This window comes from Setaria viridis, chromosome 2 (assembly GCF_005286985.2).
Source record: "Setaria viridis chromosome 2, Setaria_viridis_v4.0, whole genome shotgun sequence".
NCBI classification, from domain to species: domain Eukaryota; kingdom Viridiplantae; phylum Streptophyta; class Magnoliopsida; order Poales; family Poaceae; genus Setaria; species Setaria viridis.
In genome coordinates, this window is record NC_048264.2 from 5087772 (window position 1) to 5149652 (window position 61881).

The 61881-nt window shown below is 44.6% G+C and overlaps 6 protein-coding genes across 9 annotated transcripts; 3 read left to right on the forward strand and 3 right to left on the reverse strand.

Moving 5' to 3' along the window:
* The first annotated feature begins 15949 nt into the window (after window positions 1-15949).
* On the forward strand, window positions 15950-17231 carry LOC117846571 (uncharacterized). The gene is made up of 2 exons (XM_034727792.2): window positions 15950-16261; window positions 16356-17231. Exons 1-2 carry the CDS (start codon window positions 16046-16048, stop codon window positions 16953-16955), a joined length of 816 nt encoding a protein of 271 aa, XP_034583683.1. The 5' UTR covers window positions 15950-16045; the 3' UTR covers window positions 16956-17231.
* Window positions 17232-21416: 4185 nt separating this feature from the next.
* Window positions 21417-27509, forward strand: LOC117843532 (uncharacterized). 3 transcript variants are annotated; one of them, XM_034724148.2, is made up of 9 exons: window positions 21417-21557; window positions 22417-22498; window positions 23466-23550; window positions 23630-23698; window positions 24389-24501; window positions 25048-25159; window positions 25267-25410; window positions 26889-27063; window positions 27153-27509. In XM_034724148.2, exons 2-9 carry the CDS (start codon window positions 22447-22449, stop codon window positions 27300-27302), a joined length of 900 nt encoding a protein of 299 aa, XP_034580039.1. In that variant the 5' UTR covers window positions 21417-21557; window positions 22417-22446; the 3' UTR covers window positions 27303-27509. The 3 variants fall into 3 exon arrangements, with proteins under 3 accessions (XP_034580039.1, XP_034580040.1, XP_034580038.1); XM_034724149.2 differs by lacking the exon at window positions 21417-21557 and adding an exon at window positions 21569-21638; XM_034724147.2 differs by lacking the exon at window positions 21417-21557 and adding an exon at window positions 21819-21852 and having other exon boundaries at window positions 23470-23550.
* Window positions 27510-27647: 138 nt separating this feature from the next.
* Window positions 27648-36875, forward strand: LOC117843992 (ATP-dependent DNA helicase 2 subunit KU70). The gene is made up of 20 exons (XM_072291762.1): window positions 27648-28088; window positions 28206-28283; window positions 28713-28829; window positions 29629-29743; window positions 30275-30435; window positions 30669-30695; window positions 31148-31169; window positions 31272-31372; window positions 31438-31496; window positions 32234-32364; window positions 32454-32497; window positions 32622-32698; window positions 33129-33276; window positions 33956-34017; window positions 34508-34568; window positions 34759-34786; window positions 35000-35085; window positions 35161-35278; window positions 35628-35727; window positions 35946-36875. The coding sequence occupies exons 1-20, from the start codon at window positions 28026-28028 to the stop codon at window positions 36118-36120; spliced, it is 1773 nt and encodes a 590-aa protein (XP_072147863.1). The 5' UTR covers window positions 27648-28025; the 3' UTR covers window positions 36121-36875.
* Window positions 36876-43355: 6480 nt separating this feature from the next.
* On the reverse strand, window positions 43356-46609 carry LOC117846017 (probable serine/threonine-protein kinase WNK3). The gene is made up of 5 exons (XM_034727117.2): window positions 46011-46609; window positions 45831-45868; window positions 45097-45712; window positions 44539-44974; window positions 43356-44388 (listed from the first exon to the last, which is right to left on the reverse strand). Exons 1-5 carry the CDS (start codon window positions 46116-46118, stop codon window positions 43886-43888), a joined length of 1701 nt encoding a protein of 566 aa, XP_034583008.1. The 5' UTR covers window positions 46119-46609; the 3' UTR covers window positions 43356-43885.
* A 1466-nt stretch (window positions 46610-48075) lies between these two features.
* LOC117843041 (uncharacterized) lies at window positions 48076-51875 on the reverse strand. Of its 2 annotated transcripts, XM_034723602.2 has the most exons (6): window positions 51380-51873; window positions 50540-50699; window positions 49810-49986; window positions 49650-49733; window positions 48945-49026; window positions 48076-48770 (listed from the first exon to the last, which is right to left on the reverse strand). In XM_034723602.2, the coding sequence occupies exons 1-6, from the start codon at window positions 51754-51756 to the stop codon at window positions 48334-48336; spliced, it is 1317 nt and encodes a 438-aa protein (XP_034579493.1). In that variant the 5' UTR covers window positions 51757-51873; the 3' UTR covers window positions 48076-48333. The 2 variants fall into 2 exon arrangements, with proteins under 2 accessions (XP_034579493.1, XP_034579494.1); XM_034723603.2 differs by lacking the exon at window positions 49650-49733 and having other exon boundaries at window positions 51380-51875.
* Window positions 51876-53224: 1349 nt separating this feature from the next.
* Window positions 53225-57826, reverse strand: LOC117843042 (ylmG homolog protein 1-2, chloroplastic). Its single transcript, XM_034723604.2, has 2 exons — window positions 57149-57826; window positions 53225-53652 (listed from the first exon to the last, which is right to left on the reverse strand). The coding sequence occupies exon 1, from the start codon at window positions 57698-57700 to the stop codon at window positions 57167-57169; it is 534 nt and encodes a 177-aa protein (XP_034579495.1). The 5' UTR covers window positions 57701-57826; the 3' UTR covers window positions 53225-53652; window positions 57149-57166.
* Window positions 57827-61881: the final 4055 nt, after the last annotated feature.

Below are 61881 nucleotides of genomic sequence, written 5' to 3' on the forward strand. Positions count from 1 at the left end.
TAGAGCCTAAACGTAACATGCCAACTACTCGGGAAAAATACGGCCGAAATAAGAGCATAACACACAATATTTACATTATATTCTAAATAAAAATTCAGCAGTCCTAAATTCTACAAATATGCAACATAATGTATGCATCGTTTTTTACAGGTCAACCTTCGGCGACGACTCTCCAAGACGCTCAGCATACCTATAATGGCTCCACTAGCTCCCAGGCTCGGGGGCAAAGCGCTAATTACTACTCGGAATATCTCCAGTAGCTCAGCTAGCTTCCAAGCTTAGGGGATAAGCACCAATAACTACTCGACGTGACTTCTACGGCTCACTTGGCTCATAAGCTCAGGGGTTGGACGCCGCAATACAACTTGGATGATGACTTGGTGAAGACTAAAGACCCTCGGATTGATTATTTAATCATTCCAAGGCTCAGGGACTGATAAGCTACACCCAACAGTTAATTTTTTTCAACACGAAGAAAGAAGATTCAAGATTTTTATTGACCCTCAGCCTGATTCTTCGATTCAACCTAAGGCTCAGGGGCCACTCCATATAGAGTGCGACTTCCGTCACCCTCCATATCACATTCCAAAGATGAAGATTACAAAATCAAGACGATCAAGGGCTTGAGCACACCATAGCCTCATGACAGCTTTGAGAAACTTTGAAAATTCAGCTAGACAAAGTACTCGAGAAGCACTAAACTACTCGGCGAGGATCTAAAAAGTACTCGAAGACTACTACATTCGACTATGAAGCGCTCGAGGGCTTGTCGGGGATTGATCCCTAATACCCGCAAGGAAGGAAGAAAACAGACTCCTACTAGAATTCCTCTGTAATTCTACTAGTACTTATACCATGTAATCCTACTAGGACTCCTACCTTATAACCGACTAGTGATCCCCCTCCCTGGAATATATAAAGGAGGGCAGGGGTCCCTAGATCGGCACGCGACAACCTCGTAAAACCACAAAAGAGGACCAAATCCTCAACACCAAATAACACCCAAGCACAGGGCGCAATATACAACACCCTAAGTAGTACGTAGGGTATTACGCTACTCTGGCAGTCCGAACCTGTATAAATTCGTGTCTTGTGTCCTCGCTTTTACCTTCGAGTTCCAAGTTTGGCGATCCCCCACCAACCAATCTACTACATCGGGATACCCTTTGGTAGGTTGTCGGGTATAAAACACCGACCCAAACCCAACCCCAATCACCATCAACTTTTGCCCAAAGGCTCAATACTCATCCCAAGACCCAAGGGACTTCAGTCATGGGTCATCCCCTACAAAAGGTGGGACGGCCGACCCTCCTAGGTTCAACCGATCACGGTCTGTTGCCTCTCTCTAGCCCACCTTCGATCACATGCAAAGAAAGCATCGAACATAAGTCGGTTTGATCCTGGGACCTTAGTTTACTTCCCTTGGATCCATGGGTCCACCAAGCAAACAAACTTCACAAAATAACTGACCCATGGAGCAATCACAAGTGTCCATAAGACAAGGCGATGCAATAGACGTCTTTGGGGCCAGGGGGTAGGGTCGGCCAAAGTCATTGGGTCGACCGACCCCACCTTTGGTGGCCACGAGACCAAACTGCCTTTGGACAAGCACACAACCAACTCTACGAAGAAATCTAGATGGTGGCACGTGTCAAGCCGGTGCAAATGGAGGTTTGGCCAACCCCAGGCCCACAGTCAAACTGTAACGACCCAGCCCAGGAAAACGGCTCATGCCCACTCTGCACTTTGAGTGGACCACACGTACACTACAACTTGCTTACGCTTTCGTCCTCGCTTCGCGTGAAAGGGTTAACCCAAGATTATAATGCTTTCTAGAGCTAGCTATTTAACTTGGTTCATCCCTCTCTCCACTTCCCATTTGGGATTATTCTAGAGCTACCATGCCTCATGCATGGTATTCAAATTGTTGGCCCAACTTGGACCATGGGTTGTTACACAAACCGCCTCTGCAGCTCCCTTGCAAGTACCCCCTCCTCCCAAATCGACCTATTAAAGCTATAAATAGAGGATCTCGCCTCATTTGCAAACTAACGAGAAGAGAAGATCCAAGAAGCGAAGCGCTGCCAATACTACACTTAGAAATAGGGAGAGAGGCGAGGTGAGAGGCCTGGGCTGTAACGCTCGTAAAAATCTACGAATTAAATCACTCGTTAAAAATGCATTCCAAAATTTTTCCGTCTGCTGAGCTCCGTCAAATCTTTTCCCTTCCGTCGGACCCGTCGTTCCGGCCCCGACTCGTCAACCCTCTTTTTCCGTCCCCGTAATTTTCGCCGCGTGCCCGTCCAATCCATCACGCGTGCCGTCGAATCCCGCAATCCCCGTCGTCTTTCCTCCCTTCTCTCTCCTTTTTCCTTCTCTTCCTTCCCCTTTTTCTTTTCTCCTTCTTCCTTCTCTTTCTTCCTCCTCCTTCTCTCTCTCCTTTCTTTTCCCTGGCTCCTCCTTTTTCTCTGGCGCCTGGCACTTCCCCTGCCTGGCACGCGCGCCAAGGCGCACTGCACGCGCACGCGCGCTGGACCGCGCCACGTCGGGCCGCGCGCACGCGCCGCCCCGCTGCGCCGCGCCTGCCGCGCCGCCTTGCCCGCGCCGCGCCCGCTCGCGCTTTGGCGTCTAGCGCTTGGCCGAGTGCGTCGCGTCGTGTCGCCGGTCGCCGCTCCTGTGCCCTCGTCGACCACGCCGCCACGCCGTCCACGAGCTTCACCACCCCGGCACGCCACCGGCCAAAGGTCCGGCCGCCATCATTGCCTCGGCCTCCGCCCGCCCGTGCGCTGCCTATAAAAGAGGGGAGCCGAGCCCTGCACCTCCACACCATCACCACGAGCACCTTGCCTACCTCCACCACCGCCACCAGAACGCCGGCGGCGCCCCTTCCTTCCCACCCGCGACCGGCCAAGGTGAGGGCCAAAATGGGCCCCCCACACCCTCCTCTTCCTCCCCTGTCGCTCGGCCTCGCCGCCGGCGAGCCCGGCCGGCCGGCCCACCGTCGGCCATCCCTTCCTCCACCTCCTGTTGTTTCTAGGAAGAAGAAAGGGATAAATCCCTCTCCTCGCGATCTAACCCACCAGTTTCCCTTATTCATGAACAAGTCCTCCCACCATTCCAGAAATAATTACAGATAGGCCCCTGCTCTCGCGGTTCAGTCCTAAACCTTATTTTAAAGCCCCTAATACTCCTTTAACCCGTCATTTCATGCGCCAAACTTCCTCCAATCGATCCCAAATTCGACCACGGCCTCCTCTCATATATTTCCACCGAGGCATATCCAAAGTTCATGAAAATACCCTTCCTACCTATTTTCCGTTCATATTTCCTGTTCGGAGCTCAACGGGTAAAATCTTTTTCCTTTTTATTTATTGTGTGCCCCTTTGTGTGTGCCGTAGATCGCGGAGTACCCGAGGAGGAGCACGAGGAGGAGTTCGACCGCGAGCCCGAGCCCGAGGACCAGTACCGCGAGCAGGAGCTCCCGGAAGGCTTTGAGAACGGCAAGTCCAATCTCACCCTTTGATGCATATTTAATACCCAGTTTTTCAGACACAACCTACTGGCCTATTTTATAAAATGCATATTGTTTTATCGCAAGACATGGTTGGATAGCCACCCCCTTGATTGTTTTGATTATTCCTTGATGTCCCATATTTATCTCTAAATATGAGTTGCTCTGTTTAGATGATAAATACTGCTAGAATGCTTAGTAACTCATTATCCAAATTCAATCTTGACTACATCTGTTTATTCGGAAAATAAATGTGTGAGTGTGTTCAACTGAGGAGTTGGGTTTTCGGGTGTAAAGAAAGGTGGTGGATGAGATGGATGGGCGTTTCTTGTGTGGAATGCCGGATTGTTAAGCTCGTACCTTAGTGGTTGAGCAGAGTGGTAGATATCCATCTTGTCATGGCTAAGGACCGAGTTGATGTGTCATCCTACCTAATTCCATCATCGTGCAACCACTCGACCGTTGTATGGGCAACGGCTTAGCATAAACCCCACTAGCTAAACTGCTAGGCTTCAGGTGTGCTGGTGAGCAACGGGAGCCCTTGGAAAAGGGCTAAGCTCTTGGTGACTTAGGTCCCGGTTTCGATCCCGTGGATGGGTTGCTAACCCCTTGGGTGCTTCCGTGTTGACTAGTCAGTGTTGGCTAAGGTGGGTAATGGCTTTGTTAGGATCCGTACCGTCACTAAGGTGATCGTGATACGGTACCCTACTTGTGGGAAAAGTGTACAACCTCTGCAGAGTTAAAACCTATCTGGGTAGCCGTGTCCACGGCATTGGACGAGTTACGGCTCGGTCACACAACTAGCTTTTGGGAGACGACTGGTATTTACGGTGTGTGTGTGTGTAGGATTTTGGAAGTGTCCGGCAGTTGTGCCGTGCGCTACGGCGGACGGGGAGTCCGGTAGTGATAAAACTTGGATCCTTTGTGTAGGATCAACCCCACTTGATATATCGTTTATTAAGAAAATGTTTTATGAAAATTCTTTAAAATGAAACCTTGCATATGTCAAAAAAATCTAGCTTTATTGCAAATAAACCTTAACCATATTCTTGTTGAATCATATGCATATTCTTGTTGTATCCCCCTTCGTGGATGGGGTTGGACTTGTTGAGTACTTTTGTACTCACCCTTGTGTTGTTGCTTCAGAGGAGGATCCGGACTTCGTCGCCGAGGACTTCGAGTAGGATGTTGCGTCTGCACCCAACGCTGCCTGCGGTGTTGGCCCTTTTGCAGGATGCTTCCGCTGACGCTTAGTTCCGATTGCAGCCCGGAGTCCGACTGGACTGCAACCTGGATTTGTATCGTTATCGCTTTAGTATTGCTTTGGGTGTGGCTTGCCCGCCCGCTCCTTCGGGAGTTGTACGGTTTCTGAACTATCTGTTGAATAAATGTGTTATCAGCCTCCTGGGACTGATAATTGGATCACATTTAGTCTCTACTTATGTGGGGACGCTTCATGGGGGGGAGCCAGAGCTGTTAGCCTTTCCTCCACCTTGTACCTATGGCTCAACTTCAAGTAACATCTAGATCTTGTTTGGTAACTATGGTTCCTCTAATTAATTAAAGCATCAGTTCTTGCCCACATTTGTTCATTGGTTCGTCGTTCATTGTTTAGTAGTTTATCCTACTTTGAGTGAATGCCTTATTTCTAAGCTTGAGTAAGGTAGTAATCGATAGTGTGGACATGGTGTCTAGGCTAGAGATTACCTTGGTTTGCACCCAGTTCTACGAAATAGTTGTGGTAGCCGCTAGTTGGTGACAGCCCTATCCAGATGATGTAGTCCACCACATCAGTTTTCAACTCTAGGACTTAGGGGTAGGCACGATCATCCCCCTTCTCATCCCTTCCTGGGGTGGTGTATCTCGGGCGCTCGAAGTGAACTCTTGTGAATAAGTCTGATCCGCTTGATTCATTGGAATAGCTAGCATTACTACACAAGTACTATCTCTACCCTCCTACTTCTTTATCTCCAATTTATTTGTCATCACCCTTACCATCCATCCAGATGAATTAGTTTAGATTAGAGCACTTCACGTTCTCCTTGGAAATCAATACTCTGAAATACTCCAGGGTGAAAGCTATATCAATATCTATACGCTCATGGATTTATTCTGTGAGGCTAAGGATACATCACAAGATCCATGCTTTCTTTATAAATACCGGCCTCTTCTCCCCCTCTACACTCCCTCCTTCAACCTCCTTCTCTCATCCTCTTCTCTCTCCACTTCAACCCCTATATCGATGGCATGGTGGCGGCATTGTAGGGTGCTATAACGATCTAGATTTAAATCAGTCGAGCTTAATCTTAAGACAAGTTCCCTAATCCGGTTGACTCAGCTTTTCTTGAGCTATGCCGACTTAGTCTGGTTTTCAGCCCAACCTAGCGCCTTAGGAGGATTTATCCTTGGAAAGACGAGCTGAACACCCAGAATCCTTTGGTAGAAGTTGGAAAACGAAGCCCCTGCTACAACTTTGTTCAGTGGGACACTGGCTGGTGTTCTACAACTCTTGTTGAGGAAGTCAAAGTGGTGTAGTTCGGAAATCGGGAGATCAAGAGGCTGTAAGATGGACCCAAAAAAGGATTTCGCGGATCTATCGGGCAAAGAGCGCTAGAGCGGCGTGCGCCCTGTTTCAGAGCCCCGCCACCGCGTGGCGTGACCTCATCGACGACTGCCGCCTTGCCCAGTCGCCGGCCGCGACACGATGGATCAGCGCGCCTCTTTCCCAATCGCGCACCGAAGAGCCCTGCAGACCTTTCCGCCCCGTCTCGTCTCGCCCAAGACTTTGCCAGCCGCGCCAGGCGCCCTGCCGCCGCCACGACCGAAGATTGGCCGCTGCCGCGCCAGTTCGCCTCGCCTCCCACGCGTATCTCCTCACCAGGATCCCCGGCCGCGCACCCCAATGCCTTCCGGCTTTTCCGTCATACCTCAATCGCGCTACCCACGTGCGCGCCCTGCGATGATACCACCTTCGCCAACCACTGCGCTGGTAGTGACAACTTCTTTCTCCCGCCTCGCCAGTAGCGTGCCATGGCAAAGCTGCTAGTTCCATACTTCATAGCGTCACCACTCGCCCTGTCACCTCGCCTGCAACACCCTCGCCTGCAGTGCCATTCCCTCCCTCCTGCCGCACACTGGTCGAGTCACCGCACCCAATCCGTCGCTTGACGTGACCAGAGAAGCACTCGACCTCACCAGTCCTTCCGTCCGGCAAAACCGCGCCTGCCTAGCGCTGTCTTCCTTGCCCAATGCCGTAATATCCTATTCCTGGAGCTTCCCTTTGCCGGCCAATGGAGACGCCGACAATTCGCCACCACGACAGAGCACTCCATTCTCTCTCGATCTTATCCTCGCACCGCTCGAACTCCTTCACTTCAGCGCACCTATAAAAAGGGTACCGAAGCCTCTTACCGGAGTTCCCTTTTGCCACCACCGTCCTTGCCGCCCTTGCTTGCTGGTTCTTCTCCAGCGCACTCGTCGCTGCACACTCCTCTGCTTCACGCACAAGTACCGCTGCCTGAGCTCTCTGTGGAGCTCCCCTTCCGCCCAACACCCCGCCAGCCATTTCGCCTTCTTTCGCGTTGTGCTAGGGCGTGCTTGTTGCCCTCAAGAAGCACCACCGCCACCGAAACTTAGCACCGTTCGTCATTTCGCCTGAGCTTGCTCCTTCCCGACCCCAAGTTTTTGTCGGTAGGACCAAAGGTGAGCTGCCGACCCTTGTCCGTTTCGCCCGACCCCTATCTGTTTCGGCCAACCCTTGTCCGCCTCGCCCGAGGGCTTGGCTGTATCTTTTTCTTTTGACCAAGGGTATCTGTGTAAAATTTCGGGGACTTCTCTGTGTTAAGTCTGAGGATCCCGGTAAAGTTATTCTTTAGGTCTAAGGGTCAGATCATAAGTTTTTCCCGATCCGCCTCTTTTATCTTGTTCTAAATCAACAGAGCTTGGAAAATTCATCTTAAATCGAGAAAAAATCAGAAAAATATGAAATCACTTGGGTTGGAATCCTCTTTCTGAGTAGAATCCAATAAAATGGGTTTTACACCTTTCCTGTAATTTTGCTACAGTTTCTGGGCTAACTCTTGCAAGCGTTGTTGAAATAACCGTCTAAGTATTTAAACCCCTGCATTTGCATTCCGTGTAGAGCTAAACCTCGCTGACGGCACCTACGAGCTGCACCCGGTGCCAGAAGACGGAGTTGTAGTTGAGCTGTCGCCTGCAGGAGCTAAAGCCGAGAGCGTCGAAGATCAATTTGCTTCCACCCCGCTCGAAGGCAAGCCCCGGAGCATGACCCAGTCTTTCTAAACTTGCGCATGCCTTCTTTTGTATGTATCTGAATTTACGTACATAAGTTGTTTAAAACCATAGATGCATAACTTAGTTCCCTTGATCTGGACACTAGTATGATAGGCCGAGTAGTTGCAGTGCTTAACAGGACTCGGTAAAGTCGAGTGATTCCCTGTCACTCGCGAGTTATAGGAGTTGCTTGTTCTCCTTTTTGTTACAACTATAAGGACGGTGGACGAGGCAGGGCCTGGTGAACTATTTTTGGTGGTCGGTAGATTGCCTCATCTGTCTACATGAAATTGATTAAGGTCGAAAAGTGTTGGTGTTCGTGATCAATTTTTTGAAAGTACTAATCTCATACCTAGTATGGGATGGGGAAGCCTAGTACCTGATTGAACTAGGGCGTGGCTTATACCCCTGCTGTCCCTGGAACGAGGTTCCCATGGTGTATCATGTGGGTGCAAGTGCGGTCACAATACGGCAAGAGGTCGGGACTGTGGAGCATTGCATGCCAAGGGAAGTTTGGACCTGACACGAGCCTAGGAATTGATGGGGACGGCCGACACAGGAAGCGACCCTCTGTGGTGTGCGGATGTCGTGAGATTAGGTTCGCCATGCATGGTTAAGAAATTTGAATCGATTCGTGTGCCTCTCACAGATTGGGACTGCTTGATCACTATGCTACACTGAGTAAAGATGGAATATGATAATGATGGGAACCTTGATGCTTGTTCTTTAAATTGTTTGGAAACTATGTTTGTTTAGCATAAGTTGCTAATGTAGACTGGTTAATGAACTTAGAACCTAAGATAAAATATTGAAAGTAAGGACCCACTATAGTCGCTTTTGGCAAAACAAACCCCTTAGCCAAAGAGCCTGGCATGTCTAGAAGTTGGTGGAGTAGTTCCCACCGGTTAGTTAAGTCTTGTTGAGCGTAGTCGCTCAGCCTTGTTGTGGCAATTTCTTTCAGGTGATGTTGAAACTCCTGAGTTTGCTGCTTGTGGCGCTTGGCCTCCCCAGCTCCCGCCTGGGTGGACGGTCGAGTGGAATCCCTCTTCGGTCGGTGAGGATAGGGACCAGTGATGTCAGGATTGGTCTCATCCATGACATCCGACCCCGGCGCTAGCTTCCGACTGGTTTATCTTTTCTGCTGCTTATGAACTCTGTAAAATTTTGTGGAATTTCGAACCTGAGTTGAAAAAATTAATGTATTTGTTTAAGATGGATGATGTGTTGCATTCTCTGGAACCACTCACCTTCATGTGAGCTCTGCAAATCCGATCCTATATAGTGGTTCTATCGGATGAAATCCGACGGACGGCCGAGTTAACTTGGTTAAAGCATAAGACCGCGTGTCAGGCGACTTATTTGTGCTTTAGCTAAGCTAATCCGAGCGGTTCCACCATAGGTGCGTGTGGTGGCAGCTGCAGGGTGCAGATGAGCGGAAGGGACACCCCTCCTTTTCCAACACTGGCAAGATCTGGTGGCGCATGGTCACCTCCCCTCTTTCTACCCTACCTATAGCAGATCGAGTGATGCCAGGGTGCAGCAATGGCTATTTGGGCGATGCTGATGCTAGCGTGGAACCCCTCATCCTCCCCATCATACGACAAATTCGGTGATGGAGCAGGCACAACGTCGGCTACTTGGGTGACAGCAGGACCGCATGTGAGTAGCAATGAGGCCGCCCCTACACTTCCCCATGCTAGCGATGTCAATGTAACACCTCGGGTGTTAATCTTAGGATTAGAAAACTTCATTAGTGCATAATGAGCATCATGTCATTGCATCAGTTTAAACTTCATTAAATTGACATTTATTGTTCAAATGCAACTTTGTGAAGAAACTTCAATTGTTGCAATATAGCTGTGGCTCCTTTTATTTTATTTAAATACTTGATTAAAAATAACAAATTTACAGAATTTTCCCTAATTTTTTGGTGATGTGTGCTAGTGATAAAAATTCAGTGAAGTTTCAACTTTAACTATTTTACTTTTCAAATTCTGGGCAATCCTTTTTAGCTTTGTAGTTGGTTCAAGTTCCTTTGTGTTCTTTGTAATTTTATCTTTCCAATGAGTATTTTTGGGGGATTTTTGACTAGCTGCACCTTTCTTTTTTGAAGGGGAAAGTTATTTTAAGAAAAATAGTGTGAGCCCACGCATCAACCTTCTCCTCCCTCCTCCCATACGTCTGCTCTGCCATAGATGGCAGCGTGAGCTCCCCGCCATGCCACGCATGCGTCCACCCTCTTGACCTGTGCCGTCAACCGCACATGGTCAAAACCCGGCGCACGGCCATACCGCCACCGTCCCATCGCCACCAGCTCCTCCGCACCTTGCTACTCACGCCATCCTCGCCACTGCTCACGCCATCCCCACCACTACCGCATTGCGCTCGCCACTGCTGCGCCTGTGCCCACCACTGCTCATGCCTGCGCCACCACTGCTTGCTAGAGTAACCAATGACCGCACCCTCAGCTTTATCTCCTCCCCACCGGCCGGCCTTACCCTCCCTCTCCCTTTTACTTCCACGTCACGGCCAAGAGCTAGAACAAAATGAGCCAAGCGAGCAGTCACAACCGCCGATCGATTCCTCCCACTCACCCCCGCCATTCTCAAATCACCCTCGCCCACCTCTCCTACACTCCTCCAGCTACCTCATCCACCACCTCTTGCCCGCCGCCATGGCCCAAAACGCTGGGGATTAAAGTTCCACCGCCGCTAGTACTGCCACCGCCCAAGCTCCACCCCACCGTCGAACTCCACCCTCCCGGCCTCCTCTTGCCCCACTAACCCCACAAATGGAGCTAAGGTGAGCTTCTGGTGCCCTAGTGCTCGCCGCTTCGCCTTCTTAGGTTAGTTTCCGCGCGTGTTTGTGAGCTCGCCGCCGGTCGTGCGCCCCCGCTGGTCAAGGTAGGGGCTAGGGTTAAAGAGATGATGAGAGAAGTATGGAAGGGGATGCACCTGAACTAGGGGAAGCCCTCGGAGTAGGCATTAGGGTGGAAGGCGCCACCCTTGCACCAGCGTGGCCGTGCCGCCACCGCCCACCATGGGCACTCAGGTGTGCCCAAGGTTGAAGAAGGAAAGAAGGGCACGAGTGCGAAAGAAATAGAAGCTCAGGGGGTTATGGGGAAGATGGCAGGGTTTAAGTGCTATGTGGAAAAACTTCGAGAGGCCTAAGTGCTAGACCTAGGGACTTTAGCGCAAAAGCAAGGGCAGATCCGCTAGGATAGTTTTGTTCCAAGGACCTATCTGTGAAAGTAACTTCCTCTTTTTCTATTTTAGTTTTAGTTGAAATGGCTGAAACTTTGGAAATCTGTATAAAATCGTAGAAAAATGATAAAAATGCGAAATAAATTTTGTTGTCTTCCTCATTCTTAGATATACCTAGTAAAAATACTTGTTCTTGTGAAATATGTGTTTTATTACTGATTAAAATGCATGTTCTTTAATCTCCTTATTTTGGAATAAATAGCTCTAGTACTCATAAAATTCTGATAAATTCATAGTAATATGTTCTTATGTTGAAAAGTGTTCTAGGAATTTTGTAGAACCAAATTGCTTATATAACTTGAGATATAAATTATTCTTCATATATGCAGTTTTGCAATGTTTGATTTTTAATAAACTCTATGGTAGTTCAATCATTCCGAACCTTTTACAGTAATGTGTTTGCATGCTTAGTAAGCTCTTGTAAATGATTTATGTTCAAATAACATAGAATGCTTCCTGAATAATTATTCTTGCTATAAAATATTTTCAATTATTGAAAATACTTGCTATTGAAATTGGGAGCATATAAATTATTTTTATGCTCTTTATCAATAGCATGTTCATCCCTAAAAAATTTGATAACAGAATATATATGGTTGCTTGTATGTGTTATTTATTTGGCCTCTAGTATGCTATTGCTATAGTTCACTCATAAGCCTGTTACCTAGATCTTGTTGCCATCATGACATGCTAAATCACTTATTTAGGCTCTGGTATTTATGCCATGCTGTAACCAAAGTTACTGAAATATTATTGGCTTAGTTTGATAATGTTATGTCTCACATGAAAACTCTAGTGTTCTCTTGTGTAGATAATGATATACTTGTATACTCTTCTTGATCTTTAAATATTGTATGATTGAGTTGTTGCACTCTCTAAACTTGACTTCATGCATGTGTCATCACCTTTCAATCAACATGTCATCACCTTTCAATCAACTCATACATATGCACTTTCATGTAGATAACCCGCTAGTCGATGGTCTTTATGATTTGATCACCGCATCCGAGAGTGAGCAGCATAAAGCCTCTCTAGTTGAAGCATCCCAAGACTTGAACCAAAGTTCAGAAGAGCCCAAGGCTAGTCTCGAAGGCAAGCCCCGGAGCATAATCCCTAATATCAAAACTATGCAATTATCTTAAATATGTGTTTAGTTTATGCATTAAGTTCCTAGGAGTTGAATGAAACCTTAGTTGCATGATCCCTAGGACTCCTAAGTAAATACTAGCATGTGTAGGTCGATAGAAGTGCCATACTTAATGAAGAACGGTAGAAGTCGAGTGATTGCCTATCGCTCACGAGACATAGGACCCTTCGATGTTTATGGCAAGTTATTTGAGAATGAATCACTAATGAAAGAAAAGTTGGAGACCGGGCGGAAATAGAAATGAAGTTGAAGTTAGTATTGTGGTTGCGCTCCACCTGTGTCAATTAAGGTCTGTTCATTGTGGCCCTACTGATCGAGTTTGAACTATACTATACACATGCTGAAAGTAAGAGGTAGCCGAACCTGGTAAAACCTAGTACCTTAGGGCGCAATTGTAGATTGAGTTGGTCATGTTTCCTATTCGTGTGCTAGTTAGTAAATCACGGCAGGCCCAGGGAGGTACTGGTGGGGAGTAGCACTCGAGGGTCGCAGGAGTTCGCAACCGCCATCGTTCTCTAAGGGAACCATTTGCCATATGCGGCTTGACAGAGCATGCATATGCCGTGTGTATAGGTCCACCTTACAAGGTTCTAAATCGAATCAATTCGCCGCCGCTCTCGGTTAAGAGAACCTTGATCACTGCGTCACATCGTAGTAAGAAGTGGAATGAAAGGAAATGTGAAATGATGTTGATGTTGTTATCTATAATCAATTATTTTTCCACACTAAAAAGTTTTGAAAATGTTGCTCACTTAGAATGGTTAGCTCAACTTTAAATTGGATGCTAAAACTTGAAAGTAAGGATCAACTCTTAGTTATTTTTTAGCAAAACAAACTCCTCAGCCAAAAGCCTTGCATACTAGGAGTCAGCTAAATATAAACCATAGTTGGGTAAGTCTTGCTGAGTATTAGTATACTCTGCCTTGCTTTGTTATTTACTTTGAGGTATTAGTGAAGAAATAATAGAGTTGGTTGCCCGTCAACCTTAGGATGGCCGTCCTTTACCTGAAGGGTGGTCGGTTGATTGGTCTCCGGCCTCACCTTGAGGTGGTCTCATGTTGGATGACATGTGGCAGGCTACTCATGTCGTCATGTATCTTTATTCACGCTTTATCATTTAGACTTCTGCTGTGTTTTATTTAAGAACTCTGGCTCATAATTTTTTATGAATTTCGAACTCGACTTGTAAATTAATTAAGAACTCTATGGTTGTAAACTGAAATACCATGTTGTATCATATGTGTTCACCTTCGTGTGAGACTTGTTGCATGTTGTTTCGATCGAGGTATTCGGTGGTTGAATCGGGCTTGACCAGACAGACTATCGAATTACATCGTTTCAAGTGCGTGTGACTGGATTAACTACTAAGAGGATGGTTAGCGCACTTGAACCGGTTTAATTTGGGTGGTTCCGCCACAGTCGAGTGGCGCAAGACCACCTCCTTCTGTTTCCACCCTCCTACACTGCCTGACAACGATGGGGAGTAGCGGCGGCGGCGAGGTCGAATGATAAAAGCATCAGTGATAGTTGGCGTGTGGGCCTGTTGCAATGGTGCGCCCCACGAAATGCATGGGACCACACCTTGCCCCAATGCGCTTGTGGCCCACATCTTCGTTCCACCAACATGGTATAATTTCTTCCTCTTTTCACATTAGCTCTCTTGCCAAATTATACTTTTGCTTATATAATTCTATAGAAATTATCCTAGTCAATGCATTAAGATTGCTACTCCGTGCGTTCCAAAATGTAGGTCGTTTTGACTTTTCTAAATACATCCATTTTGCTATACACCTAAATATAGAGTTATGTCATATATAATAAAATCTATGTATGTAGAAAAACCAAAACAACCTATATTTTGCAACGGAGGGAGTATAATAGTTGCCAATGGATAGCATCTTTGCCTTTTCTTCTTAGGGGGAGGATAATATGTAAACACAGCACTCAACGCACACACCATCTTCTGGAAATTCCCATCTAAAATCTTTTCGAAATGCAAATAATGCTTCTAAGAGCATCTCCGATACTAAATCAAGAATAAGTTTTGTTGCATCAAGAAAAAGTAGAAAGCCTACATAAGTCCAAAGAGAAAAAGGTTTATTTAGATGCAATGAAAAACGTTACGAGCGTGTTTGATTACGTTGAGCCAGTGAGCCACGATGCATCAGAATTCTTCGATATATTTGTACAAGCCCATTGCATATAGGTGTTTAAAGAGGAATCCTAAGCCTCTTTTTCTGGCACGTTGTAATATACGCTGAAATAACATAAATTCACTAGAAATATCTCCCTGTATGACACCAGCACGCTTAAAAAAGAGCAAAACTGTTGCCGAACGCCTTACGTGGCAGACCTAAATTCACGCTTCAACTTTCCCCAATATTACGTCACTGCTCACTCACTACCTTTTGGCACTGGCAATTTAACTTCGTTTGGTGTGGAGTTGACCCTTGTTTTGGTGATCAGCAGGAGAATGTGTTCATATAGCAGCTTAAAAAAGCTTTAAACATTCTGTACCAATATGCTCACTTAATCACTCCATTTTGAGTAAAAAAAGATACAAACTGCCCACTTTTCAGAACTTTAAACATTCTACTTTATTTGCGCTAATGCCACATCAAACTAGTTGAAAACCTTTGTTCTTGGCAGAATGAAGCATGGCTCGACGATCATGGTTACACGAAATCATCTTACGATGAGGTAGAGATGCAAATTGCAATGCAATGCAAACTTTGCCATGAAAATCCATTATTATCACCGCCCAGCATAACTGAGGTAGCAAATCTTTTGATTCATTTCTCCCAAACAACTTCTAGACTGGTAGTAGACCAGATTCCATTCCGTAAATCCACATGTTGCCATCAATTTCAAATCATGCTGCCACTTTAATTTCTCCACCTTGTTAAAAAGCTTTGAGCATTTTGGAGATGTTCTAGGCTAACACAGGAATTGATCACTATTCCCCTTTTCAGTAGCATACTTGATTCCGGCCATCCTCTTGTTCTACTTCTTGTAAATGTGCCTAGATGCTACGTCACCGGCCTTGATTTGATTTTTTTGGCGTGTAACCGTGCCTGCACGCTGGTGCGGCACACGGCAAAGCCAGCCCGTGCGACGCATCGTGACAGGCGCGCAAAAAACCACCGCCTGGACCTGCCATCACTTGTCCAGCAATTTTTCGTTCGATTCTGAACCGAATCGAACGAGGCCACTCCCATTCGAAAGATAATTTTGTTGCCAACATTCGAAACAAATTTCGTGAGAAACGGTTGAGCGTGCCGGGAGAATTCGTGTCCCAAAGTTGGGAGAGAAGCACACCTGCACGGAGACACCTGAGAACAGACCTGTCCCCAATCACACACCATTTTCTCCCCGAATTCCCAACCAAATTCGGCAAAACCACCCGCATTTGAAAGAAAATTTCGTACTCTAAAAACACACTGAATTTAAGCAAATTCGATGAATCACATCGTGAGAGATCAGCTCGGGAATTCGGGGCAGAAGCACAGATGGGAACAGGCTCGTTCCCGCGGCAGCTGACCCGTGGGGGGCAGTATCCGAGCCAGCGCGCGGCGGGCGTCCCCACCCGTTGGATCCCGGCGCATCCGACGGCTCGCGGCGAGCTCCAGCCGCGGCCGGGCAGCGATCCGCGTGAGAGCCACCGCGGCCAATCACAGCGCGCGGAGCCACCTCCCAGGGCGCTCCCCCTCGCCCCCGCTATTTAAGCGCGGTCGTCCTCATCTCCGGCCTCATCAGTCACCGCCGCCGCCGCCGACACAGCAAGCAAACGCACTAGCGCGAGCGCAGTTCCCGAGGGTTAGTTTAGCGGCGATGTCGGCTGAGGAGGCTGCTGCTGCCGCGACCGAGGTCCCCGAGACCGAGGTGGAGTCCGAGGCCCCCGCCGCCGAGGAGGCGGAGGCCGCCAAGCCCGCCAAGGCGAAGAAGGCGGCGGCTAAGGAGAAGAAGGCCCCCAAGGAGAAGAAGGCGCCCAAGGAGAAGAAGCCCGCAGCTGCTAGGAAGCCGGCCGCCCACCCGCCGTACGCCGAGGTGAGGCAGCGATCCGATTGCCTGTTTTTGTTTTTTTGTGTTTTGGAATTCGATCTGATTCTGTGATTTGCTTGTCGTCTTCGTCGTCGTGCAGATGATCTCGGAGGCGATTGCGGCGCTGAAGGAGAGGACCGGGTCGAGCTCGGTGGCCATCGGCAAGTACCTGGAGGAGAAGCACGGCGGGAACCTGCCGTCCAACTTCCGCAAGCAGCTGGCCGTGCAGCTCAAGAAGCTCGCTGCCGCGGGGAAGCTGACCCGTGTGAAGAACTCCTTCAAGCTGCCGTCCGCCCGCCCGGCGGTCGAGCCCAAGGCCGCGCCCAAGCCCGCCAAGGCCGCCGCCAAGCCGGCTGCCAAGCCCGCCAAGGCCGCCAAGCCGGCGGCCAAGCCCAAGGCGTCCCCGAAGGCGAAGGCCAAGACCGCCGCCAAGCCCAAGGCTGCGGCGGCGGCGTCCCCCAAGCCCAAGGCCAAGGCCAAGGCCGCCGCCCCTGCCGCGGCGCCCAAGCCCCGCGGCCGCCCGCCCAAGGCTGCCAAGACCTCCGCCAAGGCCTCCCCTGCCAAGGCCGCCAAGAAGCCCGCCCCGGCGACGCCCAAGAAGGAGAAGGCCGCGGCGACCCCCAAGAAAGCCGGGCGCCCGAAGAAGGCCGCCGCTGCATCTCCGGCTAGGAAGGGCGCGGCGAGGAAGGCCAAGAAGTAGACCGGCGCCGGCGACCCCCTGCCATTCCGCCTATAGATGTGCCCCCCGCTCCTCCCCGGATTTTGGTCCATCCTAGCTTTGTCAGATGAAACCAGTAAAACCAGTGCCTAGTTCTAGATTTGGTCGGTAGCATCAGCAGTAGTCGGTCTGTAAAATCTTGGAGATGCCGATCCTTTCTTGGTCGGCATGCTCCTCTCTTGCCTGTATGATGATGAACTGAGTTATGATATGATAATAGTAATGTTATGTTCCTGGGCTCGTTGCCCTGAATCTGAATTTCGGTGTCAAATCTTGTTCGATTGCGTCCATCCGATCCATTCGATTTGCGAAATTGATTGGTTGCTGATAATCCGTTCTTGGTTTCAACTTCTTTCGATTATGATTTGATTGAGTGGTTGTTCGATATGAGGAGTTTGCAGCATTGTGCGAGAAAGGGGGGTGATGTCACTTGTGCGGTCCGTGCAGAGTGCGGTTGGATTTGTTCGAATGTGACGGTGGAATCTGGGCGAAATCTCTAGAATCAATTTGCGATTGCCGCCGCTGTTTCCCAAAGTTTCTCGGTTGGCGTGCGCCGCCTGAGGATGCAGGCCTGCACGCGGCCCGTGCAGTGGCATGTCCGGCGAGGGGCGCGTGGAGACGCTCCACAAATCTGAAGGCGGGCGGGGTGAGAAGAGATTAGGGATCGCTCGGCGGCGGCCGGCGGATGAGCGGCCGGAAGGGAAGCTGAGGGAGGGGAGGAACGCGTGCTGGAAGCAAGCGAGGCGGGAAGATTTCCGTTTCGGGAGCCGTGTTTGGGTTTGCCTCTCTCGGCGTTCAAATTTTCGGGGGGCCGGGCGGGTGGGGCCGGATGGGATGACGGGCTGGCGTCGGGCTCATCAGCATTTATTTGGCTGGGCTCGCTTCTTAGCTGGAATCATCATCTCAGTCCGAGCTGGCGTAACGGACGGAGCTGGCGGGGTTTCCAAACCGGAATCGAGCCGTGGGCTGGAATCTGTTCCCGTTCCGGCCCGGCTGACCGAGACGCACACAGAAAAAAATTGGAAATGGTTTGGAAAAAGAAATAGCACCTCGCAAAAAAGTAGTAATAGAAATAGCCTACTTTAATTTTTATATGGTGAAAATTTACTGCCACCCCCTCTAGCGAGCCCCACGCAGCAGCTACGGCATTTGCCACGTTTGTTACATGGTGGTTCAGGGAAAACAAACAAACGTGACATGGGATAATTTTACTTTCCTTTGGTAAAATACGCTTGGATTTTTCATGCGAGAATTCAGGCTGCAGATCTGGTGCTCTAAAAGAGGTTCCCATTCTGAGAAATGAAAAGAGACCCTTTTATAATGGGATTCTACATCTATAGGTGCATTGAGCCCCGGTTATCACAAAAGTTCGGCATCAAGTTTAGTTCATGACATTTCTGTAGGAAAAAGATTATTTCTGCCTCTAACGTTCTTCCACGTGCAGATAAGAAGTGCCCAAAAACATATAAATCCGTAAACAAGCACTAAAAGAAATCCCCAGTCTCCAAACCCTAGATCATAAAATTTTTAAAAACTGATAGACTTAGGGAGGTGGGATACGCACCAAGGGAGGCCGGTCATCGTCGATGTGCATCGCCGCTGCCATAGTTCAGCTCGGTGTGGTTCTTTCACCATACAAGGAGTGGATCCCTTGCCCGCACGTTGGCACGTGCAACACAACTGCTACTAAGATTGCCATCATCGCCCGGAGTGCCGCCTCGTCGCCACCAAGGGCCTCTTCTGTTGCGCGAGCGCCGCATCTTCGCCGCCGCTAACCTCCATAAATCTCGACGGAGCCGCCCGCTGCCTAGGCCGCAACATGTGCACTCCGGCGAGCGGGCCCATGGTGGCATCACTCTTCGCCATATCTCGCTCTCCAGTGGCGCCGCCGCCGCTTGCTGTCTCTCTCTCTCTATGCGGCGCATCTGAAAAGGTAGAAGGAGAAGAGAATGTGAGCTAGGGTTCTCAGTGAAGACGTCGCTGGTTTTATTCGAGCTACGGGTGTCGACATCCATCGGATTGAGAGGGATGGCTGAGATCACGCAAGGATTAGGCTGGATCTGTAGTTATTTTGGGCCGAAAATGGGGGTGTGCCAGATTTAAGTGGGCTGGGTTGAATGCAGCCCGAGGTTGTCTCAGCTTCAATAATTTATTTTTTAGCATTTTTGGGCTGTGCAGCTATGAGTATAAGCGGCCTGAATCACATTAAAATTTTATGTTAATATTCATCCACCACATTTTACATGATCATTCAATTTCTTTTAGAAAGCAGGAGGGGTTACCCCTACTGATTATATACATATATTAATAAGAAAAGGACAAAAAGAGACAAGTCTCAAGCAATAAAAAAGGAGAGAAAGAAAATCAGCAAAATTATAATAGAGTCCTATTATGGGCTTCGACTGTTCCTTCGCTTCTAGAATAACTAGACCAAATTTCCTTTTGAACCCAAACCAACAAGAAGAAATATCAGGTTGGATGCCATTGAAAATCAAGCCATTCCTTGCCAATATTAAGGTATTTTTATAAATAATGGTTATTACTGATAAATTATTTTTGGACATTTGATACTCAATCATTTTAAAAATAATTAATAGAAGTCATAAATCTAGTTCTCACATGTGTTTTGGACATGCTTGTTGGGGTAGGGGCATGCTAGGATTTTTCTTTTCATAGCAGGAGCATATTTTGCTTGTAAAGATGTATATAGAGAAATAGAAAGACCCGCTACCCGGCGATCAAAGTGAAAACTAACAATATATGCTCCTTCTTCCTTCCATTCATGTGGTAATTAATGCTGGTCCGAGTCGAAAGAATAGGATCAGCAAGTACACCACCCCCTCTATCCATTTTCGCTTCACGATCTGCTCCATCTCCGACCTACCGAAAAGAAGAACGCAAAGCGAATCGCGACTAGTCATACGGTTTTATTCACAGGTGGCTACAGATCACAAATCACAGCCACCTACATGGGAGTTAGGGCACTATCAACGGTAAGTTTTTTTAATAGTAAGGTTAGTATGTTGAGTCTCAAGGGCTTGGTATTGTTTGAGGTGGCCTTAGCATGTACTCCCTCGATCCTGTTTATAAGGTATGATTTGACATGGCACGGTCTCCTAAATTAATTTTGACCATCCATTTATCTTATATTATATTGTTTATGGTTATAAACTTATAATCATTGGAGAGTACATTTGATTGCAAATCCAACCATGTCAAATTTACATTGCAAAAATAAAAAATTATTAGCTAAATTGTTGGTCAAAGATTGTAGACTTTGAATCTTGTTATCCGTGTGTACCTTATAAATACGAACGGACGAGCATACATTTACTATATTTTTTACGAATTAGTAACACTAGCAAATATGTCCTAACTTTGAAAACTTGCAAAGGCTTTAGAAGGATCAGGAGGGAGCATGAATGTGAAGTATTCTTTTTATGTGGACTGCGTCTTGTAACGGAACCCAAATAAACAACACAATTGATTTTGAATTGCAAACTCGACAAAGCATAATGCAAATTTAGCTCATATTCCTTTTCAATAATATTCATTTCAAGAACACCATAGTCGTGTAGTCTGTGCAGACATACTTAGATAAAACAAAGTAATGAAAATTGGAGCATCCTCAAACTCCCCCTCACACTTTAGAAAGTTGAAAGTGGACATATATATTCTCTAGAAAGGACCTATTAGTCTGAATCCAGTGAGTTATGCTACGGGTTTTCATAGAGATGGACTTCTTACTAGGGAGTATTGGTGCCGCATCGCACATAACGCTTTTTCATGGTTTTCTGTGTGCTTATTTTTGCTCGGATGTCATGTTTGCATGGAGAAAACATGTTTGTATAGTATATACAAGTTGAAGGAAAATAGCTGAATGTTCTATGAAGAATATCTTCACACTAGGACTGAGAAGTACAAGGCTAGGAAAGAGAGACAAAAAAGTTACATCACAGTTTGGGGAAGAGGCAAGTCATATTTCAGTGGTCTGTTGCTAAAGAAAATTGTGTTTCTAGTGTTATCATTCTATCATTTATTTCTCTAAACCCTCTAATTTTCTTTTACTACAAGATGTTGGGGAAGTGGCAGGTACTGGTGGTGCACAAGCACATGCACGTGTTGCGCAGATGATGGTGTTTCTAGGGACAAAAGAAAATGGTCTAAAGATTAAAGGTCAAAATTACCGTTCAGTGAAGTTCATTATGCTCCAATGTCTGAATCTAAGCAAGCACCATCGGGTGCAGAAGTCCTGAACCCTCACTGAATGGTCTCTCTTTCTTGGCTTGATATTCTTGAGATTATTCAAGAAGTCATGTACATTTTTTAACAACCGAAAAGGCTCCTCAGGACGGCAACGCCTAGACGATGACAGCGAGGCGAGAGATGGATGGGCTCGTTGGCGGGCCGCAAATCTATTTGATTCCCCGGCCCAACACCGAGTACGTCCCTCTGAGGCTCTGACGTAGAAAGGTCTGGTGTCAGAGGAACCGGTTGTTCCACTACTCCCACTGTCCCACACTCCATTCCTCCCTTCCCCGTCGTCAGGCCGACGCCGGACCGCGAGGCTTCCCCAGACCGACGGTGACGCTCCCCCCCCGCCCCCCCCCCCTTCCCCCCCCCAAGCTCACCCGGGCGCCTGCCGTTCTCTTATAGGCCGGCGAGGTAAGACCCAGCCAGCCATCTCTTGCTCCACAGCTCTCTCTTCTCTCCTCCGACGATTCGTGCTCGTCCAACCCTGGTGGGTGGTGGTAGACGGCCGGCGACGAGGCGGGTCCTCCTCCTCATTCCTCTCTCGGATTGAGGCATGGTGGTGGCTGGGTTAGGGCTTCGGGTTCGGGGTCGTCGGGGGAGGGCTCCATGGCGGGCGGCTGGAGTGGTAAACATAGATTGTACATTGAATTGGCATGGCCAAACTGGAGTGGTAAACCCAAATTGACAAATTGGAGAGCTAATAACACGCATATGCTGATTTTGTCACAGATCACAGTGGGAAATACGGAGTATGTTCTATGTTGGTTTCAGTGTAAATAATTCTGAAAACACTAATGGACAGATCAACACAAGAAATTGTATCAATCAATGAGGCTTTTTAGGGTATCTCAGGTACCAAACTTTGGTATATAGGAATGGTACAATAATTCTAAAAAAATTAATTAACATTACCAGCCCTAGTTGCAGTTACAGTTTGTTGAGGCTCTTGTTCTATAGCCAGTAGTTGTTGAATCCTAGAAGCTTAGTAGTACAAGGAAAAAGCAAAACGAAACACAGTTAACCACAAATGAACAGTTATTTTTGTTTTAACTGAGAGTCATTTGCTCCGGGAGATTGATAGGTCTGTTTACAGTTCAATGAATAGTCAAATCCAATTTTTCCTTCACATTTTGAACACTTCAGTCAGCTGATTGTTGGAGGGGCCACGACCCCCTCTGGCTTGTGCTAGGCTCTGCTACTGGATTCTTTGAACCAATCAATGGAGCATGTGAGAAGGGCTGCGCATGCCGGTTCTTGGTACACAAACAATGGTACTTACCTTCCAGACCCTGAAATAACAATTTTGCACTTCTTTTAATCTTTTATCTTGTTGCATTTTAGATGCTGCTTGTTTCGCTTGTTCGATCTTATTCAAGACTTAATTTACATAATTGATGTAGTTTCGATACTGGTCGTTGTTATAGAAAACCATAACCGTTTAGTTATCTGACAGTTTATTTGCTTCTGCTTGGAGTGGAATAATGTGATACTCTCTCTGGTTGAAGTACTTGTTGTTTTGGCCTATTTTACGTTCTTTAAAGTTTAAAATACTTGTTCTACAACTTCTAGGAACGTTTGGTCTTTTTTTTTTGCCAGTCTTACCTTCCTTGATTGCATCATTGTGAACTTCTTTCTCCATGCATGCACGCTTTAGAGAACATTAATTGAGGGTAGGATAGTAATTTTATCTACCTCCTTAGCTCTTGCATCCAACTCTAAAACAACAAGTATTATGAATCGGATGGAGTGCATCTTTTTTTGTTTTGCATTCACCAACTTTAGCATTGCCCCAAAAGTTGTCTCAAGATGACATTCATATTTCTGCATTTGCCACCTTTGAAATTTCCTTCCTGCAATTTTATAAAATGCCCATTCTATAAACAGTTGTACTTGGCCATATAGGTATAATTAGTGCTGAGGCCACATAGTTAGCCTAATCATTCTGCATAATCACTACATGGTGGGTGACACATTGAGTATGCAGAATGATTGATGCATGCAGCACATTGTATTTTTCTGTTCATTAATCATATTTATTATAACAAAATGAAATTAATCACTGTAGCATTTGCATCCTGTATTCTTTTCAATGCAGCTAACAAATTCAAAGGTCAATTGTTAATAAACTTTTAGGGATATGAACAATGCTTACTATTTCTCCTTTTTGCTTAAATCTTTGGTGTTGCTATTTGGTTGCCCTATCCTAAAATCTAAGTACTGCTTCATGTTCACAATTAGCCAGGAAGCTGGAAGAGGAACTCGATGGTTGGCTGGGGGCAGCTGGTCTAACAAAGTCTCCTGATGTTAGGGCTGTAATCGCACCGTAAGTTGGTGTTTATTGTAGGATGTTAGGTTTATGCTGATTACTGTTCTATTGTAACATTCTTTACTTACCACTACAGCCATGCTGGTTATTCATACTCGGGGCGCTGTGCAGCTTATGCCTTTGGGAACATCGATCCGACTAACATGTGAGTTATCTAACACATTACCATAGTTTTCCTCTAATATCTCCAGTTCTAAAAACAAATCAATGTTCTTGTTGATTCAATCAGTGCTCAGTGTCATGGATGTTTTCATATCTATGTAAAAGCTAGTCTTGTCAACACAATAGTGGTCCTTCATTTAGGTGAAAACAAATGTCATAAAATGCAAACAATATAATGGATTCCATTTTTGTCCTTTTAGGTTGCTGCTGCACTGCCCACTAGTGCATTTGGTCCTCTCTCTGGGACACTAATCCCTTTAGAGAGTAAAATTACTATTTTCACTACCTGTACCAGAATGTACCACTTGCGTCACTTGGATGATGTGAACAGCAGTTAGTTTATTGCAACATTCTTCTGTATCATTGCCGCACATTTTTTCAAGTCAATGCAAAACATTAAGTTTTTTACATCGTTAAATTTCAAATATAATGTATTACTTTGTATACTATAATTGGTAAAGGCTAGAAGTGAAGTGATATTTGTACATTATTTCACTGTTGTTTCCATAAATGTACTTCATTCTACCCCTCACAAAAAAATGTGCTTCATTCTACACTCTGACATCATTCTAGCAACTTCCAAAACATGTGCATGATTGGTTATGATAATTATTTCTCTACAAATGCTCCCTAACCATATAGTGTCTTTTTTTCTTCTCTTCACGCATTTCAGTTCTCGGGTGTTTCTGCTTGGCCCTTCTCATCACTTCTACACTCCAAAATGTGCTCTAACCAGGGCTACTGTCTATTCCACTCCAATTGGGGATTTGCCAGTAGACCAGGAAGGTGGATGACTCAATCTGGATGCTTGAAAATTTTCAGCCAAGTTCTGTATTACGTGCTGTACATATTATACATAATCAATCAACTAGTTCTCATTAAGAATGATATGTTTTGCTAATGGTATCATGTGTATGGTGTTTGTCTGCATATTTCCTTTCTACTATTATTGATGCCTGGTTCTAATATAGGATTCAATATGGTCAGTATTACAGGGATTGTAAAACTACATTTCCACAAAATCCTGGGGTGCATCACTGTTAACTAGATATAGTCATCAACATGCATAATGAGACATCTCTAGATATTTCTCTGATATGGCCAGTAGGTGTTGCTTGAGCTTGTGACAACCTTGAATGGATTATTTAGCCCACCGTGTCGATTCATCCTAATTATGCATGATGAGTTTGCCTTTTCAATGAGGCCACTCCACCTCATTGCGAACATTTTAGTACATTATTATACTAATTTTCCAGATACTGAGGAGCTGCTGCACAAAAAAGTTTAAATTTAATGTATTCTATCTTAATCTACTGGTTTCCACCTTTGCAGTCATTGAGGAACTCAGCGCTACTGGAAAATTTGAATTTATGGATCTTAGAGTGGATGAAGCTGAACATAGCATGGAAATGCATTTGCCCTACCTTTCTAAAGTCTTTCAAGGGTAAATACTTTGTTAATATGTCTGTACCCATTTAATAGTTTCTTTGGAGCCAAATTCTCATGTCTACACATACTTACATTTTCTCTTTTTCTATGTTGATTTGACAGGCATACTGTAAAAGTTGTCCCTATCCTTGTTGGCGCACTTAGCTCCCAAAGTGAAGCCATGTTTGGACAGCTGCTCTCTAAATATGTCGATGATCCAAATAACTTTTTTTCTGTGTCGTCAGACTTCTGCCATTGGGGATCCCGGTAAGTGATTAGCGTTTATGTGACTGCTTACTGATGTTTCTTGCTTGTATTATCATGGGAAATAATTATGAATTCTGCACATCTTGAGTGCATTTCATGCATGTCTATGGCGTACGGCATGTCGGACCTACTGGTTGACCTCACTTGGCCCTCTGCACCACTTAATTGCCATCAGAAACAGCCACTTCATATCTGATGAGCCGGGAGAGAGAGCAGTTGCCATTGTCGTTCTTGAGCCACTGTTTTCAGTAGTCCAATACTCATGTTGTTGCAGCCTGTAGCTTACAATAATTTCTTGTAAAAATCTCAGGGCAACAAGGATAACTAGGGTAATTTCTCTATGGAAATAGAAAATTGAGAGGACTGATAAAGGGTCAAGGGAGTATAGATAGGATGGGGAAGGAAGCCTTTGCAATTTTCTTTCATGTTTTTGCCTCTTGCAAGCTTCCCCTATTTAAGCTCAAAAGGGTATGACTCTTGTACCATTCCAAGCCCATTACAACACAACCCCAATAATTCCCACTTTACTTCCTCACACTTGTGTCTTGTTGCACAGCACTGTCTGCTTCACCTGGCGTGACATCGCCCTCCCCTTGAGATGCAGCTTATCCCCAGTTGCTGCTACAAAATTTTTTGGGCAGTGCACAATAATGCCCTATTCCCAAATAGCCATGAGAGCTCTACCTCAGCCGGATCTGTAGTGGAAAAATTACCTCTCTTTACCAAACAATGGTTCAGCATAACCATTTAGCTTGTCCGTAAGTCAGGGGATGGTATGCTGAACTAAGCTGTAATTTAGTGTCCAGACTAGTTAGTGTTTTGTCTTGATCTTAGACCAAGGCTCATTTAGCTATATATATTAACATATTGTTAGGTGAGATTATGGAGTATAAAGAAATGCAAGGAACCAAAAATAAACTTAGCTAGAATTTACCTGTGTTCACTAAGTTGGTGGACATAGAAAAGAAAACAATTGGTGCTTCTTATATCAATATATAGGTAGACAAGTGCATAATGATCTTGTAGTCCCACTGTAGTGCTAGGATGATGTCAGAGTGTAGAAATAGTCCTGCAATAACTCCAACAGAGAGCGCCTCTTGTACTGAAATCGGTCTTCTATTGGTGAGAGCCTGAAGAACAGCTCTTTTACTTGCTCTTTTTTTAGGAACCAATGCAAACTGCCGTGGTACAAGATCATTGCCCATGAAGCCATCTATCCTTCCAGAACCCCATCTCCAATTTCAGGGGAAAAAAACTGCTAAAACTAAAAGAAAGCCTGACCACATTCATGTACCTAGGTAGGGAAAACCGACCATGGCTGATGGGGCTTAGTTTTTTGGGGCCATAGTCAACGCGTCTTAGGGCCCAATCATAAGATCTTGTTATTACCTCTTTTAGTATATGAAGATTTCTTTGTTGTTGATTTTTTTCATCTGGTAAACAGAAATACAATTTTCTTGATCCCATTCTCGCATCAGGTTCAATTATACATATTATGAGAAGAAACATGGTGCCATTCATAAATCTATTGAGGCCTTGGACCGTATGGGCATGGAGATCATAGAGACTGGTGATCCTGTTGCATTCAAACAATACCTTCAGGAGTATGAGAACACCATATGTGGACGCCACCCCATCAGTGTCTTCCTTCATGTATGTAAACTGACTTTCTTGGCTATGATAGTTAATGCTTATCCTTTATTTTACCATGTTCTCATCCAATGTGCATCATTTTTTTTCAGATGTTGAAACATTGCTCAACAAAGATTAAGATTGGCTTTGTTCGCTATGAGCAGTCGAGCCAGTGCAAGAACATGAGAGACAGCAGTGTGAGCTATGCATCGGCCGCAGCAAAGGTTGACGCATCAGGGGAAGAAGAGAACAAAGATTGAGCGAGCTATGGTTTGTCTGATGTAGCCGTGAAACCTTGGCCCAACATGTGTGATTGGTTTGCGCTGGTCCTGTCTACAAACTTGTTAGCATTGGCTCGATGCCAGTTTGAAATAACAGGGCCGGTTAAGTGCCGAATGTATCTCCAGAAACGCCGGGAAACTAGGCAATCAATGAAACTCTTGTCTGGGGATGTGTTTCTGTGTGTCTATACAGCCTACCTGTTGAGCCACGTAACTTTTGAATCAGGTAACCTTTACACACAAATGTGGTTCTCTGCTCACTGATGCAACAGCACCAATTGAGCTTTAATTTTTCCGGATCATGTACAGTGAAACTAGCTGATGGGGTGTTGGTTAGTGCTCCTATTTAGCGTTTGGATCAACCAGCAAATGGACATGGAATTAAGTTTCATAAGGAAAAAAACTAGCGGAAGTTTCATATAGGATTGTCTGAGCCCAGTGGCCTCCTCGTCGGAAGGCCTCGCTGCTGCCCCGAGAATTGGTGTGCCGTTGCCTTTTGCACGTTGTGGGCCCATCTCGTTTCGCCTTCCTTCTCCTTCCCCGAGAAGACGAAGCTGCTGCTGCGCCCGCCGTCTCGCCCCCTGCGTCCCTAGCGTTCTCTCTTTCGCAATCCCGCCCCTAAACCCTAGCGAGTTTCTAGAATCTTCCAGAACCCTCTGTCCGCCCTCCAAAGTCCCTATCCCTTGCTCAGCAGCAGGCGCCATGGACCTGGACCCCGAGGGCATCTTCCGCGACGACAGCGACGAGGACGATGACAACGTTCAGGTTCGCTCCTGTGTTTTTTTTTCTCGTCCCCATTTTTTTAAAAATTCTTTGGCTTAATACGCCTGCTGTGACGCCATTTGATTTGTGTATACTCCATTGCTTGCTCGGGGGAAGCAGGAGAGGGAGGCAAACAAGGAAATGGTTGTCTATCTCGTCTACGCCTCGCTCAAAATGTTCACCCCCGCGACTACCCAGGTGGGGCACCAGTTGCTTGCTTCCTAATTTGACAAGCTGGATTGCATTTACTTGCTGTGTGTTGCTGTTTCCAAGTTGAGGTCCAGATTTTTTTGGCAAGCATTGCATCAAATTTTGGAGTCTGTTTGTTCTGGTATCTGGAGTCTTGCCAGTAGTTTGTATTTGTTACAGTCAACCTCTGTTTTGGGGCTGTAAAGACTCAAGACCACGGGTGGGGAGTAGGTAGCTAATGTCATTATCTTTTAGAGTGCTTCCTCATGGATTAAGCTAGTTTTAGTCATTATTTGGGAAATGCTTTGGTAAAAGTATGAGTCTGGCTGTTTTTCTCGTATTTAGCAATCCATACATTTGTGTGGTTATGTTTTGACATAACATTCTTTTATGGTTTTACTCCTTAATGTAGCATTCTTTTGTTATGATTTCTTCCAGGCAGATGAAAAGCAGGAGACACATTTTCATACCATAGTTTACTGCATTACACAGTCTCTGAAGACACAAATCATTGGAGGATCCTATGATGAAGTTGCAATATGTTTCTTTAACACTGTATGTGCTTGCTCAACTCCGAAAGCTTTCTTTGTATTTTTTTTATCTAAACTGTAGCATTTTATCATAATTCAAACATTTGTGAGGAGAAAGGGAGGACTATCAGTTTCAGCTTAGTAGCCAATTCTTCTATGTGTGTTATGTCATAATTCTATTTGGCCTGTTGCCAGCTTTACTCAGTATGCTACCCCTGGCCACAAATAAAATAAGTGATATTTTGGACACCAACACAATACCCAAAAGGTCCAGAACACAAAGTTGACTAGCAGTTTCTGTTGTAACTTATTATGAACCTAGTAAATATGATATTATGATAGTGTACTTTGAACAAAGCTACACATGGTTATGGATATCCAATTTAAATGTTAATAGCCAGACTGCATGCATCACAGTGACCCCCCAGTGGTACTCGTTTTTTAAGGCATGGTTACTAAACCTGTTGAATAAGAAGTGAACTTGAAGACTACAGTGATACAATTAACTTGCAGTTGCATTCAGTATATAATGAAAGAATCAGAGTCAGGATTTGGGAATGATAGGTTCTGTAAGCTAGACACCGTGCTCCATTTCAATTGTTTTCTGAAAGGTGAATACTTATCTAGCTTTGCATGAGTTGATGAGTATTCACAATTATATTAGATTATTAGTCCTTTCTTGACAATTCTGCAACACTCCGTGCTTATTTTCCTTATACTATTTATTAACTTTGTATGATAGCATTATAAAGTAGAACCAATGCACTGATACTGCAAAGTATGCTGCCTTGTGGCTTGATCTAGTTTACTCACAACTCTTGCAGAAAGAGAAGAAGAATTTGCAGGATTTGGCAGGTGTTTATGTTTACAATGTCGGAGACAGAGATCCACTTGATAGGCCCACTGCTAAACTGATTAAAGATTTTTCTTGCATAGAAGGTGACACCACTATATGAATTGTTACTTGGTCAGGCATGGTCAAAGTTGGAGAGATGCATGCTAAGCTTCTTTCATATACTAAATGTTATGTGGAAATGTGGTTCATAATAAGTTTTGCTCTGTTTGGGTCTTCCTATTTTCCCTACATATCTAATATTGTCTCCACCCACTTTCTCAACCAGAGAAGGTAGTTTCCTTCTATGGTTTACCTTTATATTCTAACTTGTGTAGCAAACTATATGTGCCTAAAAAATCAGGCTAGAAGGTGCACTAAAAAAGAAATCTAAAATCTGACATCAGGTTGGTTTTGTGTTCTTAAAAATTAAATGTAATGTGGTGGCTTAGCAGTATTCCCTGACTATATTATCATAATAATCAGGTTTCTAGTTAATTTTGTTTTGACCTCACAAACAAATTCGATGGGTGTATCATAAGATGATAAGAAGTATACAAGATACTTGGTGTATTAAATAAAAGTCAGCAAAATTCTGTTTTATTTCTGGTTCTAAAGTTTGTTTCAACTTATGGCAGATTCTTTCATGAGCAACATTGGAAGTCGATATGGAATAACTGCTGGATCTCGGGAGAACACCCTTTATAATGCTCTTTGGGTTGCGCAAACACTGCTGTGCAAAGGGTATGTCCACTTCCCTCCTTTTGCTTTTATGCAGTGTCATAGTTTAATAAATCTTGTGGGCTATTAACATGTTCTGTAGGATTTATACCTCTACCTTTCCTGGAGCTGGAGTAATATGCACACTGTGCAAACTAATCTAGGTTGCATCAGTTTATGCTGAATGTTGATGTAAATATTTGTGTAACAAAGAATGTAGCACACCATGAGTGCTGTGACATCCTTTTAACGCACTTCTTGATACCCGTCTGGACTTCAGTGAATCCACATTCCTCTTTTGAAAATTTCCAGATCTGTGAAGTGTTGGCAATGGCCAAGGTAAGCTCCCTGAGCTCTCTCTCCACACGCACACACACTAGAGCTAGAGGTAGAAGAAGATGAGAAGGAGCACAGCACACACACGCAACTCTCTGTTGCTGCTGAACTGTTTGAGCTGCAGCTGCTCATCTACTCTTTATAGAGCACAAGTCAAAGTAGAGTACACAAAGCTATGAGTGTATCTACCAACTACACTACCAACTACTAGTACTATGTACAAGACAGGGCATACTGCCCACTACTCATGGCACTGCTGCCTTATACGGCTGGCAGTGGCCATACAGCCGGCCAAGGAGCTCTACCTGCCCCATTGACTTTGCAAAAGGAAGAGAGAAGCAATGAGCTGAGCAATTAACTAACATGAAGACTGTCAGTAAACGGATTCCTATATTCACCAATGAAGATGATCCTTTTGGTGATATGACAGGAGCTGTGAAGACTGATATGATTAGGACAACAATACAACGTGCAAAGGTATGTCTATATCACAGATATGTACAGTTTCATACTACACGGCACCCACATATCCAAAATGAAATTTTATCTTCATTTTTTATCCTCTATTTACCACATCAGTACTTGCTTTCCTATGGGATGCACAAGATCTTGGCCAATCTATTGAGCTACTTCCACTGAGCCGGCCTGATGAGGAATTCAACATGTCCCTTTTTTATGCAGTAAGTTTCCATTATTCTTTTCCTTTCCTCTCAGTGTTAATTGCTAAGTAGATCTGATTTCCCAGGATTTGATTGGTCTGGATGGAGGTGAGATAACGGAGTATCTGCCATCTGCTGGTGAAAAGTACCGTTCTTGAAGCATAAATGTTACTTGTTTGATTTTTTTTATTTAGGTCATACATACTTGATTTGCATTTTATTCTTATCATCTCCTTGCACAACCGTTCAGTCTTGAGTTGTGAACGGAGATAGCTTGTTCTACACAATCACATTTGACTAGCATTTGTTTCTGTGTGGACTTGTCCTTTTCTTTTTTTTTAACAGGTCGCAAGAGCTTTGCCAATTCGTTTGAATTAATTGACATAATTTTACATTACAACACCCATTCCTGTGTACACACGGAGAGAATAAAGAGAAAAAAACCATTATGCACCACGCCTTCATAGAAAAGTATACATTTATATTTCTAGACTTTCCCTTGATCTCCACAAAGAAGTTTGTCATGTTGGGAACTTTTGTTCTGAGTTCTCCATGTGTTGTTTTGAGAATTGAGAGTATATTGTACTAAGGTGAATAAGAATTGTGAGCTGCATTTGAGCACATAAATGTTTTCATAAATTTTGTGGGATTCTTGCATGAACTACCAATAATAGAACTCAAATTACTTGCATATGCCTGGTGCATCTATGAAAAATGATTATATGTACTGTAGTGGTTTTGGAGACTTCAGTTATGTTGAAGTATTTATTCTTTGTTATGCTACTGGCCTGTTGATCTCTAATATCATTTGGGAAGATTGTGCTTCCTCTGAATGAACATAATTTCTTACTTTCACATAATTTCTTACTGTTGTCTTTGAAGGTTGGAGGATATGACTGATCAACTGAGAAAAAGAATGATGAAAAAGCGCAGAGTAAAACCTCTTTCATTTGCAATTACAAATGATGTATGTGAAGTGAATACATATGCGCTGACCCATCCTACTACTACAGGTATGCTGTAACTTTGGTCTATTCTGTGCTTCTTTACATAATGTCATTACAAGTATATCTAAGTATATGCTTGTTACTTATTTTTGTAGGGACAATTACGTGGCTTGATTCAGTCAGTAACATTCCATTAAAGGTGAGCCTACAATTTAAAGATCAGTTTTTTTTTGTTGACTTAGCTTTGGTGAAATTTCATCCCCTGCAATCTCTTTATGCCTGCTTTTATAATTCTTAAGCATATAACAACAATCCTTATACAGACTGAAAGGTCTTTCATATGCAATGATACTGGGGCTCTACTTCAGGATCCACAGATGTGTTTCCAGATGTACAATGAGTAAGTACACAAAACACACTGTCACTGTCATGTATTTGTTTGATTTTTCATTTTTGGGTGGTGTTTCCCTGTTAAATCATATTATGTGCCTTCTGGCTTCAACATAAAAAGGAAGCTCGACTGCATGCTCGTACAAATCGATTTTCGTTTCAAACTCCTTCAGAAACTCTCATTATGAACCATTTGAGAAAAGCCTTGAGAGTTGGCATGTGAGCCAGCCTCAGGATGGAAGAAATGGATTCCTGTTGAGTATGGTGTGTTTGCAGACATAGATGATACTCAAATCATCTCCAAACCTCAATCCACGCCCTCGTATATTGAAAACTGTGCACAGTAACACCATTGATTTGTGCTATGCATACCAAGCAAGACAGTCTTGGGTCTCATTGTTATGTATTTGTGATCTTAAGTACTTACCCTATTCATGCAGCACGGTCGTCAAAGTTTCCATCCGAGAACTCTCTGAGGTTAAAAGGGTTTCAAGTCATCATCTTCGCCTTATAGGATTCAAGCCATTGGATTGCTTGAAGGATTATCATAACTTGCGACCGTCAACATTTGTTTATCCCAGTGATGAGGTAGTAACACTACCTTTTATGCTTCCGGAATTGCACCATGACCTAGTCAGAGTCTGAACTGGCAGTACTGCAGCTATATCCTTAATGCTGAGAATGTCTGTCATTCTCCATGCCGTCTTCTCTAGCCTGAGGCAGATAATATAATAGTTGAAAACTTCAAATGTTTTTGAATGACAATATTTGCATCTTGATTAGATAAGAAGTCTCAACTTGACACAGTGCTTTAGGTGCATGCTTCCTTCAACCATGGTTTGGCACTTTGTATCATGTAAGTTACTAATTTAAACCAAATTAAACCTATTGTCATATCTCGAATTCTCGATACTCTTTTTTAGAACCCTACTGGCTGTAGATTAATTTCGTAAATATATGGCATATGTATAAAGGTTACAGGACCAAAATTTCAAGAATTTAGAATATCTACAAGACCCCTGACTACAGGAGCTGATAATACTACAGAACTAAAGGCTATACATCAACCAAAGTTTTTCAATTTTAACCAGTTCTCTAAATGCAGTAAAAGCGAAATGATGTTTTCATAGGATTGTTATGCGATAGGTATTTATTTCTGTCTTTTCCCCGCTCTTGCTCAGAGCTTCTAAATATATTAATATTTTATTCTAGTATGCATTTGCCAGATACTCAGACAGCCAGACTTACCCCATATGCTCTGATGCAGCATATATTTGGAAGCACACACGTTTTTGTTGCTTTACATAGCTCAATGTTGCGCCTTGGAAAGTAAGTTGCCATCACCTAAATTTTCCTTCAACCTTTTGTGACCACTATATAAAGAAAATACAATGAAAGAAAATATTGACAGTTATTAATGTAGCTAAAGCTACCTTAAATTGTCGTGAATTGTTTTTTAGCTCTCATAACATTTTGGCCATTGCTTGCTATGGTCGGCACTGTGTCGTGCAATAGCATGCCAATTCAACTCTTGAGTCTCAGGAGATAAGTGGTTCAACATGTTAATTTTCCATGCCTTGCCTTGCTCAGCCCAACCTTTGCTACTAAGCAAGGAAATCCTTGCTAGTGGAGGCCCTCTTAAAGACGAGTAACCTTTTCGTGGGCAAGGTAAGGCAAGGTAGCCTTCACTTCTTGCCCAATAGCAAATGTGCTGAGGTGTCCTAACAGAAGAAAGTTGCTTGTTTTACCAATGTAAATTTCAGGTTTTGCATGTCTACACAACCATGTTTAACAACTTAAAATATATGTATGCCTTCAGGTTTGCGCTTGCATTTTATGGGAATCCAACTCGACCACAGCTCGTGGCCCTTGTTGTTCAAGTGAGGGACACTTTCTTTCCATGTTTACATTTACTGCAAAAACAGTAGCTGCTACACAGTATTAGTTCGTCCACCATGATAATGTTACATCAATATTATGGAGTACTGCACGTCATGCCAATTGCACTAACAAAATTCGCGCATCAGTTCTGTCAATTTGAATTGATTGCTTCTTTGCTTGAGCTTATAGCATGGCACCATGTATGTCTGGAAGATGGGTAGTAACCAGGCAAAATGACCTTGCTTTAATTTTTCATTCTACTAATTACCTGAATGTATCTTTGTAGGTCAGATTAATAAACCCAAAATGAGTGGGGTTCCGCAAAACATCACTATACAAATCTATTTTTATAAGATGACACGAATTGTTTGTATGTGATTTGCTAACATAGACCTGCTTTCCAAATGAACTTGGGGGTAAAAACATACAGGAAGAGGTTATGCTGGTCAAGTTGAGCCGCCTGGCATGCACATGATCTATCTTCCATACTCCACCGATATAAGATATCCTGAAGAGGTAAGGACTGGCATTTTGTTACACTTTACCGTCCGCCGTAAGATAAGTATCTTACATTCTTACCTTGATTCGCAGGTTCATATGACTTCTGATGAAGCACCACGTGCAACGGATGAACAAATCAAGAAAGCATCAAATCTATTGAAACGCATTGATCTGAAGAATTTTTCTGTATGCCAATTTGCTAACCCAGGTAAGTAGCTATGAAGTCATAATTGACGATACTAACGTTAAGCTGTCTTTTTTGGCCTTTTTGGGCCTCCATGGACTGTCCCAATATTTTTTTGAAATGTATTACATTTACAAGATCTCTCTCTAATGTAGACTTGTCTACCAATTTGAAGCACAGATTTTATTCTAGTTTACATAAATGCTCCATGGCCAAATGCTGCTTATTGTACATGCCCTATAGCCTTTTGGGCTAACATGTCAAGGAGCATCAAGATGTTATTATAGCATGTTCATTAACTTGCACCATCACTTGAAATTCAGTGACTTCCTAAATTATCTGACGTGGCTTCTGTTTCTTTGATGTCAATCAGCTTTGCAAAGACACTATGGGATTTTGGAGGCCTTAGCTTTAGGTGAAGATGAGATGCCAGATATAAAGGATTCCCTGCCTGATGAAGAAGGCTTGGCTAGGTACTTGTTTTCATTTGGCATTTGTGCATGCTAAACATGACACAGAAAGATAAAATAGAAACGGCGTATTTCATGCTTAAATAAGCTAACAATATGCCTGTATCCCCTACAAAAGCAATATGCAGTAGTCACATGTTACCCTGTCTGTGCATTGTGTGGGATGTAGTTGAACTTGAAGCTCAAAGCTTCAATATGTTTGTTTGCCATTCTTATCTCAGGCCAGGAGTTGTTAAAGCTATTGATGAAGGGGTGTTTGGATACGAGGTGTTAAACTTTAACAGTGTCACATCGGATGTTCGGATGCTAATTAGGAGAACTAAACATGAGCTAATTATAAAACTAATTGCAGAACCCTGTGCTAATTCGCGAGACGAATCTATTAAGCCTAATTAATCCATCATTAGCAAATGGTTACTGTAGCACCACATTGTCAAATCATGGACTAATTAGGCTTAATAGATTCGTCTCGCGAATTACACTCCATCTGTGCAATTAGTTTTGTAATTAACCTATATTTAATACTTCTAATTAGCATCCAAACATCCGATGTGATGGGTGTTAAATTTTAACACCCTATTGCCAAACAGTGGCAACAGCCCCTAAGGCTTCAGTCTATGGTGAAAATTATGACCAAGAGGAGGCTGAAGCAGCAGCAGCAAAAGCTTCCCGTGGTGGTGACGCTTCGAAGAAGCGGAAGGCGATCACTGATGCAGCCTCGCTGAAAAGTGCAGCTTATGATTGGGCCGAACTGGCAGATAATGGAAAGGTCGTCTTGCCAAGATTATATATACCCACATGCAAGTTTATTGGCAGGTTCTCCTATGAGTTATGGCAGTTTATATGCAAACAGAATTCAACATATAACCTGTCAGTGTGATATGCCAATGCATTTAGAGACCACCTCTTTTCTGCACGTGCCAATAAGAAATGGCATGCTCAACAAAATTCAACTATTGATGTACCTAAAATGAAGCATCTGTACGTCCCAAGCTGACATGACAGCAAGGAGCTATCCTGCAGCAGCACTCACATAGGGTGTGTTTGGTTGTATGCACCACATGATATATGTATGGATGATCCTGGATGGTGGGTTCAACCAATTTCCTTATACCATATGGTCCACTTCAATTAGTAAAATAATGTATTAAGTGGGATGACTTCATCTTGGATGGGTTGGTATAATTCACCCAACCAAACAAAAGGATTATTATTATTTTGAACTATTTCATACATGAACTAAATAATACAAGCAACTAAATACACCCATAGTCATAGATCACTCCTCGTTTGGGCACGATAGATTTTCTTTGCTCAACCTGCTGGGTTTCGAAGCGGCACGGTTCTAAAACTCCTACGTGTTCTAAAAAATTATGCCTATGTCATTTGCTGTTGAAGGACATGACAGTCGTGGAGTTGAAATCGTACCTAACCGCGCATGACCTCCCCGTCTCTGGTAAGAAAGAGGCACTTATCAGGATCTTGACTCATCTGGGCAAGTGAAGCCAATCATGTGAACTTGGTTTTCCCAAAAGCCAACTGTCCTGGATGCTGTCTCATGGGTAGCTTGAAACCTTGTGTACGACCTTCCTGTGCATGCTACGTGCCAATTTTGTATAGCGATGTGCCAGCCCCAGTTGCCAGTTGAACTTGTTTGTTAGTTTATCTTGAGGTCATGTGGTTTTGCCCTTTGGAACATGCATCATCGTATTCTGCTAGTACAATGGTTGGAGACCCACTAGATAAAAACACAACTGGTTGCATTGATTTCAAAAGAAAACTAGAGGGGGTGAAATCGCCAGGTATATATGTGCATAATTACAATTTGATAAAGTGATTTTGGAATTTACAAAAAATTACATCAGTCTTGATTAATATGTTTTTTTAATTACAAAGATCATGCGCACACTATACTCGCATCAGAAGACTAAATAAATCTTTACTAATATTTGACAGACATGGATAATATGAAAGTGAAAGCCTTAATTACTGGGCAAATGTTTTTGAAAACATGGCGGTTCTGTGTTTACCAAAGCGAAGATTTTGATTCTTTGGTTTGGTTAAGTATAATTGACTACGGACTTAGATATGTTCAATGCACGTGCAGAGAATTCAACGACGTATCACCTTGCTTTAGCCGCTTTCTTCAGTCATTGTTTTGAGCTGCTGCTGACCTTGCGTGTAGTGTACAAAAGTCAACACTGAAGATTATAGCGATTAGCATATATACTAAACAGCTTATTTACACGAGTTTAATGTACTTACAACAAACATATCATTGTCTTTTCGAGCTTTTGAATCGCCTTGAGCCCGTGACCCTACTTAAGCTCTATTTAGCGTGACTTTTTTTTTTCCGCGAGAAAGTGCCATTACAAGCCTGACAACAGGAACAAAGCACATCCCAACGAAGAAGACAAACATACAAAGACATTAATATGCACAAAGACAATGAGAGTCGAAGATTACAAGATTAGTGGAGACAAGAGGGAGGAGGGAGTGTGACGTGTACATGCGTATATGTGAATGTCTATGCTCGTACTATGTTTTGCCAAAAAATAATGAGAGGAGGGTGACCAAAACACCGGAATCCACTACACGTGGTCTCTAGAATTATCTAGATTATCCTAAATTCTCATTCATGTATTGTATGACATCATAGCATGAATCTCCTTTTATGATCATATATAGATTAAGAAGAGCTTTTTGGACTAGTCACGGAACAAATATATTAAGTGGATTTATTGTGAAAATTATTTTTTTCATAATATGGTAATTTTATGTTTTCGTGTAGAAGTAGTTGGCTAGTCGCCAACGCTCTGTACTATACTGGTGACCATGATGATGTGCAATATGCTTTTTCTTGTGAAATGTACAGTATAATATATTTATGAACAGATGAAGTATTGAGGTGGCCAAACCTTCTTGTTAAATAAATTCCAGTATGGTTTCGTGATGAAAAATCCAACACCAATACCTTGCAACTTTTGCGATAAATGAGATTCTCCAGAACATGCACTTCCTTCAGCTGTTTAGCTACCTGCCACCACAAATAATTGGGATCCGGCAGGAAAACCATGAATAAAGTTGTGGTGAATAAACCACAACTTTTCTTAAAGTTGCGGTGAATAATTAGCAAAGTTGTGGTGAATAAACCACAACTTTAGAAAAAAGTTGTGGTGAATAAATTAGCAAAGTTGTGGTGAATGAACCGGCAGGAAAACCATGAATAATCCATGAATAATTGTCCATAAAAGTTAACGATAAACAATGAATATATTAGGCACGAGCTTTTGCATCTTCAACCTCACAAATAATTATTTAAAAATATTTTTACCTTTGAGGAACCAGACTATGCGGTGGACGGTCTATTTTGTCATGCCATTGAGCCATGGTATGGGTAACCATTAGCGAGAAATTGGCATGTTTTGTCAAACGACGGCTCATAGCGTGGAGAAAGAAATGTTGGATTTTAAAATTTAATGTAAAGAAGATTTAGAAAATAATAAAAATAAAAAAGTCCACGCCCAGACACCTACCGTGAAAGCCTACCATTACACAAGTTTGCTCTCAGTTTCTTAATCATTCATACAATGTGGACATTTTCTGGCTGTCACCAAGTTTCAACTGATTGTGCATTCAATCGTTGTCACTGCGTATCAAAAGCTATGTACATAAAAAAACCAAAACAAATAATAATTTGAGATAGATGGAGAGTAGTAAAGAAAGATATGGTATGTTATGCATTTATTTTTCTATGGGAATGGCTATGCATTTCTTACATAGTGTTATAAAGACTAGTAGTTATTTCCTCGCATGGTCTGTTTGGAATGCACAATTTTTCTTCTTCCTTCCCCATCCTAATCAAGTTGTATGCAATTAACGCATATTATTACTCCCTCCGTTTCAAATTATAGGTCATTTTGACTTTTATAGGTTTATAGGCGTTTGTATGCATCTATATTTAGATGCATACAAACACAGGGTGGGCATTCGGGTAATTCGGGAATTTTGGGTCAGGTAATTCAGGTATTTGTAAATTTGGGTTTTCATAATAGCTACCCGAACTTCACTAAAAAAGAGAATACCCGAATTTTTGGGTACCCGAAAAAATCGGGTTTGGGTTTTCCCGAATTACCCAATAAATTGCATACGTTTGTTCCCCAACCGCCACTATGCCATGGCCACAACTTTGATAGTACATGGGATGAAACAAAAATGCATTTCAATGTATCAGATACCAATTACACATCAAACAACAAGTAAATCGATGGATCAAACTAATAAATTTGGCTACATTTACAATCTACTAGTGCATAATCCAATGGCTGTTAGCATAGTTCGGGTAAATCGGGAATTCGGGTACCATAACTGAATACTTGAATTTCCCGAATAAAATTCGGGTTTCTCAACTTCGAACCCGAAATAGTGATCGGGAATATCGGGTTTGGGTATTTTGGGTTCGGGGTTCAGGGTTCGGGTTCGGAAAATTCTGCCCACCCCTACACCTATAAATTTAGAAAAAGCAAAAATAATCTATAATTTAAGATGGAGGGAGCAGTAATTAAATCACTTTTTTTTTGTGCTCGGACCTTTGGGGCACTGGCTGTCCGCACAGATATCTGCAGCATCAAACGCAGGCACGTACTCAGTGCTGCGTGAGCTTGGGTCCCAATCAGATCTTATCTACGATGGAAGAGAGCAAGAAAAGCGCAGCACCCATCCACATCTTTTTGAACCCAAAGCTAGGGAGATAGCTATAGCTTGGTCCAGGAGTCTATGCGAGATCGACACGACTTTGTTTGATCTTGTTGACATTCTGTCACCTTAACGTTGAGTTAGGTTTGCAAAAATCCGCCATAGTTGAGATGATGGGGAAGTTGGTTGACCTCAGTCTGTTTCTAGATTCCGGTTAATTTTGCGAGAAATGAATAATTACGAAGTCTCCATAGTCCATATGCCGTTTTAGGAAGGGTAAAGAAAAGAGTAATGATAAAATCCTACTATTATTGCTAGAAAAAAACCTGCGTTTTACAAAGGTATTAGAGATGGAAGTTTTCTTTCTAAAGCAAATGAACCAATTATTGATGCTCAAATATTAATATTGAAAGGAGTTACATGCCTAAAGAGATGACGGTGATACTTGAGTGTTGGAACCAACTTGGAATTTCAAGAAAAGTAGCACTGAACAAATTATTTGTGCGCAGAATACTATTCTATTCTTACAGTCAAGTACGGAAATGGAACTTTTGTTCCATTACGACTTAAAAAATGCTTATGATTAGCAATTTTTTTTTACCGAAGTCAACAGGGGAAGCCTCCTACCAATTTTTTTTATTCCAGACACGATTAATTCGCTCCCACGGAGAGTCAAACCCGGACCAGCATGCTACTCAGGTGCTCTAACCACTAAGCTAGATGCCCTTTCACTTATGATTTGCAATTAATGTAGTTAGTTAGCGAACTAATCTTTCATGTATTTTTCTTCATATATAATTATATATTATGTCCACTGAATGATAAAACATGATGTCTGGCACTTCCTAGTACCATCTTCCGTACCAAACTTTATTATAGATTTAATAATGCATCACTTGTGCTGCAGGTCAGGTTTTTCTTCCTGTACTCAATTATCTGTGGTAGTTTAGTTAATGACCAGCACAGCCTAGACTGACAATATATTGTATTTTCATGAGAAATAATCCAGCACCAACTAATTAAAACCCTGCAACCTTTTCTGATAAATGAGAATCTCCAGAACATGCAGTTCCTTCCTGTAGTACTTTATCCACCAGCCTACCACAAATAATTGGGCACCGGCAGCAAGACCTAGACCACCAAGTGATGCTCATAAAGAAATTAGGCACCAACATCTGCATTTTTGCAGTGTAAAGCCACCTAGATGCAAGCCAAAACAGTGACCTTCAATTCACACATGGCCATGAGATGGGCTGAGTAAAGTTATTGAACAAACACGGCATGGATGCCTTTGCCTTTCATCCCCTGCCACCCAACCCTTACCATGCTTGCCTGGTGTTGCCTTGATACTTTATCTGAAAACTATGCAAGCCTACCATTACACACACAAACACAAGGTTGCCCTCAGTTGCCTAATTATTCATGCACAGTGGACCTTTCTAACTGTCACCAAGTCATTGTTAACTGATATGCAGTCAAGGAGTGTCACTTCAAATCTTTGATGAACTCAAGAATCATTGGCCTCTGATGTAGCCTATTCTTAAAGGAACTGCAGAATTTTCATGGTTCACATGGGTAGAACATGTGAATATATATATAAATAAAGAATAAAAGACATAGGTGGAAATGGTAGCAGAAAGCGACCACATCTTTTAGCTTGCTGATAATGCATGCATCTTGTGCCTTCATGGATGCTTCAGACACAGCTGCATCTGCAGTTCTGCACACACAAGATCATTGACTCGTTACCATAAAGTATCCCTGGATGGAGACCCATTCCTCCAGCTTCCAGAAGCCATATAGATTACGGCAGGCCTGCAGATCCGATGCCATGGACCAATGCCATCATCCTTCAGACTCTTGTAAAATAAATATTCTCAGGAAACTAGGAGAGGATTTGGAAGAAATAGGCAGTTTATTGCATCGAAACAAAAAGAAAAAGAAGGGCGCATGAAACTTCTCTCTGTCCTGTGACACCCAAGAGTGCCACAAGTAGTATGTCTTACTAAAATTTGGAAGTTTTTTTGATCGAATTCGATCACTTTTGTTTCAATGCTAAAATGTTAGTAACGCGGCCCCTATCCGTCAATCTAATTTATTTTGAAGAAAAAAATTGGTTAAAACCTACTCCCTCCATTCCAAATTACTATTCGTTTTGGTTTTTCTTGGTACATAGCTTTTGCTATGCGTAGATATACGGTATATCTAGATACGTCACAAATATTATGAACATAAAAAAGTCAAAATGAATAGTAATTTAGGATGGAGGGAGTACTTACACAACTAATTAGGCAACCCTAGTTTCGGCACAGCATTCCTGTGCTGCATTTGAGCGCATACCAAAGATGCCAAATATCCCATTTAGAAGATGACCAACTTTCTTTCCGTCCAAAGTGATGAAACAATAGTATATCCCTTTGAGCATTATCAAGGTCCCAACTGAGCAAATTGGAATTTTGTGAGAAAAGCATCTACCTCCCACCCAATAGCTGGCAATGTGCAAGCTTGCACGGTTGATATCTTTTTTCTTGGCATGGATGTCCCTATCATATCTAGGCTTCATTCCACTAGGCTGTACAGGGAAGAAGAGTTCAGCTCCCAGTTTGGTCCTGGGATGCAGCTTTGGACAAGACCATTGTTTCTCCAGCTTTTCCTGCCTAATTAAGTACATAAAAGGTAGATACCAAGTTGCCATCTTTCATATGTCGCCTCAGGAAACTTTTCTGAATAATAATGCGCCTTGCTTTCTGCATCTCAGCTAAGCATGAACGTCATCCATGTTGCCTTTTTGGATCACTGAGTTGGATCATGGATAGATGATTCAAATATGCAGCTGTCCTGATTATTTGAGTCATCCATTTTTTATTTTAATTTTTGCAGAACTGATTTATATAGAGTGAAAAAAGGCTAGATTCAGGTTAGGAAGCTCCTATCACTTCAAATTTCAAACTATACCACCCACCTTTAGATTTGTAACCTCACCAAAACTAAAGAAGTTTATTTACATGCACCTCAGATTGCCCTGATCACATCTCAGTTTCTTGCCTACCAAATTTGCCTGATCTTTGAAACAGGAGAACCAAACAAAATCAACCAATCTAGTAGAAACTGCAGATTTACGCGGTCCAAATGGCACATCAAACATCAGCACCATTGCTCAACAGTGCAGATTTTGTTCTTGCAAGGAGTCGGTAAGCAATACAGCTCTGACAGAGAAACTTTGCTCTGTGAACTGCTGATTGATCATGGTTGCTGTCAACCATCCTCATCACAAAGAGCAGCCCTCCGAACTGCCTGATCACCATGGCGGCACCGACATGTGCAAATTTTCCCAATCATTATGCAGATCGGCGCTCCGATCCAATGCCGGAACACGAAAATTGCTGTTCATATCGACGCGGGATGGCTCGATCTTGCTATGATCACGGTGTTCAGGTTAATAGGATTGTTCATGTCAGGAACCAGCTCAAGACTGGTCTGAACATTCAGTGGTGATATCCTGTGCCACGCCATTGATGCCCATGAGCTTCTTGTCTCCGTCATCGGAGCTGCTGCACCCTGAACTCTGAAACTGCGCCGGCTCGTCGTCGGCCTGGAACGTGATCTCTTCGAACCGGCCGTGCAGCTCCGCGCACCGGCAGCCGCGGCGTGCCGCTGCCAACATGTAGTCGTCGAGCGACAACCCGTCGGAGGACGCGGCAGTGGACCGGCAGTTCTTGCAGGAGGGAGTCCTCGGCGTCGGCGCGTCCGGGTCATCCGCGGCGTCACCATCGCTGTCGCCGTTGTCATCGTCCATGCCGAGACCCGGCCTCCAGTGCGGCAGCAGCGCGCCGACCTCGCCGTCGATCATCTCGGCGATGTGGGTCACCTCGTGGTCCGTGATGTCCAGCTCCGCCACCATCTCCGTCGCCACGCTCAGCGCCGTGTCCGCATCGACGTCGAAGGGGAAGTAGATGTTCCGGACAATCCCTGAGTGACCAAATTTTTCACAGAACAGAGAACACAATTTAATAATCTTATTACGAACAAGAAAAGAAAAAAAATCGACTCTCGCGTTGAAAACAAGATCGAAATGCTTCAACTTTCAACGATCAGGACTCAAGAGTCATCGGTCATCACCTGTGCCGTCTTTGTCGGCGATGCGCAGCCGGAGGAAGATGCTGCCGTCCTCCATCCTCTTGCCCTTAATGGTGATGTCGACGCCCGCGACGTGCTCGTCGTCCTCGTGCTCGTTGAACAGCTGGTCGATGCCATGGAACATGCTCCCGTCATCATCGTCGTCGTCCTCGGAGTCCCACCTGCCGCCGCCGTTGCTCGCCGTGGAGCCGCTGCTGCCGCCGCGGCGGTGGTGGTCCAGACAGACAGGCTGGTGGAGGTAGTTGTACATCGCGCTGTAGTCTTCGTCGTGAACGAAGAAGTCGTCTTCGACCAGCAGGAAAGGGTCGTTGAGCAGCTCCGCCGCCGTCGGCCGCCGCGACGCCGGCGCCAAGCACTTGTCGATGAGCCGCCGCACCGCCGGGTCTTTCACCTTGTACAAAGCCGCCGGCTTTATCCCCTGATCACAAGCAGAGCAGAAACCAAACAAAGAAAAATATTCAGAAATTCAAATTCAAAAGAAGTTTGAGAGATTCTGCATGAACTGCAAAGATTAATTTATATTGGGAGAGGTGATCGTACGGAGGTGACTTTCTTGTAGATCTGGACGGGGTGCGCGCACTCGCTGTAGGGGTACTCGAGGGTGACCATCTCGAGGACGCACATGCCGAAGGAGTAGACGTCGGCGAGCTCGTCGTAGTCCTCGGCGTACACCTCGGGCGCCATGAACTCCGGCGTGCCGACGCAGTGAGCGGCGTAGGGCGGCGAGGCGGTCTGCCGGCGGCGGACGGCGGCGAGGCCGAGGTCGCCGATCTTGACCTGGCCCTGGCTGCCGTTGACGAAGATGTTGTCGCACTTGAGGTCCCGGTGGATGATCCCGCGGGCGTGGAGGTAGGCGAGGCCGTCGAGGATCTGGCGGCACCAGTGGCGGACGGCGGCGGCGCCGACCCGGCGGTGGCGCTGGCGGTACTGGCGGAGCGTGCCGGAGGTGAAGAGCTCGGTGACGAAGCAGACGGCGCGGCGCGGCGCGTCGGCCCAGGAGGCGTGGAGGCGCATCACGGCGCGGTGGCGGAGCGACCGGAGCAGATGGATCTCGCCGTAGAGGCGCTCCAGCTCGCCGGGGCTCCGCAGGAAGTCGTGCACCGGCACCCGGTTCCACGCCACCTCCATGCCACGGTGCTCGTCGAAGGCCCGGTACCTGATCGACCATGGCCACCATGAGCACACACAAGAATATACAAGATGATCGATGCTAAAGAAAGACTGAAAAGATACTAAAATCTGCCTCAAAACCGGGGGGTTTGTGATGATCTTACACGGTCTTTGAGGATCCCTTGCCGAGAATCTCATTGTACTGCAGGGGTTGAAACAGAGGATAGGGGAAGAAGATTAGCACGAGGAGTAAGGCGAAGAAGATGGACAAGCTGATCGAGTAGGACGGTAGAGATGATGATGACGAGGAAGGAGAAGAGCACCGCTGCACCGGTCGGCCTTACCCTGCCATACCTCCCCGTGGGATCAACCTCCACGTACCCAGGATCATCAGCTAAGAGCCCCTCGCCAGCACCGCCGCCATTGCTCTGCACCTGCAGAGCTCCCATCATCCTCTGTTTCACTCAATCTCCCTCCTCCTCTCCTCCAAATCACACACGAGGAAGAACCCTTTCTCTCACTTCCCCAAGAATCACATCATCCCCGCATTCATCGCAGCTCCCAACCAACCGCCCACGCGCGCATACATCTCAAGAAAAGCTCAGCTCCGCTCCGCTCTGCTCCTCGCAATATTTTCCTGGTGCCGTACGGCCGAGGAGACCGAGGCTGCCGACGTGGCATGCGGTGTGGGATCTCGAGAGGGAGAAGAGGATCAGACGAGGAGGCAGCTCCCTCTGTTGCCGGGGTTAAATTAATATACGAGACGAGTGCATCTTGAGCAAGGGGCGTCAGAGAGTGATTCGCAACGGTGGCTAGCGGTGGCGCCGCGAGGAGGAGAGGACCAGAGGAGAGACCGAAGAGGAAGATTTGGCCTGGGCCGGCTGGTGCCTGGTGGTGGAGGCGATAAGGTGGTCGGCTCACGGAGTGGAATCCTGGAGCCGGGACACGTCACACGTGCAAACAAGAATCTTGCCTTCGATTGGCTCGGCCCTGATTTATTTTACTGACGTCTGGGAACAGATTTCCAATGCCCAGCTGCACCAAAAGCCAGTTGCTTATTTGTACTACTGGACCAAGCATGAATTATTAGTTTTTTTTATTTCAAAACATACAGATGCAAAGCTCCACGCTCGTATACATCCACGCACGCACATAAATATTCAAAAATAAACTATTGTTTTGTATATAAGGCTATTCCCTGTGCTAGTTTCATATACATTAAGGATATTGACACATCAGCTAATTTGATACCACATTGATGATTCATATAATTAAATGGCGTGAATGGTATGAAACAGCAATGCATATTATGCACTGGATTTCAAACACCATTTTTTATAGCTATTTTGAAAATATCAGTATAAAATGTCTTCGCTGAGATTAACCTAAAGAAGAAGAAAAAACATTAGGTTTCCATGTTCTTAGGGGGTGTTTGGATCCCCGGGCTAAACTTTAGCCCCTGTCATATTAAATGTTTGGACACTAATTAGGAGTATTAAACATAAGCTAATTACAAAATCAATTTCACAACCCCTAGGCTAAATCGCGAGACGAATCCATTTCAGCAACCAAGGTCGACCCAGACTCTGCACGGCGTCCAAAGTTGAAGGAAATGGTCGTGTCCGCCGCCTGTGTCCGACGATAGTCGTGGACACCGTGGTGACGGTGACATCAGCCGTTGCGAAATAAACCTGGCGTGCGCGCCTTGGGATGACACGGTGGTAGCCGAGCCTGAGGCCTTCTCGCGCTCCAGACGAACAAGGGAAGCAAACCACAAAGCTCTCTTGCGAGGTCCAGACGATTACGATGACGCCTAATTGGATTTATGCTCGGAATCGGACACTACTGGGATTTACCATTTTCTGGATAGGTCTAATTTAGCTTTCTGGCAAACAATTGCTACCTGGCCACCGGCTGTTACTCTTTGACGACAAATGCCAGCAATTTTCCTTTCCTGCAGTTCACCTCCGGCGATGGGTGCATCAATGAGGTTGATCGCTGACAAGTACAACAGTGGGGAAGGGAACAATAGGCGTTCACCTCCAGCGACGGGTGCATCCATGACGTCGATTGCTGACAGGTACAACAGTGGGGAAGGGAACAATAGGCAGTGTAGGACAGCAGCAGTGAGAGCAATAAGTCAATGGCACCATCAACAGCAAAGATTAGCCGATAACGATGTGCTAGGCTCCAGAAAACATGAAGAGATTCACATAATTTCCTCCGCAACTACTATTCAAAGCACATGTTAGCACGGGCTTGACATTAGGAAACATAATAGAGGGGGCAATTCATCTATTGCCACCATTAGCACCGAAACCACGTCAGCCTCACAAGTATTACAGAGTTACCCAGGGTCATAAGACGAATTTTATCAAGAATAAATACGAATGTAGAAGGCTGAAAGCATGCAGTACAGCAGCAAAATCTCTCCATAACCTCTTATATATTCAGATACATTAGCCAGCAGTTCCCGACACCGCTGGACCTGTTATGGTAACACAGACGTGCTCTACCTCATAAAGACACGATCCAAAATCATGCATTGTAATTATCTGCCTCCTGTTGAAACCCATCCCATTGCTTATCATCTTTTGACTGTAAGGTTGCAGCTACTGGTTAGGATCTGTTGTCGTCTTGTGCAGACATTCAAAGGTGCCCCTCACTTCACTTCCTTGCCTGCCTTCTTGCTGCCCCTAGTAAGAGGACCTTTCCAACCAGTCCGGTGTTGAGCACACACACGGTGGCCACTGCACCTCCAACAACCACCCATTTCCAGTCGAAACCATGTTGGACTGCCCAGTTCTCATCACCATCGCTGATTTTTTTATCAGCGCCGGAGAGTACTTGGTCCAGAGGACCATTTGAGCCATCAATGGATACCTTGGTGGTCACTCGAGCCATGACGGCACTGTGTGACAGGGTGTTTTCTGTGTCTCTCATCTTCTGGTAAGCCCTGAATCCGGACTGCAGCCTCTTTACAGCACCCCACATGCCGTGCCGAACAGCAACCCTAGCAACATCTTTTGGTATGCCCATGTCCTCGTAGTGAACCAAAGTTACTTCACATGCAGATTGCTGGCCAGGTTGTTTGGGTGATTGAACTGCAGTTCACAGACAGATTAACATGAATGAAGTGTCAAGCTTTCAACCTTTGCATCCATGCATCATTGGACACTTGCAATGCCCAGAACAAACACAGTTCAGGGTCCCACCCAAAAGAAGAAGAAAACACAGTTCAGGGTGCCATAATAATGATAGTGAGGAAAAAAAATTACCAGCTCTAATGCGCCAACTTGAGAAGTACAGCTCCACACGCCTAGGTTTTTCCTTCTTGGGCAAAGATAGATAAGGAACACCCTGCAAAAGGAGATTTTTTTTTAGTGCTAATTTGTCACAACCAACATATGTGCCCTTAAACTGGATGCTAGTGAACGTTTTCTACAGACTGAAGTTCCAACATATTAAAATCCCTGAGAAGCTTATTCTGATTGTGCAAGCATGCAAAACAAGGAAGCAAGAGCAAGCATTTGATGCCCCAAAAAGATGTGTGAGAGGATTTTACAGCAATAGCTAAGAATAAGATGTTTGTCACTTGTCAGTATGTTGGTTCAATCTTGACTCGCATCAGTTCCATCTTTTATGTCTTCAAATACTACAGGGCATGTGCTCCAATCAGCTAATCTCAACAGTAAATGACCAGTGAAATGTTCTCTTAATCTGGTACAAGTCCATCTTTTGTTCCTACAACTCTAGCACATAATTAGAAAAAGAACATAGCTTTTAAGGTAGAGCTTTTGTTATTTTTCTAATTGCTTTATTCCGGATGGAGGAAACAGAGTTAAGAATAGGGGTAAATGGAGCCTTCGTTTTCGAAAAGTAGGGGTAAAAACACAAAGTGGAAGAAAACAGGGGTAAAATCACAATTGGGGTTTAAAACTGGGGTAGAACGCAATAGTCCCAAAATATTTCTGCACATGAACCTTTGTTACACAATAGTAAGTCTTCCCAGATTCCCATATGCGCCCTCCAAAGATGTATTCACGATCACTGCAAAAGAATGGGAACTGGAAAGCAGACAACATGTTGGAACGGTGAAGTTTAACATGAAGGTACACAATGAACAGCAGGAGCTGGTCAGACCTTTTTTATCCAGTGGACAATTGTAGTTCCATTCTGAGGGAACTCATCTAAAGTTTTCGAGTGCGCGAGCATGGGATCCCATTTTAGACGAAAATCACCATCCCAGAAGAAATCTCTAACCAGTTCAGGAGTAGCATCCTCAAAAATAGTGCGGCTGCAGTACATTATAGGTCCCTCCTAAATACATTGAAGATAAATTCAGTAGACGTATAAGAAGATATTATGATAAACATTCAGTCATGATACAGATTTTACTATAAATTTCTAATTGTTCATGCCATTATGTAGGTTAATTAACAGGGAAAAAAAGATGATCAAAATATGTAGTCTCAGATTTCCTGTTTTTGTTGAAAAGCTAATATAACGCCTCTCATTTCTACTTCTTATTCTTCTTCTGCTTTTCTTTCAGAATTCAGACTATGTAGATTCAGTAAAGAAAATGCTAGAATCTAGCAAATAGTACACAATAAACACTTCAGACACAACAGTATGTGTAATGCTGCAGTCTAGTGAACTGAGAGTATTGCCATAAGAAGGGACATGATTGGATTTCGAAAACTAAAATACCAGTCCTTGATTGTTTTAATCTAACACCCAGGCCGGAATTATTCTTTGCATTCAGACACTAAATATTATATGCCACCTCTCATTTACCATAGCTGTACGTTCTATAATATCCTAAATTCTTAGCACTAATTTCACTTTTTACAATACCACTGGGAAAACAAACCTCAGGCTCATGCCGCCAGGCCTTGTAGGTCATGTTGGAGGTTGTGCGCTCCATCAAATTCTGCCATGCTGTATCCCCGCTCTCCTTGTTATCTAAAAGTTGCAGGAGATGTTCTAGGTCCTTCTCAGTGACAGTATCTTGTTCGCCCTCAAATATTGTCCTGCCACCCACAAAATTTAACAAAATTAATAAATATCTCACCGCAGAAAGCTAAGTTAGAAATTTAGAATTGATTTCAGAAGACGGAAGATCATGACGCATTCTTATGCCGAAAGCACGAGTTGTGGTTATGTTCTGATTGCATCTACTTCAAGAACATCATGAACTAAACCAAAGGATGAGCTACCAGAACCACGATCAATCCAGAAAGCAGGCTATGTTGCAAATCTTTCTGTGGTCCAAACTGAGCAAAACTAACCCACCGTCAAAACCTATAACCTACACAGGTAGCAAGTTTTCAGAGACCCAACAAAGCTAAAATGGTACTATCGTTTAGCCCCTATGCACTCTCATATCAGCAACGCCACAAATTTCCACCATCACGTCATGTCGCCAATGCAAAATAGAAACACGGCTTCCCCTCCATCCGCGTTCTGTCGACATGTGTCACTCCATCAATTCAGCTGAAATAGAGTAATTTTGACAACAACTGAAGAAAAAAAGATCAAATCTCCTGAACCGCCTTCAGCATAGGTCACGGTCGACTGCATCGCGAGATCATTCAATTCAATTCCGAACTGAAGCACGCGTTGCCTCCAACGGACACCACCGACAGGACAGATGCCGCATTTCCGCCACCTACCCCCGCGAACCCGCCAGCCGTAACAGAAACACGCTCACCTGCCGTCGGCGCACCCCCCGTCGGCCCCGGCCGCGGCGTCGTCGCCTTCGGGGGAGGCTTTCTCCTGGTGCTTCCCCCGGCACCGTCGGAAGGCGGAGGAGAGGAGCCTGGGCGCGACGGAGCAGGCGGAGAGCGCGGTGCAGGCGAGCCAGAGCCTCCGCGCCCCGAGCCCCGGCGGCACCCAGAGGAGGCGGAGGCGGCTGCGGAGGCCCAGGAACAGAAGCCCCGTCCAGCGCGGGCGCCAGGACCAGCCCACGACGAGGCCGATCATGACGGCCGCCCAGATCGGCACCGCGCAGAGCAGCACGTCCACCGCCATCTCCGCCACCGCGGGCCGGCGCAGCAGCGCCACCGCCTCCTCGCACCACCCCGCCATTGCTGGCACGCGCGCGCTAGGGAGTGGGTCTCCTCGCGATGGCTTCAACCCTCGATCCCTCCAATCCCCCCTCTCTTTTTTTTTTTCTTCCTCGCAAAAATGGAGGAGAGGAGGGGGAAGAGGAAAAAGAGGAGACGAGCTGGCAGGGGGGAGTTGTTTTTAGGAGGGGAGCCCACGGTGACTCGGCGAGGCTGACCAGTGGGGCGCAGGTGCGTGGGCCCACGTGCCGTACGTGGTGGTGGGGACAGTTGGTGGAAGGGCCCACGTGTCGGTGAGAGGCGGGGGCAGGCGGTATATGCCGCGGCCCGCGGGGACAAACGCGGGATGCGAGGGGAGCGGCGGCGCGAGGCAGTGTTCATCTTTATCCGCTGTGGGTTTTTTTTTTTGAACAAGACAAGATATCCGCTGTGGATTATGGCGGGGTTTACGAAGGGGAGCGGCGGTGACGTGGCGGCGCGTGGTTTGGTGCCGGCGGGGAGGCTCGGGACGGTAGGTACAGGCCGTTGGGGAGCTGGGGTCGATCCACATGGTTTCCCCGACTCGTGGAATGCTTTCTGTTCTGCAGTGATCCGACAGAATGAAATGCAGTTTTCAGGCTTTAAGCAACGCGGATAACGGATGTCAAAATTGGCAGTCTACTCAAAATTGTCATTAGTGATCGGAACTAAAAACTATCCAGCAGAAGTCCTTAGAAGACACGTATTTCGATTCAGACGGAGTGTTGTAAATCGGTGCATAGGAATTTTACATGCTTCCGGAGAGAATATAAAAGTTATTGCCAAAGTCTAGGAAAATTTATCACGGGCAAATATATGTAGTTGTGACCGCTGATTGCCAAGGGGCACAGAAGAAATCAAGTTAGGCGGCTGCCTGCATTTTCTAAGGGGAAGTGCCAGCTTCCTGGTTCTGAGAAATTTCTCGAACATATCCAGGAACGGATGCCCATGAAGTCAACAGCTAATAGCATGCTTAAAAAAAATGGATGCGGATGTTCGGTACGACTCATCCAAAGCTGTATTGCGAGTGATCATGTGATTCAGTTATGCCTCAACTCCCAACCACATCATGTGATTCCAGAAACGCATGTATTAAAAGGGAGATCAGAGACATTATATATAATCATCCTACGCGTGGCTAATTTTACTGGGATTTCTAAGAAGTTGTCACGATTTCATCAGCCCTGCATTGCAGATGCTAGGATAGGATCCTAAACTTTAGAGTTTATGATCTACTTCCTCCGTTCCAAATTATAAGTCATTCCAACTTTTTTTGAAAAATCAAACCATTTTGTGTTTGACTAAAATTATAGAGAGGATCACAAAGACTTATGGCACTGAATAGATATACTATCAAAATATATGTAATGAATAAACTAATGGTACTTACTTTATTGTATAAATTTGGTCAAACTTGAGATGCTTTAACTCTCCAAAAATATTGTAATGACTTATAATTTAGGACAGAGGGGTAGATCATAACAAAATCATGTGGACATTCCTTGAATTCAAATTGGCCCTTTTGTCTTTCATGCTCAAGATCCAATTATCTGGATCACAACAAAAAGAAGATGCAAATTATACTGCTAGATAATGGATGGATACAGAGCAAAACTGCAATATGTAGCCAACACATAATATGACTACTGCAACCATCGAACGTCACAAATGGAAGTTTTAGCATAAAGGCTACACTTGTCTACAGACGTCCCGGAATCATTCATATTGCACAGCTACGATCGTAAGAGCTATACTGGGATCCCAAAGCTAATCCGTAACCACCACTTTCTTGCCTTAGAATTAAGCAGCACCTTTCTTTGCCATCCGGTGACCAAAAATAGCCTATGATCCATCGCTCCCATAGTCAAAACCTAACATACCAACCACCATTCTCCAATCCCTGCAACATCATTCTGCACTGTGAGTACAAATGATAAGAATATATCCTTTAAAAAACATTTTGGCATGCATATTTCCTCAAATCACTTTAGGTGTACAATCAATCCTAGCAGACATTTCAACAAAAGATATGGAGGCAGATATTAAGGATCTTTTAGTCTACCATTTTGAACCCTCTCCAAGTCGCGACATGTGGGATCCCACCTTAAACCATATCTGTCTAATTTGAAGGTTTAACACATATTCACTACTTATGACCAACCCACTTAGTGTTCATCATTCACAAATTATGGTCAAGAATAGGATAATACTGGATTCGGTTTCTCAATTAACAATACAAATAGTTACTAATGCATCTGGCTATCAGTTCAGCTGCCATGACTGCATTCCTGTGCACGAGAATTTCAAAGTATTATTATGAATACTAAAAAGGAAAAAGCTAAATCGTGCAGAATCACGCTGGTGCCCGAACACGCGGCCCTATGCGCGCCTGCTGGACTGCCGTGCCCATGTGTTTATTTCTTTGGTTTTCATTTTAAAAATCTCATATCTTTTTTCTCAAGTATCCGTTTCCAATTCCGTTTGCACCATTACGTTCTTTACTATAAGATCTATAAAACTAGATCCATAATGCATATATTTCGGAATAATTTTTATGTACTAGTAACTTATGTGGAATGTGTGGCAGCTAGTTCTATATTAAGTTCGTAGCAATTTATATGTAAACCTACAAACAAATTATATACATAAATTGCTACAAAAATATTTTTACTTGGTGTTGTCACTTTTCTTATGTATCTACATAAGTTGTCACATTTGCCTTTACATATATTGATATATTTTTCCTGTATTAAGTTGTTCCATTGTCTCTGCATAAGTTGAGATAACATAGAAAGCAACATAACTTCTCTACATATAAACAGATACTAATTAGTTGAGGCAAATTCTTCTACAAAAGTAGTGATGCTATTAAACATATAAGTTTTTACACTGCAAAACATAAGGTACTACATATCTTTATACAAATTTCTACTGAACAAACAAGATAACTTGCTAGTTCTAAACATATATTGTAAAGTGCTATACCGTTTGAATATAAGTTACTGCATGAATACAATATAAGTTGACAGTTGCACAAAAATAGTTTCAAAACATATTGAATATGGGTCTTGTTTTTGTAGATCATGTCACAAGAAATACGATGGTGCAAACGGATTTAAAAACAGATGTTTGATGGAAGAATAATGCTCATTTGAAGAGAATGCAACCAATTTAACTCGCTGACATCAGTGGTGATGTCGTGTAGATAGCGACGTCCCTGCATGCAAGTCTTGCTTCCTGTAGTGCCTAGGAGAGGCATGCAAGTCGCTACCAGTACTATGATTACATCGTGTTTGCTAACTGTAGCATCCAGGAGAGGGATCGCGCACTCTGCTCGCGCGCGACCGGTTGCGCGATAGCGCGGTCCTACTAAAAAATACCCCCAGTATAGAGCATAATCAGGTTACTCACAAAGAGTATGATTGTGTTGCTTTGGCTGACTGATGTAATCACTATCTAACGTAATCTGTGTTGCTTTGGCAGACTCATGTGATTTTCTATCTACTTTACGTAATCTGAACTTGGATGGCATAGAAGCAAGAACAAGAGTGCATCCACCACATCACTGGTCGGAATTAGCTGAAGCAGCCCAACGTAGCCATGGCACCAACGAACCCTACTTTGTTAACACACCAAGTGACTGGCACTTGATGGTGTGCTGAGGGAAGTTAACTTCAAGACAGGTTTTTGCCACATGTCATGCGACGGTCCAAGTTAATAGGTTCAACGACCAAGTCTAAATAGATGCGCCCACTACATTGTGAATGCCTAAATCCTACAAATTAGACCAGAAACCTTCTTTTTTATCATATCTACATTAACGTATAGTCGTATATGTTCAATGCAACTTCGAAGTATCAGCATTGAAGCATGCATTATGTGGAAAAGCAATGCAGTTGAGGAAATCAAGATCCAAGGGCAACAAACAAGTTAAGGGGGCATGAAATCATATTACTTAGAATTTTGGTCAAACGACAATATAGTTATCAGAATAATTTGGTTCTTCGTAGAAATGAAAATTTGTAGGTGAAATACTCTATTTAACATTGATATACCAGGACCAGATCTGACAAAGTAAGAATCCCAGCAGTTTATGGCAATAGCCAATACGATGGTCCAGGATAAAAGCAAATATGTGGCGACTATGTTCTCAATTAGCTGGTAGATGCAGCACCTATATTTCACATTTAGCCATTTACCAACCAATATTCATAGTTCAATTAATCGATTCCAATTTAGCATCTGCTATCTATCAAGCCACTACAAGAATTCAGCAAGAAGCTCTATATTAGTCATTTAGTCTGAGATGCCAGTAACTTGATTTCCTGTACTATATAACGCAAGTGAATATAGCAGCACATTCAGAATCAATTTACATAATAGTAACTTTTTCAGACATTTATGTGACTACTAATGAATGGATAAAGAAGGTGAACATGGTAGATAAAAAAATGCGGACACGGCAGTGGGTGGTGAATTCCCCTTGTGCGGGTCAATTTCCAGACTTCACGAAGATCAACATGATTGCAAATTGTAAAATAGTTAATCATCAATGGCCCTATTTACTAAATGCCAATTGCCAATAGACAGATGAGTCAGACTAGGAAGATCAAATAGGAATGGACAACACTACCAGTAGAAACAATTTTAAAGATGATCATATGGCACATATGTTGCCAACTTTCACTTCTTAAACTAGTGAAACAGAATTGAAAACCTCCATATCATCAACAACTAATAATGCCATTTCCATAAATCATAAAACATAAATTATGATTAACAAAATATTAGGCATTTTAATACAACCATCAGCCTATGGGCAAATTTTCATTGAGTTACATTTACCTAATCAGTAAATCTACAGGAAAAATGTCCAGTTTTGTGTGTAGCATGAAAGAGTGTAAGATTATTCATATGCAAGATAAAAAAAATTTGACAATTCATACCGCAACACCTGACCAGACTCATTGTGTATGCACAAACAATGGACTCAAGAAACAAGCATATATATTGTGATGTACATTCCTATTCCCAACGCATAGCTAATTTACCCATAAAACCGTGTGAACTCACCAAACAAGAAAAATAAGTTTATATGGTCTTTATCATGAATGGCATGGCATCTTCCCAAATGTAGCATTAAGAAATGCAACCTGGCACAACGAGATGTAATTCATGGTATACCATTGCAAACGCAAGCAGTGCCCCTGGGCAAATGAATATCTATACACAACATGATCAATCTAACTCACTGTTAATGCAAAAAAATGAAATGAAAAGCATCGATGCCAACAAAATCCTTATAACATGGTTGATTGCTCTAATTAAGGTTTCACAGCATAATTTGTACACTATTGCCCATGTGTAATCAACAAAATAAGCAAGAGAATCAGTACCATTGCTGAAGGAAGCCATCACATGCGAGGCTGCGGGCGCAGGATCATAATGATGATGTCAATCGCCATAAACGCGACGAGCGGGCTGAGGTCGAGCTTGCGCCCGAAGACCGGCGGCATGACCTCGCGGCAGAGGGCGAGGAACGGGTCGCAGAGGTCGCGCAGGGCCGAGAAGGGCTGGCGGTCCCAGGGGATGTTGGGGAACCAGGACAGCAGGACGCCGACGAGCAGCACCTCGCGGTACACGCCGAGCCACCGCACGGCAGCTGACATCGCCGCCGCCACGGGGGCGCGCAGGGGCGCGAGGTTGACGCTCCGCAGGCCGGCCTCCAGCGTCGAGAGCGGCGACGCCAGGAGCCCGCCCAGCGCCGTGGCGGCCGCGGACGCCTCCGCCGCCGCGCGCGGGGGCGGCGGGGACAGGCGGAGGACCCGGGGGGCGGGCGGGCGCGCGGGGAACGCTAGGGTTCTGCGGAGCGAGCGGGCGGATGGGCCCTGGAGGGCGGCGCGCAGCAGCGGGGCCCGGGGGCACGGCGAGGTCAGGAGGCCGTACATCGGCGACGCTTCACCGGGAGGGCCGGGGAGCGGGGTTCTGGAAGCTTCTAGAAGGGCCCTGGAGGAGAGGAGGGGGGGCGGAGGGAGGAGGAAGGGTGAAGACCGCCGTGCCACGGGGAAGGAAGAAGAGGATATGGTTTCGCGATCTTGCCAGGCGGGCCCCGCTTGTAAGCGGGTGAGATGCGCGGTAGGTGGACCTGGCTGGGCCCCTAACGGACACGAAGTCCGGCCCAGTTTCGAATTTCAAACGCCACAAGCCCAAAACGACGGTGAAAACGAAAACTCTTCGTATACCGATCAAATATACAGTACATACTACAAATCGGGTGATTAATCCCAAACCGGTAACCTAGCCTCGTCCAAACACGCTTGAATAACGGTCTCCAAACCGGTGAGACAAGCCGGGCTTGGTAACGCAGGTCTGTAACTCCAGTTTCGGAGGGCGAAAGGGTTGATGATATGTTTGGGGGTTCGCGGCATTGCTCGAGCCACTTGTGCACCTACTTGCACGGTATCTCGATTGCCGCCGTCTCCCTGGGCCTGCCAGGCCCCCGGAGACAGGGTTCCTAGGTTCGGGTCTTTCCCGAGACCGAGGCCCCGCCTCCTCAACCCTTTTTTTTTTTTTCCTCCCATGGGTGGTGCTACAAGGACACTCCTTTGCTTGCAGGTTCCAGAGTTTCGAGGTTTGGTTCGAAGAACAAGTCTATTGTTGCATGGTTTATAGTTTATATCACATCGAATATTCGGAGGTTAATTAGTAGAATTAAACATAAACTAATTATAAAACTAATTACACATATGGAGGCTCATTCGCGAGATGAATCTGTTAAGCCTAATTAATTCATCATTAGCACATGTTTACTGTAGCATCATATCGTCAAAACATGGACTAATTAGACTTAATAGATTCGTCCCACGAATTGGCCTCCATCTGTGCAATTGATTTTGTAATTAGTCTATATTTAATACTCCTACTTAGTATCTAAACATTCGATGTGACAGGAACTTTAGGAAGGACTACAGAACCAAACGGGAATCATTTTTATAATTTTTTCTCTAATGTGTTATTATATATAGAATCATTTTTATAATTTTTTCTCTAACGTGTTAGCGTTTGTGGTTTAGTGATTTTGTGGTAAAACTGTAGTGTGCATGATTCGGAAGGGCGCAGGCTGTAATCTTGAATTTCACCACATTTTATGTTAAAAAATCACCACTGGTTGGACACTTGGACTTGATTTTCGCTTAAATAAAAACTACGACCTTTCATATTTATTTTCAGAAATGTCTATTGTTTCCTCGAGCTATTTAACCCTATCCAGCCGAGCTCCCCCATCACCACCGGTGTCTACAACACAAAGCTTAAGGACACTCGCGCGGTCGCACCTCCACCGCGCAACCGAATGTCCAGCACCACCAGTAGAGCGACATCACCAGCCCGTCGCCTCGTCGACCCTTTGTCCTCTCACCACCACAGATAGTTAGCTTGCCACCCTGGTCCTCCTTCTAAGTTCACCGAACAAAGGTACGCCCCTCTCCTCGACCCAAACCGCGAGCTCCAAACTCTAACCTAGCCGAGGAGCTAGCCATCGCGGAGTTGGGGGAAGATGTTGTCATGGTATCTTTATTGCCCAAAAAGATCATGTGCCGGGAGGTTTCAAATCACACTCGACCTATTATATTAGCCACTCTGTCGACGCCACCACCACAGGGCACCGGCATCCTCCACCGCCTCCTCGCTCACAAAGCAGCAGGCAGCGGTGGCGGTGGCGGTGGCGGAGGCTTCTCTAGGCAACACTGGCGGAGCTACTCATCGGCCAACCTGGGCCACGGGCCCCCCTTGTGCCCACCGACAGTTTCTGAACGGCCGAGCAAACCAAAACCCTCTCATCTCACTCACTGATTTGAACGCATGCAACAGAAATTTAAACCTATTAGCAAGCAAAGCAAGACCTAGCTCACCCAATCACTCGTTGCTTGCTGTCAATTCTTGTTGAAGAGGGTTTGCTTTTTTATTTAATTTGTTTTTTCTGCTTGCAAACTATAAGAGCTGATTCCCAATGCATCAACATATTATTCCTAGTTCATGTAGTTTTCACTTAGAAGCACGTGCACCGGAGCTAGAGCTAGGTGGATTGCAGCAATCGATCCCTCCTTGGATTGATTCCTAGCTCCGCCACAGCTTGGTCTCGGGCCCGGGCGCGCCTTTGACGGGCACGCGAGGGCATCGAGCGCTGCTGGTTTGTTGGTGACACTGGCCACTGGGGTTGTCGAGCTGGAGCATTCTGAATCCCGTTTTGACCGTGTCATGTGATCAAGATGAAGTCTGAAGACGTTTCATTTTGCAAAGTGTAGTTGTGATTTCACTGCTGGTGGTGAAATCGATGGTCGTGCATTACACTAGTGACAATAATTCTTCACGTTACCACGTGCTGCAAGTACAATTCTTCGCATCACACCGAGAGCACAACTCTATGATAGCATCAGTTCCGCAGCGCCACTTGACGCTTCTCCCCCTCGAGCCGGCGGAAGCGCTCCTGGATCAGGCGCCTCCGCATCTCACCACCGCTCCCGCAGCTGCGCGGCCGACAGTCGGCTGCAGATCGGAACTTTGGGCCAGGCTCACTCCCTTTGTCATGGGCTTATGCACGGGCCACCGCCCCGAGCGAGCCTCCTGGGGCTCGCTTTCATTATTTGGGCCAGGCTCAGCCTTTTGTTGCCTTTTGAGCAGCGACCACAACAAGACTAGTATAGGTTAGTTGGTCAGCTGACAGGGATACAGGTATTTTTTGCCATTACCAATTTGGTTAGCCATCAGGCTGTAGGTATGTTATGTGCTTACCACAGGAAGAAATAAAGAAGAAATGACAGTTTAATTTCTGCCTCTCTCTTCTGAGGTTGCATAGCATAGCATATGCGTTGCCTTGGCATGCATTCTATTGTGGCAGGGGATTCAATTCCGATGGAAAATAATGCCCCCAAAGGGTTAACTTGCCGACATGCTGCACGCTCAGGATCGGTACGTCGTCCAAGCTGTACCCCCATGATCGAAACGCGAGCTGGATACAGACGTTCCAGCACGAACCGCGCATCTTGTATTTCTTCGCCCAGCAGCAATCCTTTTTTTTGATTGAGACGATTACGATTAATCACGAGAAGGCGACTGCCGACTACTACTCCGTCTAATCGAAACTGCTCCAAACTTAAGTTGCACATTAATTAGCACTTTTTATCTGCTACAAGTAGGTAATTATCGACACAGTTTTATAAAAAAGTATATATACTTTTGCTACATTTGATAGATATATTGCAACGATATATTCTATATTCTGTAGACCGATATCCAAAATGCTACTTGCTTGTGGCCGTAGGTACGTGCAACCATGGACCTGTTCGGCTGGACTTATAAGCCGGCTAAAAAGCTGAAACGGTTGATTTGTTGTGAGAGAAAAATATTATTCGGTGGCTGATAAGCTGAAGCGAACAGGCTACATGTATATTTGACAAAGCCAATCATTGCATACGTCAGTTTGGCCGAACCAAAAAAAATCGAAAGATCCGTTTGTGAATTTTAGGTAAGAGTACGACCCACCATGCATTTCCAACAACAAAATATCGTGAAATTAACCCCTGCGTTCGAAAAGATATTTTACACAAGTTTACACACATGTAATAAAGCCAAAAAAAAAATCTGTTTCGCAAAGGGTTGTTGGAGCTAGTGCGAGTGCGACAGTAAGGTGCGTGGCTCCTGTCCTGGGATTAAGACTAATCGTGCACTTTTAGGCAGCCATCCTTGCGCAAACCTCACGGGTAATAAGGAGCGCAGATGGGCCCCACCAAATGATTGCAAAATCCGCATGGTTGCATGGTGCAGGATCCCCATCTGGCCACACGAAACACACAGAGGCACGGCGCGTGACACGGTGCCGGAGAAGCAACATTTCTCTCCTGGCTGGGAAAGGAAAGCCGCAACCCACACGCGCGGCACGATCGGTCGACGGGACGCCACGCGATCCATCGGCAGCAGCTGCGCGGAAGGAAAAAAAAAAAACCAGAGCGGACAAAGCAACCGATCCCGTCAACATTAATGGCGGGATCAGCGGGCTAATCACGATTGCTGCCTCGCTTAAGGAAGCTAGCTAGAGACGAAGCTGTGGGTGGCGGATCGGGCGGCCAGCGAG

Coding starts and splice junctions, on each gene's coding strand:
- LOC117846571 (XM_034727792.2), top strand. CDS start 16,046: ATGTCGGCTGAGGAGGCTGCTGCTGCCGCGACCGAGGTCCCCGAGACC. Junction 16,262..16,355: donor CCCACCCGCCGTACGCCGAG/GTGAGGCAGCGA, acceptor GTCGTCGTGCAG/ATGATCTCGGAGGCGATTGC.
- LOC117843532 (XM_034724147.2), top strand. Junction 23,551..23,629: donor GTTAGGGCTGTAATCGCACC/GTAAGTTGGTGT, acceptor TTACCACTACAG/CCATGCTGGTTATTCATACT. Junction 24,502..25,047: donor TTTGCCAGTAGACCAGGAAG/GTGGATGACTCA, acceptor CCACCTTTGCAG/TCATTGAGGAACTCAGCGCT.
- LOC117843992 (XM_072291762.1), top strand. CDS start 28,026: ATGGACCTGGACCCCGAGGGCATCTTCCGCGACGACAGCGACGAGGAC. Junction 34,569..34,758: donor TCGTGGCCCTTGTTGTTCAA/GTGAGGGACACT, acceptor TTGAGCTTATAG/CATGGCACCATGTATGTCTG. Junction 35,279..35,627: donor ATGCCAATTTGCTAACCCAG/GTAAGTAGCTAT, acceptor GATGTCAATCAG/CTTTGCAAAGACACTATGGG.
- LOC117846017 (XM_034727117.2), bottom strand. CDS start 46,118: ATGATGGGAGCTCTGCAGGTGCAGAGCAATGGCGGCGGTGCTGGCGAG. Junction 45,869..46,010: donor CCACGGGGAGGTATGGCAGG/GTAAGGCCGACC, acceptor CAACCCCTGCAG/TACAATGAGATTCTCGGCAA. Junction 44,975..45,096: donor TCTACAAGAAAGTCACCTCC/GTACGATCACCT, acceptor GCTTGTGATCAG/GGGATAAAGCCGGCGGCTTT.
- LOC117843041 (XM_034723602.2), bottom strand. CDS start 51,756: ATGGCGGGGTGGTGCGAGGAGGCGGTGGCGCTGCTGCGCCGGCCCGCG. Junction 50,700..51,379: donor GGGGGGTGCGCCGACGGCAG/GTGAGCGTGTTT, acceptor TGTGGGTGGCAG/GACAATATTTGAGGGCGAAC. Junction 48,771..48,944: donor AAGTTGGCGCATTAGAGCTG/GTAATTTTTTTT, acceptor TGTGAACTGCAG/TTCAATCACCCAAACAACCT.
- LOC117843042 (XM_034723604.2), bottom strand. CDS start 57,700: ATGTACGGCCTCCTGACCTCGCCGTGCCCCCGGGCCCCGCTGCTGCGC.